Source organism: Quercus lobata, chromosome 4 (assembly GCF_001633185.2).
Source record: "Quercus lobata isolate SW786 chromosome 4, ValleyOak3.0 Primary Assembly, whole genome shotgun sequence".
Lineage (NCBI taxonomy): Eukaryota > Viridiplantae > Streptophyta > Magnoliopsida > Fagales > Fagaceae > Quercus > Quercus lobata.
The window spans coordinates 85,110,479-85,171,426 of NC_044907.1; the positions used below are offsets into that span (position 1 = coordinate 85,110,479).

General features: G+C 33.8%; 1 protein-coding gene across 1 annotated transcript; it reads left to right on the forward strand.

Moving 5' to 3' along the window:
• Window positions 1-31,886: 31,886 nt before the first annotated feature.
• On the forward strand, window positions 31,887-59,763 carry LOC115986017 (protein SUPPRESSOR OF K(+) TRANSPORT GROWTH DEFECT 1-like). The gene is made up of 9 exons (XM_031108888.1): window positions 31,887-32,226; window positions 32,340-32,441; window positions 39,274-39,476; window positions 42,896-42,914; window positions 50,231-50,280; window positions 50,381-50,465; window positions 58,395-58,483; window positions 58,560-58,634; window positions 59,638-59,763. Exons 1-9 carry the CDS (start codon window positions 31,887-31,889, stop codon window positions 59,761-59,763), a joined length of 1,089 nt encoding a protein of 362 aa, XP_030964748.1.
• The last annotated feature ends 1,185 nt before the right edge of the window (window positions 59,764-60,948 follow it).

Below are 60,948 nucleotides of genomic sequence, written 5' to 3' on the forward strand. Positions count from 1 at the left end.
GAAGAAGTCCGTAGATACGGAGCTTGCACGTGGTCGTGTCAGTAAGTTCTACTGGTTGGTAGTAATAAGAAGTTGAGCATGAGGGCTTATAAGTCTTAATGTATGAAGTTCGATTCTTTCAAGATAGTGGATTCAAGTCTACCTTGAGGATAGCTAAGTCAAATCCTCCCCAGGTTTTTACCAGTTTGGTTTCTTGGGTGATCGTATCTGGTGTTATTTATTTTCCACTACTTTGCATGATTTGATCTTTGTTATTGTGATAACCTAGACTTTTTTAATTGGACTAAGTAACAACTTGGCTAATTACCTAGGTTAAATCAATTGTTTAAGGGGTCTAAAAACTATCAAATGAGATTTGGGTTTGCCGTGCTCCAAGTCTGAAGTCTAAACGTGTTGTTGTGTTGTGTTTGAAAGGGGGGCTGATGGGCTTTAATTGGGTTATAGTTTTGTGTTTTGAGTTTATTGGAAATAAGTTGTTTTGCTGACGTGGCAGGTCAGGATTGGCTAGCGTAAAACACACCTTTTATGCCAACTCTTGACCCAACTTATTCTCATTTTAAAAATTATAATCCTCTCTTTAACCTAACATCGATCTCTAGCCATGCGTGTATGGCGAATTATTTATTTATTTAAATTTTTTTTTTTTTTGAGAAACAAGCTTGCTTACTTTGCTCAAGCGTTGTTAATTTTGTTCACGGTGTTACCTTTATTTAGCACGTTTTTTCATTATTAGTTATCCTGCTGTAGTATATTCTTGCAGTGATCTCAGTAATAGTTACTCCTATTGTGACCACACCTTGTGTGCAGCTCACAACACTCACATTAGGACGCATCTACATTGAGTAACCCTGACTTGTGCACAAGTTGGCTCAAAGTGCAATTCTAGCAAAGCCAGTCTCAACTCTCTTACTCCAAATTAACAGGTCACCGTGTGGCAAAAGGGATTAATGCCCAACAATATAAAAAGGTCCTCACAATGGGTGCTTTTAGGACATTTATTAATAGATTATTTTAAGAAATTTTTTATACTACTTTCATAACAAAATTTAAGAAGTTATCAAAAAAATAAGTTGTTTTCTTCTTTTCTTACCATTCCAAAAAACTACTTTATCAATTATACCATACCATTTCACAATACACCCAACATCCCAAAACTCTATTATTTTACCATCTTATTAAAATATTATTTTTTAATCTTTCTTTATTATTACTTTTCCAACCGTCATTTTTTTTTTGTAAATTCAACTATTCCAGCTTTTTCAAATTCAACTATTCTAGCTTTCTCCGTCAACCTCTAGCACAGGCCAACCAACCAAACGTTGGCCACCAAACCCAGAAACCGGCCACAAATAAAAACAAACAATCACCACCACACCACCACTACCCTCGGCCCAACAAAATCCCACCGGAACGAAAAAACCCAAAATAATAAAACAAAATAAAACCCACAAGTACCCACTACAAACCCAGCAAACCCATAGCAACCCAACCAACCAAACGCCGGCCACCAAACCCAAAAACCGGCCACAACTAAAAACAAACAATCACCACCACGCCACCACTACCCTCAGCCCAACAAAATCCCACTGGAACCAGAAAATCCAAAATAATAAAACAAAATAAAACCCACCAAGTACCCACTACAAACCCATAGCAACCCAACCCACCAAACGCTGGCCACCAAACCCAGAAAGCGGCCACCATGACAACACCACCAAACCCACCAAACGCCGATCTTTATGCTGATCTCCACGCCGGCCACTAAACCCACCAAACGCCGGTCTCTATGCTGATCTCCACATCAGTCTCCATGTCGATCTCCACATCGGTCTCCATGTTAATCTCCACCACGCTGACCTCCAGCCACCACGCCCATCTCAGCCGCGCCACCAGCCTCGCCACAACATCGATCTAGAAATCTGATCAGGCGTGAGCTCCGATCTGGCACAAACAACTGAGAGAAGCTTGACAATGGCGAGAGAGAGAAGGGATGAGAAAGAGAGAAGGAAGAGAGAAAAGAAAGAGAAAAAATGAGAGAGGAGAGAGAAATTACCGGGTAAAATTATTTTAATGAGAGGGAAGTATTAAAAAATTATTATTTTTTTATACCATTCAGCTACAGTACCATCTTACATTTAGGATGGTACTGTAGCTAAATCTTAAAAAAAATTGGCATATGCGATATGGCATTCCCATTGTTGAGCAGTTTTAGGGCTTAAATGCCAAATGTTCCTAAAATTTGGCATATACAAGCCCCACTACTGATGCTCTAAACAACTGGAAACGATCTAATACATTCCACCGACTCAAAGTATCATATTTGTAACAATCCCACCCCCATACCCCAATTACAAACAATATCTTTGTCAGAAGACTCAAAACCTTTGATTTTGCTCGGTGTTTTTTATTAATTAATTATTATTATTATAATTAATTTGGACTGACTGTAGAAAAAGCTGGTACTAGGTGCTGCAGGCGTCGGTCAACTTCTTTTTATATATATATATATATATATATATTATATACTATATAATAAATGTTGGGTTTAGACGCTATGGTTGCACCAAGTAGCTTCACCAAATTGCAGAATTTTTTTAGATTTTTAAATTTAAAAAATACATATAATTTTTCTTCTCCTATAATCTCTAAGTTGATAAAAATCTTAATTTGATTATTACAATCCAAATTCTTCATATAATCCATCTCATCATTATTCTTCTTTTTTATCCCCCAATTTTTGATTTCTTTAGTTTGTCAATTTGTTCTTCTTCCTTTTTTGTTTAAATATTTTTTTTTTCAAAATTTTGATTTCTATGGTTTGTCAATTTGTTGTTGTTCTTCTTTTAAATATATATATATATAGATAAACACAATTTTTTATAGATTTTTTTCTTATCTTTTTCTCCTATAATTTCTAAGTTGATAAAAATTTTAATTTGAAATCAGTTCTTTGGATAAAGTTTGATACACACAAAAACTTAATAATTTAATATCAACTTAACTTCTTCTCATCTATTAATATATATATATATATATATATATATGTATGTATATATTCTTCTCCCCCCCCCCCCCCCCTTTTTTGATTTCTACGGTTTGTAAATTTGTTCTTCTTCTTCTTTTTTCCTATTTTTTGATTCCTACAGTTTGTCAATTTGTTCTTCTTCTTTTTATTTTTTATTTTTTATTTAATATTTAAATAAACACAATTAAAAAAGAAAAAATAATTAAATAATTGATACAACTTAATTACCTATAATACATATTTTAAAGTTACATTATCTCTTTCTTCTAATCAAATATCATCTTCTTAATGGGATTTTATATAGTAGAGTTTAACTGGAACTCTACTTCTCTTACAAGTATGTGTGAATATAGCACTATTTAAAGTAGATTAGTTATTGGATTTTGATATCATGATACGTAAATCAATTCCATTGCTATAAGTAGGGGTGTTCGCGGTGTGGTTTTGGGCCATTTTTAGCACCATATTTTGCGATGCGGTTTAGTTAAAACTATAACTGCACCACATCTTATTTTTGCGGTCACATGTGTGGTGCGGTACGGTTTGAAGTTTAGCCAAAACCATAACCGCACCGCATCTTATTTTTGTGGTTACATATGCAATGCGGTGTATAAGATGCGATTTGAATGATTCGAAGTTGGTATATTTTTCAAATTTTGGGCTTTTTCTACCCAGCCCAAAACTAATTTTTCCCTTTGTTTTGGTCCAAGTTTTAAATTATTGAACTAGTTTTTCTTTATTTTGGGTTAGCTTTCCTAATCAACACTTATTAGGATTATCAAACTATTTTTTTTTTTTTTTTGAAAACTAGGGTTATTAAACTATTAATAATATATTTAATGTTAAAAATAATTAAATATATTAATATATAGAGAGGGTGCGATGCGGTGCAATATTACTTACGGTGCGGTACAGTTTTGCGGGCGGTTTTGGTGCGGTTTGGTGAACACCCCTAGCTACAAGGGAATGTAGTCATTTTTTATTTTGGGAGAAGGAAATGTAGCCATTTAGATCTAGCTTATAAATTAAATTGCGAGAAGGAAGTATCAATTTCACACTTTCATTCTATATACAAGGCATGCTGCAGTCCCTCTCTTCAATTTTTTAGTTATTTACAAGGTAAATTTCTATCTTCCTCAATCTAAAAGCTACGATAATGTTTGTTTATAATTTAATAGAATGAAGTTTATTGAAAGTCTAGGCTCTACAAAACTCACAAATTTGGATTGTGGTTTTTTTTTTTTCGAAGGTGTTGAATTCGTTGATTATTGATGTGCTCGAATATGGTTCTTGGGATTTTCTTCAAATTTGTTACGTGTAGTGTATTATAATAAACAAAGTAACAACTTTTTTTAAAAAAAAATTACTACACTACTGGCTTTAATGCATCTTTAATTGCAATTTGTTTTTTAGATTTTTAGATTTTAAAAATATATATATAATTTTTCTTCTCCTATAATTTCTAAATTGATAAAAATTTTAATTTGATTACAATCCAAATTCTTCATCTAATCTTTTTAACAACCAAGTTTAAGTTTAAGTAAGACTCTTATTCTATTTGTTCTTATCGACTTATTTGGATAAATTAACAATAAGTATTGTATTAATTTTTTTATAAAGTAACAATTTTACTTTTAGTCTAATTTAAATGTTAATTGTTGTTGTTGTTGTTTTTTTTTTTTTTTTTTTTTTTGGGGGGGGGGGGTGTGTGTGTGTGGATCAAATGGTGGTGGTGGTGGTACTCCAATGAAAATAATAACACTGAATGATGCCTGGACCTATCTCATGGAAGTGAAGGAAACGTTTCAAGACAAAAGAGAGAAATATGACATGTTCCTTAAGGTCATCATAGATTTTAAGGCTCAAAAGTACACTCATTGCATTTAAGCAGTTTTTTGTCTTGGAATAATGGAACATTGCATCTAAAAACCTAATGGATTGTGCCAGTTGATGGCGGTGGTGCCGGTACTCTAAGGAAAGTAATAACACCGAATGATGCCTGTACCTATCTCATTGGAAGTGAAGGAAACGTTTCAAGACAAAAGAGAGAAATATGACATGTTCCTTAAGGTCATCATAGATTTTAAGGCTCAAAGGTACACTGATTGCATTTATGCAGTTTTTGTCTTGGAATAATGGAACATTGCATCTAAAAACCTAATGGATTGTGCCATTTTTTTTCTACTTGCAGAATTGGCAATGTTGACGTCACGATCAGAGTGAAGGAATTATTTGAAGGGCATAATAACTTGATTTTTGGATTTAATATCTTCTTGCCAAAGAAGTATGAAATAGCCCTTGAGGATGATGAGGCTGGTCCACAAACTAAGAAGGTTTAATTTGAACAAATTGACAAACCGTAGAAATCAAAAATTGGGGGATAAAAAAGAAGAATAATGATGAGATGGATTATATGAAGAATTTGAATTGTAATAATCAAATTAAGATTTTTATCAACTTAGAGATTATAGGAGAAGAAAAATTATATATATATTTTTTAAATCTAAAATTTTTTTTTTTTAATTTTCTAATTTGGTAAAGCCACTTAGCGCAACCACGGCGTCTAAACCTAACTTTTATTATATAGTATATGATATGATATGATATAATATATATATATATATATGCATTTCATAATACCTTAGTTTCACACAATATGAATTTATTATATAACTTAAAATTAAAATATTTAATTATTTTTATTATATATTCTATTATTTAATTTTAAGTAAATTAATAAAAAAAAAACTATTTACATATGAATTTTAATTAAGCCATGCATCGCACGGGCATAATGCTATTATATATATATATATATATATAGATAGATGGGTTCAAGTTACACTTGAGAGTTACACATTTTTTAAACCGTTGGATTTAAGTAGATCCAACGGTTAAAAAAAGACCCACATTATTACAAATAATTCTTATTAGGATTTCATTAATTGCCCTTATTTATTACATTCTAAACCTATCTCTAAACCCAAAAACATTTGACGTTTGACTCTCTCTCTCTCTCCGTTTCTCTCTCTGTCTCCTCCACCATTGCTCCACCTCCACAGGTTGCCGACAGGAAAAAAAAAATGTGGATCAGGCTGGCCTGCTTATCTTTGTCTTTGTTTATTTATTTCTTTATAGGAATTGCAAGGAATCTGCCTGTTTTCCCAAGCTTTGGTTGACTGCACTGAAGGGAGAAGAAAATTGTAGTGAAGTTTCATGGAAGAGACCTTAAAGTGTTTGTGGGCGGCCTATTGTCTTCGTAGACTTATAGTCATGCTCACATGATAAGCATCTGTGATTCATACCCCAAGCTTAGGTTGATTGTACTGAAGGGAGAAGGAAATTGTAGTGAAGTTTCTTGGAAGTGACCTTAAAGTGTTTGTGGGTGGCCTATTGTCTTCATAGACTCATAGTCATGCCCACATGATAAGCATTTGTGATTCATACCCCAAGCTGTGGTTGACTGCACTGAAGGGAGAAGGAAATTGTAGTGAAGTTTCTTGGAAGTAAATAAGGTTTATTAATGAGATCTTAATAAAAATATTTGTAATAATTAGGGTCTTTTTTTAACCGTTGGATCTACTTAAATCTAACGGTTTAAAAAAGGTGTAACTCTTTTGAGTTATATCAGGTGTAACTTGAACCCATCTATATATATATATATATATATATATATATATAAGGGGGAAGGGGACGCACTGCTGAAGAGAAGGAGACGGAAGCACAGTAATATTGTAAATGGAAATAATGTAAAGAACTTGAAAATAAATAGCTTGAAAGTAAATAACTTGAATGTAAGAACAATAATAAGGCGGTAGAACCAGCCAAGCAGTATATATCAAAATAATTCAAAATAAATAAGAACAATAGTTCAAAATAAATGAAAGCAATTTAGAACCATCCGGTATGGCGGTAATCCGTCCAAGGTGGTGGTAGCAACAAGTAAAGTAATGAACATAGAACTGAAAATACTTCTTATTGAAAGTAGGATAAACACTTACAGTAGTAGTAGTGAATACAAGATCTCAACAGTTACAGGTTAACAGTTACAAAGCTTGAACTAGTCCTAGTTACAACGTTTGTAGGATTACAAGGCTTGTAGTGAACAAAGGTGAACAAGGTAGTAAACAAGGTAGTAGTAGTAATAGAAGCAAGTGGGTTCTCTCTCTAAGAAGGCTAGTTCTAAGGGAAGAGAAATCAGAACTAAAACTTTGCTTCTAACTTTGCTTGAGAAGCCCTAAGGGACATCCCCCCTTAAATAGGTAAAGTTTTGAGTAAACAGTACTCGTGAACAGTAAAAGTTAACAGTAAAAGATAAATTGCTGAAAGCAATCTTGGTGTGACTAAAAGTCACGGGAAACACGGAGAATCAACTTTTCAGAACATTATCATCAGGAGTGGAAATTAACAGTGAAAGTCCACTAGTAAACAGTGTAGCATTTGGCCTTTATGCAGGCTAGACAAATAAGCTCAATCTTCACGAAGATCTGGAGTGTTATCTTCATCATGTCCAAACAGCTCCTAGTCATATGGGAAATAGGGGTTGTGAGCAACAGATTCTTCTGATGAGGCTTTGGATTCTTCTTGATTAGCAACAGCTTCTTCTGCCCATTTGAGTAAAGCTAGAAGAGCATCAGGATTCTTTCTTAAATTGTCAATAGAGGAGCTTTTGGTCTGAACATTTTTGCCGGAAGAGGGAGCATCAGCAGGAGCAGGGGTTTGAACAAGGGAATGATCTTTTGCCATGGGCAAAGCAGCAACAGATGAAGATTCTCTGGAAATAAAGGCAACAGCGGTAATGATCTTTTGAGTGTGAGGGAATTTTCCCCACCATTTTACATACCAATGCCTGGAGAGAACATAACCATCTTTCTCATATTGCCATTTCAATATCCAAGGTATTTTATATTTTTTAACAAAATGAAGCAAGGCAGGAAATTTGGCTCCATAAGCATCACACCTATAACATTTCTTGAAACAGTTGAAAGCATCAAGCAATGGTGCAGGAAATAATTCAGTAATAGGACCAAATTGGGCCCACCAACGGTTGAACCAAAGGGGCAAATCACCAGGGAATTCTTTGCCAAAGTTAACAAACCAAGAATGAGACATGTTTTCATTCTGGTGCAGCATGAATCTTGACAAAGCCATGATATAATCATAATAGGAATAGGGAATGGGGGAACTTGGCATTGTTCTGGTAGATGTAAGAGAAGAGCCCTATTGTTCTTCAGAAATAAAATTGACCAAGTAAACACTGTGGTAAATAATTTTGGAAACATCTTTTTGATCAGAAATGGTGTTAATAATAATAGATCTTTCATGGCGCAGAAGATCAGAATAATAATTTAAATTCTTTTCCCTATGCTCCGGAATCCAATGAAACTTTGGAGGGAAATAACTCCTAGCAAGTCTGAGTGGATCAGAAATAGAGGCTCTGCTGGGTTCAATATAAAATAGGTGTTGGAAATATTGTTTTTTGATGTATTGCAGGGAATTTTTTGGAAAAACAGTTTTGATGGGTCGGTTAACAGGGGTTAAGGCATAAGGATCATAAGATGAAGCAAGAACAGTGGAGTAATTAATCCTAGGGATGGTTCCTAGGGTGGTGAAACGGTTGGTTATTTCAAGAGGAGAAGCAGGTTCTTTTTTAACAATTTGTTTAGAAGTTTCAGCAGGAGGATTATCTTTTGGTCTTCTACTTGCCATGGTGACATTGCAGAAATTCACGGGTAAGGAAATCAGGGATGAATTTTGAGATCCTTTAGTATATTCAATATCAAAATCAAAAACGCTTAAAATAGCTTGCCATCTAGCAAAAATATGTTTTGAAGCAATATTTTCAACATCTTTTTCAATAACATATTTAGCACTTTTGCAATCAATACATAACAAAAATTTTTGGTTTAACAAATCACTTTGAAATTTTGAAATACATAGTACTATAGATAAAATTTCCTTTTTAATAGTACTATAATTTAACTATGCATTGTTCCAAATACCAGAATAGAAACGAACAATTTGTTCAGATGACTTAGGAGAAACTCTTTGTTTTAGAATACCATCATAACCAACATCAGAGGCATCGGTTTCAACAATTTTGAAAGCGCCAACAGTAGGAATACCAAGACAAGGCAATGTCTTAACATGAGTTTTGATTTGTTTAACAATAGAAGTATGAACATCAGACCAAGGAGGAGGATTACTTTTTAACCGATCAAACAGAGGTTTGCATTGTTTCCTCATATCTTTGTAAAAATCTGCAACATAGTTTAATGACCCAAGAAATCTTTGGAGCTGTGTTTTGTCAATGATAACATCAGGAAACTTATTGGAAAACTGGATGGCTCTATCTATAGGTCAAATCTGTCATTCAGAGATATCATAGCCAAGAAAACGAACTTTGGTTTGGAATAGTTTAACCTTCTTGGCTGAGACAACAAGACCATTTCTTTTGATAGTATCTAGAAACGAATTCAAATGTTTCCAGTGTTCGTCAATAGAGCTAGAGTAAACAAGAACATCATCAATATAAACAATGGTGAAATGACTGAAGGAGTTAAAAATATCATTCATGATATTTTGAAACTCACTTGGGGCATTTTTAAGGCCAAATGGCATAACATTCCACTCATAATGTCCAAAAGGAGTGGTGAAAGCAGTTTTGTACCTATCATTCTCACTAATCTGAATTTGCCAAAACCCAAATTTCATATCAAACTTGGAGAACACAACAGCTTCATTCAGCCTATGGACAAGGTCATTCTTGTTGGGAATAGGATACTGAATACATTCTAAAACCTTATTCAGGGGTTTGTAGTTAATGACTAATCTTGGGGTTCCTCTTTCAATCTCAGCATTTTTTTAGACATAAAAGGCTGAACAAGACCAGGGAGACTTGCTATTCCTAATCAATTTTTTCTACAACAAATCATGGATTTCTTTTTTGCAAAATTCAACAGTTTCAATATTCATTTGGATAGGATGAGCTTTAGTGGGAATATTTTTCTCATCAAAATCTTTGACATATGGCAAATCAACAATATGTTTCTTCCTATGCCAGAAAGCATTAGGAACATCGGAGCAAACATCATCAATCAACATTTTCTGAAAATTATCAATTTTGGATTGCAACAATTTATCAGAAATTTGTTCAGCAATTTTCTTGTATCTAACTTCTTGTTGAAGAAATTTAAGATGTTTAATTTTAGCATGAATCATGTTTGAAGCAGTATTGGTATCAATATCAAACTTCGAAGCAAATTTGAACTTTACTTTTTGTCCAAAAGGATCAGTAGTAATTCCATCATGTTCAACAAGAAAAGGATATAAAGCATTTATAAAAGGCAAACCAAGAATCACTTTATTAGTCATATTTTTAACAAGAACAGAAGGAATCTTGAAACAGACATTAGCATGGCATACATGAACATTATTCAATTCATACATTATTTGCATCTGAGAACCATTAGCAGAAATTAATCTTTCAGTAGATTTTTCAAAGTATTTTGAAGGAATCAGTCCTTCTTGGATACAGTTCATATCCGCCCCTGAATCTATCATAGCAATAACAGTGAAATGATAATCAGGAGAAACAACAATTTTAACTTTTGTAAACCATTTTGGAGGAATTATTTTATTAACAAGAGCAAGTTGAGAAATAGTGACATCATCAGGAATACCTTTATCAGAAAGAAGAGCTTGTTGACGGGATTCATCTCCATCTTTATGCTCAAATCCTTGTTTAAGATTATCATTTTTAATATCTTTAAAATCATGTTTTAATTCGCTTATCTCTTGTTTAACAATATTAATTTCATGTTGTAAATCATTAACAGTTAGTTCTTTAGATTTCTTTTTATTAAATTTTTCCAAATTTTTATCCTCTTTACTCTTGGTGAGAACATTGGTTTTAATAACATTGCAGCAAGAACCTCTACTACCAATTTTAATATCAGAAGAATTATCAATATTTAGTATGTTGAATTTGTCTTTTAAATTACTAGGTTTTCTTTTACAATTTTTATTAAAGTATCCAAATTTTCCATAGTTAACACGTCTCTTCTTAGCATAGAAATAATTAGGTTTAACAAAGTTATATCTGTACCTTAATTGGTGTTTTAACAATTTTTTATCTTTACACCTATTGGTACTAAGTTTTTTAATAGTTTTGAAAATATCTTCATAAGTTAAATTATTATAATTAATAGAATCATTTTTACCCACTAATTCTTGTTTTACCTTATGAGCAAAGATAGGAGGTAGACCGTCAATAAACTTTTCTTTCCAATAAAACTTTAGACAATCTTTCTGGAGCATCACTCTGGAAATAAAAACATCTTGATACCATCTGTATTTAGACATAGTTGGACAACTCAAATCATTTAAATAATCATGAGATGAAATATTGGATGGAGTACCAACAAAATGTTTGAGAATAGTATAGATCAAGGTATTGACACCATTACAAACAATACTTTCATCAAAAATAGGCAAACATTCATCATTCTTTTTAACAGCATGTTTAATAGACTCTCTGGATTCTTCAGTGATATATGAATACCACCATCCACGAAGAGCACCAAAAAAACCAGTAACAAGTAAGTTAATAATATCAGGTTGATCAAGATTATGGTTATTTTGATAAGCAATACTAACCATAGACATGTGAATCATTTTAGTAACGATTTCCAGTTCAGACAAACCATCAATATTCCATTCATAAAGTTCATCAGTAGGAATAGAAGAAACAGAAGACAGTATCAGATTTTGTATTTTCTTCAGAAACAATTTCTTTTTTGGAAATAGTCCGAGCAGCTGAAGTACTTGTAGAAGTACCCTCAGTTTTAACTTTTAAATCAGAAAGCATTTTTTCAACAATTTCAAGAGTCTTGGACTGAGAAGTTTTAAACATAACTTTTTCTCTTTGACTGGGTAAATCAATCAAAGGTTTCTCAGTCTTAACAGAAACAGATTTTTCAAAAACAGGTTTTTCATAAACAGGTTTTTCAACAATTTTTTCTTCAATACGGTCAAGCTGTTGACCAATAATATGCAAAGATTGATTAGTAAAATTGTTTTGTTCAATAAGGCTAACAATAGGAGTTTGATCATCAGCAATTTTGAAAGGAGAGGCCTTCACTTCCTCTTTTGTCACTTCATCCTTCTTAGTAGTTATCAAAATTGAATCAAGAGGAGGATGACTAGACCTAATAATGGTTTTATCAATCTTAACAAAATTTGATTTCTTTATCACATTTAGATGTTGTTTTGAAACCTCATTATTTGGAACATAATGGTTTTCAAGAAAATCAAAAAAAAAAAATATATGTTTTTTCAATTGATTCATCATTTCCAACCATTTTCTTTTAACACGGTCTTTATCAGACTGAGCAAAATTATTTTGGAAATATTTTCTCTTGGTTTTGTTTGTTGCAAGCATAAACTCATTGTACAAAGAATCCCAATCAATTTCAAAATCATCATTTAAAACAGTCAAAACTCTTAATTGATTTTGGTAAACAGGAGGATTTTCAATAGGAGAATCAAAATCATATGGAGTAACAGAAACAGTGTCTTCCTCATCTTCATTAGCAGTTTTACTAAATGGAGTGGAAGTTTCAGGTTTAGTTGAATAGTAAACAGAGCTAATTTGGGATTTATCACTTGAAATACCTTTTAGCTTTAAATCAGAGGATGTTTCCAAATTCTTTTTCAAAAATTCATTGATCTCGCGATCTCTTTTTGAAATACTTTCAGATCCAGCAAAGGAATGTCTTCCTTCGTTGATCCTCAAAGGTGGATTGTTTTGAAAACTTATTTTAACAGTACCATCAAGATATTGTTGAATATGGGTGAGATCAAGCTCATCAAAAATGGGTTTAGCAGGAGGGGTTTCTTATTCTAACAACCAATCATTAGGAAGTTTAACATCTTGCCATTGAATCATTTTTGGAACTTGGATTTTAGCATCAGGAGTTGAACATTGAATTAACATGGTTTTACCCGAAGGTTCTCTAGGAATCATAGCACAAGGATTCATTTGAGTATCCATTAGTTTATAATAAATGCAGTGGATCAAAGCAAAAGGCTTACTACCCTCTTCCATGTGTAACCAGATGAAGCAATATTCAATGTCAAAGCTTTAACAATATTAGGATCATCCAAAGTAAGAGTAAGATCAGGAAAACAGTTAAAATAAACAGGACCATCATACATAGAAGCAGTGATCATACCAAGAATGCTATCTTTAAAAATCTTAAATCTAGCATCTCTTAAACACATGAGAACAGAAGCATTAATACCCTTTCGGGTGAGTGGTTTAATAGCAACTTGAACCATACCAATATGCAAATAACTGAATTTTTTAGCAGCAAGGAAGTCATTAATATTCTTTTTAGTAAACAAACAGCATTTTTCATGAATTCTCGAAATAGAGAAAATTTGTTCAACAGTTCTAGCTTTGTAAGCAGAATGAAAAGCACTTTCAACAAAACTAGTTTTATAAATAGTTTTAGTATCAACTTTAGGAATAGTCCATTTACGAAAATCAGGGATCACCTCATTATCATCAATAGTGTGATCTTCTTCATTTACAATATCAGGAGGACAACTAGTCCTGGAGCTGATAGAGGAGTTGGATCTCCACAACTTATCCATACTATCCTAGGTTCAACACTCAGTTATCATGTTTTTCTCACAACCGTTGCATTTTGTAACACATACCCTAACCAACCTTATACCTCTCATGCCCTACACGCCTTCTCTTGGCTCAAACGGGCCTTACAGCTAGGTTCTAGGACTTCACTTTACGACTAGGGTAGCGCCAACAACAGTAAGAAGGGAACACAACAACGGAATATCAAGCGTTCGGGTAGACACGGACAAGAGACAAAGAACACAACCACACTACCACCGGCCAGAAAAGAGTGGCTCTGATACCATAAAGGGGGAAGGGGATGCACTGCTAAATAGAAGGAGACGGAAGCACAGTAATATTGTAAATGGAAATAATGTAAAGAACTTGAAAATAAATAGCTTGAAAGTAAATAACTTGAATGTAAGAACAATAATAAGGCGGTAGAACCAGCCAAGCAGTATATATCAAAATAATTCAAAATAAATAAGAACAATAGTTCAAAATAAATGAAAGTAATTTAGAACCATCCGGTATGGCGGTAATCCGTCCAAGGTGGTGGTAGCAACAAGTAAAGTAATGAACATAGAACTGAAAATACTTCTTATTGAAAGTAGGATAAACACTTACAGTAGTAGTAGTGAATACAAGATCTCAACAGTTACAGGTTAACAGTTACAAAGCTTGAACTAGTCCTAGTTACAAGGTTTGTAGGATTACAAGGCTTGTAGTGAACAAAAGTGAACAAGGTAGTAAACAAGGTAGTAGTAGTAATAGAAGCAAAGTTTTAGTTCTGATTTCTCTTCCCTTAGAACTAGCCTTCTTAGAGAGAGAACCCACTTGCTTCTATTACTACTACTACCTTGTTTACTACCTTGTTCACATTTGTTCACTACAAGCCTTGTAATCCTACAAACGTTGTAACTAGGACTAGTTCAAGCTTTGTAACTGTTAACCTGTAACTGTTGAGATCTTGTATTCACTACTACTACTGTAAGTGTTTATCCTACTTTCAATAAGAAGTATTTTCAGTTCTATGTTCATTACTTTACTTGTTGCTACCACCACCTTGGACGGATTACCGCCATACCGGATGGTTCTAAATTGCTTTCATTTATTTTGAACTATTATTTTGATCTATACTGCTTGGCTGGTTCTACCGCCTTATTATTGTTCTTACATTCAAGTTACTTACTTCCAACCTATTTCCATTTACAATATTACTGTGCTTCCACTCACACTCTTCAGCAGCGTGTCCCCTTCCCCCTTTATGGTATCAGAGCCACTCTTTTCTGGCCGGTGGTAGTGTGGTTGTGTTCTTTGTCTTCTTGTCCGTGTCTACCCGAACGCTTGATATTCCGTTGTTGTGTTCCCTTCTTACCGTCGTTGGCGCCACCCTAGTCGTAAAGTGAATTCCTAGGACCTAGCTGTAAGGCTCGTTTGAGCCAAGAGAGGGCGTGTAGGGCATGAGAGGTATGAGGTTGGTTAGGGTATGTGTTACGAAATGCAACGGTTGTGAGAAAAACATGATAACTGAGTGTTGAACCTAGGATAGTATGGATAAGTTGTGGAGATCCAACTCCTCTATCAGCTCCAGGACTAGTTGTCCTCCTGATATTGTAAATGAAGAAGATCACACTATTGATGATAATGAGGTGATCCCTGATTTTCGTAAATGGACTATTCCTAAAGTTGATACTAAAACTATTTATAAAACTAGTTTTGTTGAAAGTGCTTTTCATTCTGCTTACAAAGCTAGAACTGTTGAACAAATTTTCTCTATTTCGAGAATTCATGAAAAATGCTGTTTGTTTACTAAAAAGAATATTAATGACTTCCTTGCTGCTAAAAAATTCAGTTATTTGCATATTGGTATGGTTCAAGTTGCTATTAAACCACTCACCCGAAAGGGTATTAATGCTTCTGTTCTCATGTGTTTAAGAGATGCTAGATTTAAGATTTTTAAAGATAGCATTCTTGGTATGATCACTGCTTCTATGTATGATGGTCCTGTTTATTTTAACTGTTATCCTGATCTTAGTCTTGCTTTGGATGATCCTAATATTGTTAAAGCTTTGACATTGAATATTGCTTCATCTGGTTATCACATGGAAGAGGGTAGTAAGCCTTTTGCTTTGATCTACCGCATTTATTATAAACTAATGGGTGCTCAAATGAATCCTTGTGCTATAATTCCTAGAGAACCTTCAGGTAAAACCATGTTAATTCAATGTTCAACTCCTGATGCTAAAATCCAAGTTCCAAAAATGATTCAATGGCAAGATGTTAAACTTCCTAATGATTGGTTATTAGAACAAGAAAGCCCTCCTGCTAAACCCATTTTTGATGAGCTTGATCTCACCCATATTCAACAATATCTTGATGGTACTGTTAAAATAAGTTTTCAAAACAATCCACCTTTGAGGATCAACGAAGGAAGACATTCCTTTGCTGGATCTAAAAGTATTTCAAAAAGAGATCGCGAGATCAATGAATTTTTGAAAAAGAATTTGGAAACATCCTCTGATTTAAAGCTAAAAGGTATTTCAAGTGATAAATCCCAAATTAGCTCTGTTTACTATTCAACTAAACCTGAAACTTCCACTCCATTTAGTAAAACTACTAATGAAGATGAGGAAGACACTGTTTCTGTTACTCCATCTGGTTTTGATTCTCCTATTGAAAATCCTCCAGTTTACCAAAATCAATTAAGAGTTTTGACTGCTTTAAATGATGATTTTGAAATTGATTGGGATTCTCTATACAATGAGTTTATGCTTGCAACAAACAAAAGATCATCCTAATCTAAACAGTCTTCTTATCCCAGGAAAAACTCCAAAGCTTGAGCCAATTTTATTGCGGATTCTGTAATAAGTATGCTATTTACCATGAGCATGTATGTGATTCTCCACAAGGTCCTTTTGATCCTTTTGATGGTTATCCCTCTGATGCTCCCTCTACTGATTGATGAGGTCACTACTATTTCGAGACTGGTGTTACTTTATTTGTCTGGCTTGCACAACAGCCAAGATAAAATATTGTCCTTCACAAATATGTTGCGGAAAATCCGGTACTGGTTTATAATACTCCTGATTTTGCAGAAGATTTTGATTCTCTTATTTGTCTAGCCTGCACAATGGCCAATGCTCCAATATTTACTACTGCAAGAAGCTGGTTTTCCACTATTATGATGCTTCCAAAGGATCCCAAGGATTAATGTTCACGTGAAGACAACAAAATGCATGCCTATTAGTTCCTTTTGTTGGCTTCTTTCTTATTGGCTTCTTTTGTCTTTAAAGGACACCAATAATGAGGCCTTGTTCCTACACTTGTAGGGCTATTGCTGATCACTACGGAGGATTCTCATAATCCTACAAGATTCCTCACAAGATTGGGTCAAAAAAGAGGAAAAATTCCAATTTTTACTATTCAGCCACTATTCACCTGTCACTATTCATCTGTCACTATTCATTGTTACTGTTCATGACATTATTCACTCCGAATTTTGCCTATTTAAGGGGGGTTGTCCCTTATGTTTGGGGGCTTCTCAAGCAAAGTTAGAAGCAAAGTTTTAGTTCTGATTTCTCTTCCCTTAGAACTAGCCTTCTTAGAGAGAGAACCCACTTGCTTCTATTACTACTACTACCTTGTTTACTAGACTCTTTGGATTCTTCAGTGATGTATGAATCCCACCATCCACGAAGAGTACCAGAAAAACCAGTAAGAAGCAAGTTGACAATTTCAGGTTGATCAAGATCATGGTTGTTTTGATAAGCAATACCAACCATAGACATGTGACTCATTTTATTAATGATTTTCTGTTCAGACAAACCATCAATATTCCATTCATAGAGCTTATCAGCAGAGACAGAAAACTGTGTTTGCAAAGATCTCTCTTCAAACTGCATATCAGGAGGAGTAGGTTTTGTATACCAATTTTTTGTAAAAGACATGGGTTTGGAGTTCCCAACAAATCTTTTAATTTCTGGGAAATCATCATCAAAGATTCTTTTTGTAGGAACAGAAGAAACAGTATCAGAATCTGTATTTTCTTCAGAAACAATTTCTTTTTTGGAAATAGTTTGAGTAGTTGGAGTACTTGTAGAAGTACCAGTACCCTTAGTTTTAATCTTTAGATTAGAAAGCATTTTGTCAACAATTTCAAGAGTCTTGGACTGAGAAGTTTTAAACATAACATTTTCTCTTTGACTGGGGTAAATCAATCAAAGGTTTCTCAGTTTTAATAGGAACAGATTTTTCAGAAACAGAAACAGATTTTTCAACAAATTTTTCTTCAATACGGTCAAGCTGTTGACCAATAATATGCACAGATTGATTAGTAAAATTGTTTTGTTCAATAAGGCTAACAATAGGAGTTTGATCAATAGCAATTTTGAAAGGAGAGGCCTTCACTTCCTCTTTTGTCACTTCATCTTTCTTAGTAGTTATCAAAATTGAATCAAGAGGAGGATGACTAGACCTAACAATGGTTTTATCAATCTTAACAAAATTTGATTTCTTTATCACATATAAATGTTGTTTTGAAACCTCATTATTTGGAACATAATGGTTTTCAAGAAAATCAAAAAACAAAATATGTTTTTTCAATTGATTCATCATTTCCAACCATTTTCTTTTAACACGGTCTTTATCAGACCGAGCAAAATTATTTTGGAAATATTTTCTCTTGGTTTTGTTTGTTGCAAGCATAAACTCATTGTACAAAGAATCCCAATCAATTTCAAAATCATCATTTAAAATAGTCAAAACTCTTAATTGATTTTGGTAAACAGGAGGATTTTCAATAGGAGAATCAAAATCAGATGGAGTAACAGAAACAGTGTCTTCCTCATCTTCATTAGCAGTTTTACTAAATGGAGTGGAAGTTTCAGGTTTAGTTGAATAGTAAACAGAGCTAATTTGGGATATATCACTTGAAATACCTTTTAGCTTTATTTGGAACAATGCACAGTTAAATTATAGTACTATTAAAAAGGAAATTTTATCTATAGTACTATGTATTTCAAAATTTCAAAGTGATTTGTTAAACCAAAAATTTTTGTTACGTATTGATTGCAAAAGTGCTAAATATGTTATTGAAAAAGATGTTGAAAATATTGCTTCAAAACATATTTTTGCTAGATGGCAAGCTATTTTAAGCGTTTTTGATTTTGATAGTGAATATATTAAAGGATTTCAAAATTCTAACCCTGATTTCCTTACCCGTGAATTTCTACAGTGTCACCATGGCAAGTAGAAGACCAAAAGATAATCCTCCTGCTGAAACTTCTAAACAAATTGTTAAAAAAGAACCTGCTTCTCCTCTTGAAATAACCAACCGTTTCACCACCCTAGGAACCATCCCTAGGATTAATTACTCCACTGTTCTTGCTTCATCTTATGATCCTTATGCCTTAACCCCTGTTAACCAGCCCATCAAAACTGTTTTTTCAAAAAATTCCCCGCAATACATCAAAAAACAATATTTCCAACACCTGTTTTATATTGAACCCAACAGAGCCTCTATTTCTAATCCGCTCAGACTTGCTAGGAGTTATTTCCCTCCAAAGTTTCATTGGATTCCAGAGCATAGGGAAAAGAATTTAAATTATTATTCTGATCTTCTGCGCCATGAAAGACAAATTGTAAAGCAATTTGTAAAGAACAGTGATGGAAATATTTTGGAACCTAGCTGATATCAGAGCACAGTAATGAGCACAGTGACTAAGAGGGATCGCTAGACCAGCAGTCAGACCAACAATGAATGTATAACGTGACTCAATAAATAATTGAATGTAGAAAGGGGATCCTAAAATAAAAGGAGTCCATGACCCTTTTTAGAGTGTATAAGGAGAGGTCGAATAGAGAAAAAATGAACCGGAAGTTAGTTAAAAACTACTTTTGAAAAAGTAAGCTAAACAAAATGAAAAGATTACTTTTACTCTAATATATTTATTATATAACATAAAAAGTAAGCTAAACAATGTTACCTACTCCAACTCAAATATAATGATTCCGATAACTTTACCTGCACATTGTATGGGTTTAACTACTAATATATTTATTATCTATTAGCTATATAAAAAGAACCAACGCCCTTACAGTACACTTTTTTTTTTTTTTTTTTTTTTAAATTTTTGAACAATTGCTGTAGTGCCAATTTGATTTGTTTAATTAGCACTGTCACTACAGTGCTTTGGTTTCAACCTCTGCATTGTTGCTGCTTTCTTTTCTTTTCTTTTCTTTTTTTCTTTGCTTTTTCTTTTGGCGTAATATCGTCCTGTTCACTCTTTTTTATTTTATTTATTTTTTTATATATAAAGCTGTTAGTTAACACAATAAATTGTCACAATATTTTTGCAATTGTTGATATGTTAATTCCTTATAGGTTAAAATAAAATATCATACTAGAATCATCCACAACTAAAACTAAGGTATTATGAAAAAAGAAGTGCTACATCCACAACATTTTTCGCAACACTTTCACAACATTGTTCATTAGGCTTTTTCTTTTTTTCCCCCCACAAACCACTCTACACTAGTTTTGGTTGTGTTGTTTTTGTCTTTTCTTTTAAATATATATATGTGTGTGTGTGTGTGTGTGTGTGTGTGTAAAGTTAGGGGTGTCCAGGACCCACTCGACTCGCCAGAACCGCTTGACCCGCCACCACCTAAACCGAAAGTCGACCGACCCGAGCACCATCGTGGTCGGTGACAGTTTTGTCCAACGAAACCTAACCCTTGTCGGTTCAAGTTTCGGTTTCACTTCTCTTAACCCGTTGGAGCCGACCCGAACAAAAAATAGGTAGATTCGTTTGATTTTCCTCATTTTCTCTCTTAGATCAGCCCAATTTTAGTAGAGATCTCCCTTTTTATGCCTAGATCCGGTGGAGATCTCAAGATCTCCATCCAGAATGAGTGGAGATCTTGAGTTCTCCATCCAGATCAGGTAGAGATCTCGAGTTCTTTGTCCAGATTCCGTGGTGATCTCGTGATCTCGGTGATTTTCGGTGCAAATGGAGTGAGTTTTTGCAGATTCCGGCAAATTTTTTGAAGATTCTGCAACGTTTGCAGGATCCAGTGACTCTCTCCACTGATCGAACCAACCCGAGCATCACTAGAACCCAAAACCGACTCGACCAATTGACGCCGGTAGTCGGTTTTGGGTCCCTCTGTCTTCCACCCGACGCCGGCGGGTTAGGTCCGGGTTGGGTCCAAAACCAACCCGACTAAACTCGTAAATAGCCCTATGAACAGTTAGATTGACTTAACAAATTCTTACAATATTTGAACAATTATTGACAATTTGCACTGTTCATTGGCCTTTTTTTTTTTTTTTTTTTTTCACAATACGCTGGTTTTGCTTGTGCTTTTAAATATTATATGTGCATATACAATTACACTGATGCAACAAATTTTTATAATATTTTCATCATTATTGAGGTGTCAATTTTTTAAAGGTCAAAATAAAATAATAAAATAAGAGACTGAAACCAATCATAACTAAAAATAAATGTATTATGAAAATGTTATAACATCTTCTTCTTGTCAAAATATTTTCACAATCGCGATATTTCAATTCCTTATAGATCAAAATAAAAAAAAAAATAAAAAAAAATGCTATGTCCACAACATTTTCACCATAATTTTGTAACAAATTTTATGTGGCAAGGCATTTCTGAAGGGTAAAAAAGTGATATCAGTAGTGGGTGCAATTTAAAACCAATAACAACTTGTCTTTATAATTTGTTTTAAAAATGTTATGGATGTAGCATTTCTCTCAAATAAAATAAAAATATATCTATTCGAATCCTAAAAATAAAAGTATTGTGAAAATGTTTTAATATTTTCTTGTATTCTTAAACTTCTTTTTTAGTATATATAGTCAAATTGGGTGAGCCAAAATTCACTGTACGTTTCATGCACAATTTTCTTGTATTGTCTTTTTGTTTGTTTTTTTTTAATGCATAATTTTAAAACCAGTAATAATTTTTTACTTAAGATCTGTTGTAAAAATTCTGTGGACGTAAAAATTAAATAATAAAATATGAAACTGGGACCTACCACAGCTAGAAATAAAAAATATTATGAAAATGTTGTGACATTTTGTTATATTCCTAAACTTCTTTTTTGTGTGACATTTTGTCATGTTCCTAGGTTTTTTTTTTTTTTAGTCAAATTTAGTAAGCCAAAACTCATTGTTTTAGGCACAATTTTCTTCAGTTGGCTTTTTATTTTATTTTTAAATGCACGGTTAAAAGTGGTTAGCCCAATTTTAAACCAATAGCAATTTACCACCTAAGATTTATTATGAAAATATTGTGAACGTAACATTACTTTCAAATAAAATAATAAAATATCAGACTAGGACCCACCATAGCTAAAAATAAAGGTATTGTAAAAATATCGTGACCTTTTGTTGTGTTTCTAGACTTCTTTTTTGGTTTATTTTATTTGTTGAACTAAAATTCATTGTTTAATGTGTAATTTTTTTAGGTTGATTTTATTTTTTACACATTGTTTCAAGTTTTATTAAAAAAATAAAAATAAACACACGCGCGCGCGCACACACACACACATATTGTTTTACACACGCAAAAATTGACGAAGTAACACTTTCCTCCTTTATGTTCGGGGTAGTTGCATTCCCCCCTTAAACTAAAGTTGAATAATTTCATCATTTATATTTTGTAAATGAGCATATACTCCTATTGTTTCTCTCTTAGTTAAACCCTAACAAAATCTTATAATTCCTAAAATATTCCATTGTGCAATGTCTAATATACTCCTAAATTTTAATGTCCCAAAAAATTTCTTTGTGTATTTTGAATTTTATGTGGTAGACTGGGAGTCATACTTAGAAAGTTAGAATGATGATATATGGTGCTCTATTTGTTACCTAGAGAACACTAATTTATTAGGTTTAAATCTTCTACGCTTATAATTTTATCTAATAAAAAATTTGATGACATATGTCTTTTGTTATTTTGTTATTTTTTTTTAATTTATTTTCCTGCTTAAAAGGGTATTCATTAAAAATAAGTAAGCTAAACATTGCAGTTAGACTCATAAAATAAGATAATAAATAATGAAATATGATTAACAAAATCTTCATTATAGATGATTGCAAATATTTAATTTAATGAAGATCTTCAAAAAAAAAAATGTAGCATAAATTATCATTCATTGTAAAAATTTAAATATTGTAGAAAGATGATGACATTTATTATCATTCTTTGTAGCATTTTTTGGTGAGTAGATATTACATTTAGTAAATAAGCTCTAAGAAATTGTCATAGTACATAGATATTCAAATAACTATTTTAAATTTAAGTACATGACTTCATACTTCTTCAACAAAAAAAATTTATATTAATTTTCTCACGGAAGGGCCAGCACGTGCAACCAACACTAGTATAACATAAAAATGAGTAAGTTCCTTTTGATGTATACATCCAAATGAGTGGGTGAGTGCTTCCCACTCAAATTGAAAAATGAGGTCGGCTACTTAGAGATATGCTAAGTCGGTGTCATTTTACTGTATACTCTTTTTTTTTTTTTTTTGGGGTACGGTACCCACTTAAATCTTAGTCATAGATCTTGCTTATTTAATCTAGTCTATTTATTTAATTTTAATAAAAATGGGTAATTGGCCCATAGTGCTTAAGATAGTGTGTTATATGTAGTACAACTTGTCTCATCCTCTCTTAAAATTTACCATAACTTTTGAGTGGAGTTATGGTGTGTTAGAACCTCTTTCGCTCTCCTTTGTATGTGTGTGTGTGTGTGTGTGTGTGTGTGTGTGTATTTGTTTATCAAAAAAAGAAAAAGAAAAAATAAGAATGGGTAATTGTTCCACATTGATTAAGAGAGTGTGTTGTGTGTAATATAACTTACCCCACCCTCTCTTAAAAGTTACCATGATTTTGAGTGGAGTTGTGGTATGCCTTTGTGTTAGAACCCTTTTCCCTCTCCCTTGTGTGTGTGTGTGTGTTTGTTTCTCAAAAAAGAAAAGAAAAAAAAAAGAATGGGTAATTGCCCCACATTATTTAAGAAAATGTATTGTGTGTAATATAACTTACCCCACCCTACCTTAAAAGTTACCATGGCTTTTGAGTGGAGTTATGGTATGCGTTTGTGTTAGAACCTCTTCCCCAGAAAGTGTGTTGTATATAATATAACTTGCGCCTCCCTACCTTAAAATTTACCATGGCTTTTGAGTAGAGTTATGGTGTACGCTTGTGTTAGAACCCCTTTCCCTCTCCCTTGTGTGTATGTGTGTTTGTTTTTCAAAAAAAAAAAAAAAAGAATGAGTAATTGTCCTACATTACTTAAGAGAGTGTGTTGTGTGTAGTATAACTTTCCCTTTCCTCCCTTAAAAGTTACCGTGGCTTTTTTTTTTTTTTTTTTTTTGAAAAGCAGGTTACCATAACTTTTGAATGGAGTTGTGGTGTGCGTTTGTTTTAGAACCATTTTTCCCTCTCCCTTGAGTGTGCGTGTTTGTTTCTTAAAAAAAAAAAAAAATCTATGAAATATGCTAATTAGATTCTATGTTTGAATAATTCTGACAAAGTTTAGGTGGTACAATAGAATAAGGTTGGCTACTTGCTGCTTGGAAAATAAGTAGGACTCATGGAACACTCAAATTTTTACAAGTATCATCTCATTCATATCAATTCCACTGCAAAATCCTGCAAATCAGTGCTTCCCTTCCAAAGAGAAAACATAAGGGTTAGCCGATCATATAACACCCCATAACTTTGATACCTATTTAATTATTATATGTAAATTATAAAGGGGACCTACAATTAAATGGATTAAATTGATTTGGGCCTAAGATATTAAAAATAAAATAAATACTATGGGATATGAAGCCCAAGTGAGGTGGTATAAGTAAATATATGGGCCTTGAAAACCCTAGTCTTCTTCCTCTTTTGTCACACGTGTATTTTACTGATGGGGGCTTCTTTTTTGCTTCAGTCGACTATTAAACCTTGCCTTTCTTCACTATGGTGTTGAGTTGGAGTCTTCAGTAATGATTTTCTCATGCTCTAGATTTAAGAAGTTTTAATAGTCAATAGCTAGCCATTGTTATGAACTTAGACTATCATTATACTAATAGAAAAGGGCTCCTATAATATAAGGATTGGTCAATATGTTGGGAAGGGCCACAGACTTTGAAATTGAACCAAATAGAGTAATAGGCTTGGACTTTGTCACCATGCTAAAGGGAAAAGGGTGCTTCTGGTTAATATGCATTCACACATAGCCTCAATTGTTGACCAATTTACCATCACACTTTTATTATTGTCTAAATCCTTGTCCAGCGGCATTAAAGGGACAATAGGCAACTAGATTGTTAGTAAGGCTTGTACGTGGCTTCCCATGTTAGATTGAATATATATATATATATATATATATATATATAATATTAAGGTCAATAGATGTCTAGCGGCATCAAGAGAGCATACTAGCACTAGATTGATAGATTAAAGCTATCACGTGGATTTCAATGTTAAGTTGAATATATATATAAAATATTAGAGTCAATGGATATCCAGTGGCATCAAGAGGGAATGCTAAGCAACAAATTAAGGCAATACATGGCTTCCAATACTAAATTGGATAGATGTAATGTTAGAGGGAATGGATATGAATAAATAATATGGCTGTTACATTTAGGTTGGTCAGATATTTATTATTCGGCCCTATTGAATTTTCATGAATACCTATGATTACGTTAATGGAAAAATTTGATTAGGCAGCAATATTTTTTAAGTCCAAATATCTTATCAAAGCTGAAAGTGAATTGGATAGTTAAGTGAATGAATGGAGGATTTTGGATATATCAAAATTGTCTAGGATAAAACCATTTAAGTGTGAAAATAGATTTTTAAGTGGGAAATTGTGTATTGATGAACCTATTTTTGGTGTTGTTAGGTTCTAATTCTACTGAATTGTTGTGATTCAAGGGAGGTTGATTTTCTTTATTTTTGCAACTAAGAGGTAAGTGGTGTTTACTAATTTTGGGGGTTTTCCCAAAATAGTGTTGATTATTAAACTATTTTATATCAAAGAAACATGTTGATATTTTATATACGGATTGATATTTTATAAATGTTTGATGTGCACATTGACTATTCATTTTATGAAAAACTTATGGGACAACTTAAAATTATTTAAACATGTATGTGTGAATATGTTTTTATATTTTTGAGAATTATGTATGGATTATTTGTGAGCATATTGAATATGTTTTGAAAACCTATGGCAAGTCGTGATTAGAAGTTCAGTATGGTATTTAGTTCTTAGAAGGGGACAATCATACTGCAACTAGTCCTTAGTAAGGGACGGTCCTAGAAAAGGGGACGGTGCACATTTGATAGCTCCTTAGCAAGGAAGTATACTATTGAGGATCCAAAAGGGAAGCTTCTTAGCAAGGGAGTGCACCTTTAGGTTCCAAAGGAGCCTTCCTTAAGAAAAAGGGATGGAAAGGAGGTTCTAGTCCTAAAAGGGGACAACACAACCTTGTCAACAGGGTGTAAACGTTGACCACGAGAAAAGCCTAGGAAATTGTTTATATGATGGTATATATATTATAATGGCTCACAATATAAAGATATTATTTTCTTTTACATGAAATATTTGATGACAAAATATTGATGAGTTACAAGTTGTGAATTTATTGAAAGAATTATTTATTTGAAGGGTTTGTTCCCACACCCCAATGTTAGTGAATTCCACTTATTGAGTTATCTCACCTCCCTTTATTTCCTCTTACAGATACATTAGAGGAATTATTGGAGTAGAGACTCGTGGAAGACAATAGTTATGAATTATTTTGTGGAACTGAGGAGTTTATTATGATTTTTTTGGCATTAAAATTTGTACTGGAAAATTATTTTGAGGATGTTTTGTCTTTGGTGGATTAGAGCTCTGGCATTTGTGATGAAATTTTAGATTGCTGGTTTCTTTTATTTAATATTTTTTTTTATGGATTATTCAGATTAAATAAGACTTTTATTGCTTATGATTTTGGGGCATTATAGATCAGGTCTTCTTGCTTGCAAAATAAGTAGGACTTGATTGATTACTTTTTGTTCAACAAGGAAATTGCTCTCCAACACTGCACTGGCAGGGGGTTGACGTAAAGTAAAGTCATAACGTTCGTATGAACACCTTGGCTGACTTGGGGGAAAAAATTATATATATATATATATATATTAAAAATTATTGATATACATAATTATTTTTAAATTAATTTGTTTTCTCTACATTAACAATAAATATAATATGAACACTCTCACTTGAGAATAGCAAAAATTTGAGATCAATAATTAAAAAAAGATTAATGATATGTACACAATAATATAGGAGATTCTGGGCCTTTACCCTTAATTTTTTTAAAAATTGGCAATATGCCCCTATTTACAAACTATATAGGAGCGTGCCCCTGTTTTGATACTCGATTATGCTAAAATCGAGTTCAATTAAATACTCGATTTGTAGAAAATCGAGTTATGCCCGATCAAACTTAAAAAAAAAAAAAAAAAAAAAAAAAAAATTGTATGGAACTCGAGTTTCAAGAAATCGAGTTCCATGCGAAAAAAAATTTTATAAGCGTAATTACCCCATATTCAGGGAGTCCTATAGTCGCGTTTTTAATCCCTATAGTGACGTTTTAAAGACCTATAGCAGCGTTTTCCTGCAAATTTTTTTAAAAGTGTGATTGGCCAATATTCAGAGTGCCCTATAGTGGCGTTTTTAAGCCTGTAGTGACGTTTTAAAGTCCTATAGCGGCGTTTTCCTGCAAAAAAATTTTGTAGTGTAATCGCTCTGTTTCGGGAGCCCTATAGTGGCGTTTTTTATCCCTATAGTGACGTTTTAGGGCCCTATAGCGGTGTTTTCCTGCAAAAAATTTTTATAAGTCCCCATACCCGGTTCAAGGGGCCCTATAGTGGCGTTTTTAAGCCCTATAGTGACGTTTTGGAACTCGACTTCCCTAAAATCGAGTTCCATGTTTTTTTTTTTTTTTTTTTTTTTTTTTTTTTTTTTTTTTTTTTTTTATTTGGCGTAACTCGATTTTCTATGAATCGAGTATTTCTTTGAAACTCGATTTTAAGTTAATCGAGTATCGAAACAGGAGCATATCCCTATATAGTTTCGAAACAGGGGCATATTGCTAGATTTTTTAAAAATTAAGGGCAAAAGGCTAGAATCTCCCAATAATATATCATAACTTTTTAAAATTAACTTGCCAACTCACACATGGATCCACCACAATCTCGAATTTAATTTTTTTGCTATACTAAGTTAGAAATGTTGTTTTCGTAGCATTACTTATAAAAGTAATTTTGGTTCACAAAACATAATCCTCAATCCCTAAAAGAATAAAAAATAACCCAAATAAGAACAAAAAAAACTATCTCAAATATCAGTAAAAATAGCCCAAACAACAACAAATGAACAAAACATTCAACAATAAACTTATTCAAAAATAAAAAATAAAACATAAAACTCCTAATCATTCATAATTGTAACTCGCACTCATTGTAGTTATCATCCGTTGCTCTCTCTCTCATTCATTTCATATCTCCCTTATTTTATTATTCTCATATCAGTAAATTTTTTTTGCTTTTTAATTTTGTTAGTATAAGGAAATTGTAAAATTTTATGTATTTTTGTGTTATTTATTTATTTATTTGTGTTGATATATCAAAGTTCTTTTTTTTATATAAGACAGAAATTCTACACTACAAAAAAACTGGATCTATGGTGGCGTTTTCTATAAACGCTGCTATAGGCATATCTATAGTGGCGTTTGAAGTGTCTTATAGTGGCATTTTAAAAAATGGGTGTATAGTAGCGTTTCCAACGACCTATAGGTCCTGGTCTTATAAGGGCCTAAACGCCACTATAGCCCAACCAAAAAAAAAAAAAAAACAACAACAACAACGACGTTAAGAAAAAGAATCCAGCCAAAAAAAATAAAATAAAAATAGGGGGTCTATAGTGGCGTTTTGTATAGGACCTATAGTGGCGTTTATATAGGTTTAAAAAGTGAATATTCAAAAAAAAAAAAAAAAAACCTGAGCTGAATGAGTTTCAGCGTACGTAATGGAATATGCCATAGAATATTCTATGGCATATTCCAAAATATTTGAATATAATATAAATATATTTATTTATTTATTTAAATGTATATATTATTATATATTTATATTTAAATGAGAGATATTACGTTCATGATAATTTTGCAATATTTTGACAAAAAACTATAAGTGGTTAGTTGTTATTAGTTCAAATTTGAACCTAACACTAAGATTACTTTTTTGTCCCAATAATAACAATCAGTAATAACTTGCTACTTAAAATTTGGTGTAAAAATGTTGTAAATATATCATTTACATATATATATATATATATATAAATTTAAAAAAACATTAAAACCCCCCCACCTACCCCCACTCTCCAATATCTCTTCCTTATCTCCACGCCAAGCCTCAACTTCCTTTCTCTTTTCCTTTTTTTCTTTTTTTTTTTCTTTTTTTCTTTTTCTCCCTTATCTCTCCACACCAAGTCTCAGACTTCCTTTTATTTATTTATTTATTTATTTTTTTTTTTCCACTCCTCCAACTTTCTTCTTTTCTTTTTCTTTCGCTCTTCTTTCACTTCACACCTGAATTGATTCTTTTCTCTTCCTCTCCATTTTGATTTTATTTCTTTTGTTTTATTTGTGGTAGTGTTAATGTTTGTGGGTTTTGGATTTACAGATGGTGTTGCAGCTTACTAATTTTGTTCAAATTTGTAGATAGTGTTTGAAGCCATTGGTTGTATAGTTGTAGGTAAGCATTTTTTATTTTTTTTTAATTTATTATTGTTTCGGTCTATTTATTTTTTGATAATAGTTTTTGTCTATTCCTTGTTTGCTGTTAACTTTGCTTCGTGGGGTGGAGTTGCTATTTTTTTTTTTTTTTTTTTTTAAACTATTGGATGTGAGCATGTTGTGTTTGATTTTGAATTTTTTTAGGTGGGTTTGTGTCTCATTTTGAATTTGCTGGGATAGCTATAGTGTTTGGATTTGGAGTTGCTATTTTTTTTTTTTTTTAATTTTTGGATGTGAGCATATTGTGTTTGATTTTGAATTTTTTTAGGTGGGTTTGTGTCTCATTTTGAATTTGTTGGGATAGCTATAGTGTTTGTATTTGGAGTTGCCATTTTTATTTATTTATTTTTTAAATTTTTGGATGTGAGCATGTTGTGTTTGATTTTGAATTTTTTTAGGTGGGTTTGTGTTTCATTTTGAATTTGCTGGGATAGATAGCTATAGTGTTTGTATTTTGTTTTATTTATGTATTTTGTTTTGTTTTGTATATTTTAATTTAATTAAAATTGTAATATTAATTTAATTACAATCTTAATTCAATTAAAAAAAAACTTTTTCACGTCAAAAAAATAATTCTTTTGATTTTTGGTAATTAAATTTTTTTTTGGTGGTTTTTTGGCTATAGTGGCGTCTGTAGAGTCTATAGTGGCGTTTGTGAAACACCACTATTGTACCGTCACTACAGACCTATAGTGGCGTTTACAAACGCCACTATAGACCAAATTATTTTTTTTAAACTCTTGAAAAAGGAGCCTATAGTGGCATTTGATAAACGCCACTATAGCCTTTTCGAAAAATTAAAAAAATTGGTCTATAGTAGCAGTACAATAGTGGCATTTGTAAACGCCACTATAGCCAAAATGGCCTATAGTGGCGTTTTTAGTACCTATAGTGGCGTTTGTGAAACGGCACTATAGGTTTAGTTTTTTTGTGAGTCCAGTTTTCAATGCTTGCGTTGCGTGCTTTTGTCTATCAGTGGATCCCGTGCATTGTTTATGAGACTTACAAATCTCTTTTTTTAGCAAAATTTTCATTAAAAATGGGTCTCACAGCACTATTCACACATTTAAAAATTATTTTGCTACAATATTTTCAGTTTTCAGCAATAAGCGGTATCCAAACAGATCCATACTCTTGGAAATTGGATGGAAATAAACCTAAACAGCTGGAAATCATCTAATACATTCCACCGACACAAATGACTATAAGTATCATCTTTGTAACAATCCCACCCTCATACCACAATTACAAACAATATCTTTGTCAGAACCTTTGATTTAGCTCTTTGCAATCTTTTGGAAGTAAAAACAAACAGCGTTCTGCAGGTATCATCAGCTTTTTTTTTTTTTTTTTTTTAAATTATTATTATTATAATTAATTTGGACTTTGGAAAAAGCTGTTACTGGGTCTGATTAATATTTTTGAGCCATGTTCATGGTCTTTAGCGGGCTTTGAGTGCTTGATTTAGGCGTGATCCTGATCATAATTTTTTTATTATCTAATTTATCTCCTCCTAGATCATTAGTTCCATATTTTTATTCCAAGATCATAAACAAACCAAACGTGACCATTACCAACGTGACCCTTATTTTCATAATAGACTATATCTTTAAAAATATTATAAAAGATTTTAAAAAAAAAAAAATTAAGTAGAATTTTAAAAAAATTTCTTCCCCAAAAACCTCTTTTTTCCAAAAATAATATTACTTTATTATTTGTTATTAAAAATAGCACTTTGGGAGAATAACTTAGGAGAATAGCTTCATATTAAGAATCGTGGTTGCCTTGAACTCGTGTTTTTAAAGCTCGATTTTAGTATAAACTGAAATTTTAAGATTTAATGATTTAAATGGTATAATTGCACTTAATAATTTACACTTCAACATTTTACATTGAAATTATGTAAGGTGTGATATTGAGAAGAGGTTTATCACTTACTCCGCGACACTAACTGTTGTATGCAGTTTTGGTGTTGGCGTGTGAGTGTATTCCCTTATCTCATCTTCTTTCCCCTGTATATTTGTGTGTTTCTCAAATAAAAAAATAAAAAGAAATTATGTTTGTAAAACATGATTTTAACTAAAATTGTATGTTCAAAATATGATTTTATCATGAGGTTATTCTCCTAAATAATTTACTACCCAAATAAATTGTGATGATTGGCTCGTTAGCCCAGACCTCCGATCCCCTCTCACCCGATAGAGGTAGGTATCAAGAGAGGTCAAGGGAAATCAGACACGCTGATTAGATTTATTGCTCATGCGTATATCTATTGCAGATTCATCGATACGATTAACTGTATGAGTGAATTAATTGACATATATATCTCTCTGTTATAGATGACTACCCCGTCCTTCACGAATGCTGTGAAAATTCTAACTCGGGCAACTGAAGCAGATAAACGAAAAGAATGGAAAAGTGCTTATGATCTTTATATGAAGGCATTTGATGAGTTTAAAAAGCAACTTCAGCCATATTATAATAGTGCAACAGCAATAAATAAAAAACTAAATCTTGAATCCACTACAACTCATACAGCAGAATTCACGCTTGGCCCTACGGACTCGTCCCCGAAATTGAGTCCTGTGAAGTTGAATGAAGTGGGCGGACTTGAGGTTTGCAAAGAGGTATTGAGAGAAGCTACCATATGCCCTAAAAAGTATCCTCAATTTTTTACTGGTAAGTTGCTCCTCCATCATTGTGGGTTTTCTAATCTCTGCTTTTAGTTAGTTTATTTTGATATTCTTAAGTTTCAATGCATTAGAATGGCTGGGTTTTGATCTCCTGTTTAGGGAATCGAAAACCATGGAGGGCTGTATTACTATATGGTCCACCTGGATCAGGGAAGACCCTTCTAGCAAAGGCAATTGCAGGCGAGGCAAAGTTTCCTTTATATAGATAATATTTATATAGAACTTTATATGTTTACATTTTACTTGCAATGTAAACTTACATTATAAATACACAAGTCGAAATTGTTATACATATTTGCAAAAAGTGGTAAATATTATACGCTTTCTGCAAATGTATACAACATTTACCACCTTTTATGCGTCTAAAATGTAAATTTACATTGCAAGTACAAAATAAACATAAAATTTTCCTATTTATATTTTAAAGTGAATTACAATAATGAATGATGAAAGAATTATACATGGCAAGAGATAAAAGAACAAATCTTCATCTTCTAGCAAGTGTTAACACTTCGTTTAGGAATTTATAAAGGAATGAAATGAAATGAGTAAATTATAAAGGTATAGAAAAGAATATAATGGGATATAATGTTTTTAAGTAATGTAAATGAATGGAAAATAATAGAATTAAATGGAATTAAATAATTTTATTTGGATGTTTTAAAACAAATGAATGAGAAGGAATAGAAGGTAAGTAACCTTATTTGTGAATAACATTAAGAGAAATGAATGAAATCATTTTATAACAATATTACTATTAGACCCATAGTTATCAGTATCGTACGATACGTTTCATATAGTGTGTAAAAAGTTTCATATTGTAAGAGTGTATGTAAGTGCCCATGAATTGTACAATATAGTGTATGTATCGTATGAATCATATCATATCGTAACATCATACGTATCGTACGATATATAGATATATGCTTTAAAATGTGTATTTATTTATTTATTGTTAAAATCTGTACTTTTATTTGAATCTAACAAGTTGTTAGACTTGTTTTTAATACACAATTATTAGGTTACTTAATTTAGCCTAATAAAATAGCATGTCCATAATTAATTTTCGATTCTCCTACAAAATTTGGACTACATACTTACACTTCACTTTCATATTTACATTTTTTTCTATACTATAACTAAGGTATTAACTAACAATATAATTATTATTATTATTTTTGTTATTATTGTTATAAGTCCAAGAAACAAGAATGTCAAGAAGAAATTTTTTTTAAAAATTATTTAAAAAAAAGAGAGAGAGTAAATGTTGATGATGATGAAGAAAATTTTGTTGAAGAAATAAGTTTGCAAAATGATGAACATGATAATAACATTAACTTAGATGGAGTTGATTAGACAAAATTTATTAAATATATTAAAATTTATAATTAATATACCATTCATATATGTATATCTATAATTTTTTTATAAATTTTATTAAATGTTTGTGTAATTTACGATACACTACACAGAAAAATAAAAAATCAATTCACGATATGATTCACATTTTGAAAACTATGATTAGATCTCCATTTTAAAATAAATGATTGATTATATAGGGATATTTTTATTCTCTTCAATTCCTTCAAATTTTGGAGGGAGTGAAAAATTGAGCTTTTGAGAAAATAGAGAGGAATGAGTGTTCCCTCCTTCCCATTTCATTCCCTTCCACTTAAACTTTCAAAAAAAGAAATTGACTTTCTATTTCATCTATTAAAACTCCCAAACAAGGGAATGGAAGGAATATTCTGAAAATATTCTTTTCATTCCATTTCCACCTCCCAAATGACGTGAAAAGGCAATACATGTTGTTAATTACACTTACTGGGTTATTACTCGCTCTCCTTTGAATGTAACCAAACCATCTTAAGGGACTCTCCGTCATCTTTTCATCAATAGGAGCTACCCCTATTTTTAAACATATTTGTAAAGTTGTGATTTACAAATATGTATTTTGTTGGCTTTTATTCCATGCCAAATTTGATTGTAATTATTTTCAATCTTGTGTACCCTGTATTTGTTGTGAGATTTGATTGTAAGGGTTGTGTGTGTTAGAAAGAGAGTGTGAAGACTCAAGCAAGTGAAGCTAGAAGACTTCTCGTGGGTGTCTCGCAACTAAGCTTCCCGCGAAGTGAAGCATGTGCCTTGCACATGATTGGAATGCAAAGAGTCTGTATAGATGGAGACAGCTGTGTCTCGCGAGTATCTCGTGGGTAAGGCCTTCCCATGAGACACCCACGAGACATTTTGTTCTGCCAGTCTATACTGCCTGATACACATTTTCTGTACCCTCACTATATATACCCATATTACCCACAAATGTGAAGGAGAGCTTCAGAGATAAAACCCTAGCTAAAACACTTGAGAGTTAGAAATTGTTATACCAACAATTCTCTACAATTTGTTTGTGGAATTTCCTCATCTCCTACCTCTTAATTTCCATACCATTGAGATGTCAATAGCCCAAAGACTTACCACACCTTTTGAGAGTGTCTAGTGAGGTTTTGGTGTTGCTGGGAAACATTGGAAGAAGCCAAGGATGGCAGATGCAACATGTAGCTTATTACGGGATCCGAAGAGCTAGACAAAACATGGTTCCGAGAAGCCTTGTTGGAATAGGAGCTTGGAGGGCTTAGGTACAGAGGGTAGATTAGGCTTGGAGGGTCTCTTGCTTACCCATGTATCCCAACTGATTGTCTAGTGGATTGATTACCGCTTGGAGGACGGCGGAGAGGTTTTTCACCTAGGTCTTTGGTTTCCTCTTTGATAACACATCTTGGTGTTATTTGTGTTTGCATCTCTTTTCCCTACTCTTGTTTATTTCATTTTACTGCTGTGTTGCTTTAAATATGGATTAGAGTAGCTCTCGTGTTTACTTGCTTGTGTTTACACTATTCCACACTTAGTATTAAGTTAGTGTAAAATCAACCAAGCCGTAATTTGAATTGGGGGTCTAAACAAGCTCTTGTGTTTTCACACATTTTGAGCTTTCAATATTTCCTTATTTCAAATCCTATATTTCCTTGTATTCCTACTGATCCATCTTAACATTCTCATTTCTGCTACATTCATTTTATGGAGACGTTACTTCTTAATTGCCCAACATTCAGTACCACAAAAGATAGTTGGTTGTATAATAGTCTCATAAAATTTTCTCTTTACCCAATAGGTATTCTCCGATCATATAATAATCTTGATGCACCTCTCCACTTCATCCATCCTACTCCTATACTATGATTGACATCCTCTTTAATCTCTCTATCTTTATGAATTATTAATCCAAGGTATTGAAAGTTCTCTCTCTTTAGTATCCGTTGACCATCAAGTCTTACCAAGCCTTTGTTTTCATTTCTACTTTTACTAAAATTATATTTCATTTATTCCGTTTTAGTCCTATTTAAACGAAAGCCTTTAGATTCTAGATCATCTCACCAAATTTCTAACTTGGCATTAACTCCACTTCTAGATTCATCCACTATGCCTATATCATCTGCATAATCCCTACACCAAGGATCTTCCTCTTGAATTGATTTAGTGAGCTCATTCCTCACTAGTGCAAAGAGATATGGGCTTAATGTTGATCCTTAATGCAAGCCTATAGCGATAGGAAACTTACTTGTGATTCCTCAACTTGTTTTAACACTAATTACAGCTTTGTCATACATATCCTTAATCGAATTAATATACTTTAGAGAAACTCTTTTCTTCTCCAAACCCACATCATAACATCTCTAGGAACCCTATTATATGTTTTCTCAAGATCAATGAAAACTAGATGAAGATCTTTATAGGTCTCTCCATATTTTTCCATTAGACATCTAAGTAAGTGAATAGCTTCTATGTTAGATTAACCTAGCATAAAACCAAATTGATTCTCTAATACAGCTGTTTCGTTCTTAACCTATGTGCAATCATTCTTTCCCAAAGTTTCATAATGTGACTTAAGTTTAATTTCATGGTTGTTTGTTTATTTAGACCCCTGTAAACTAATAAAACTAGTAAAACTACCTAATCAAGAGCTAACTGGCTCTGATACCAATTGTTTGTTTATTTAGACCCTTGTAAACTAAGATTGTTTAACCTAATTAATTAACCAAGTTGTTACTTAAATTTATTATTTAGTTCTAGGTTAAACACAAATAATCATATCACTAAGTGCAGAAAAGTAAAGAAGAAAAACGATATGGTGACCTAAGAAAACCAATGAAACCATTCAATTTTCAATTTAATTGAACTCAAAGGAAAGATATGAGAACCCATGATAGCAGGGGTCAAGGATCAACTCTAGTAAAACTACCTAATCAAGAGCTAATCGGCTCTGATACCAATTGTTTGTTTATTTAGACATCTATAAATTAAGATTGTTTAACCTAATTAATTAACCAAGTTGTTACTTAGGTTTACTATTCAGTTCTAGGTTAAACACAAATAATCATATCACTGAGTGCAGAAAAGTAAAGAAAACAAACGATATGATGACCTAAGAAAACCAATGAAATTGCCCAGTTTTGAGGTAAAAAATTTGGAGAGGATTTAACTTAAAAATTCCTCAAGGCAACAAATTCACTATATAGAATGGAAGTTTTACAATAGATTTTTCCCTAAATCTAATGCTACCTTTTGTAGTACTTATTTATGTGACCACACATAACTTTGATTTCACGAACTCTTCTATCTGAATTTGTTGCACACAAACATCCCTGTTTGTGACTTTGTGACTTTGAGTTATAAGGTCACAGAAACTCTCAAATCTCACAGAAGTAACTCACAAGACTTCTGAAATGTGAATTAGGGTTTTCCTTTTATACCTAACAGTGTTGGATTCAAATCCTAAACGTTTCGCTAGCTTTCGGGTTTGATTTAAAATTTGCAGAAAACACAGTTCAATCGGTCTAACCTTTCTCTCGATCAGTTGAGCCTTACAATTTCTAAATTCTTCTTTCTGTAACTTGACTGGTCTTGAATCTTGACTTGAATCAACTTAAGCAATGTCTAACATTGTTCTAAGACATAAATATCTTAAACTAGACATGTATTTGTACTCGGTTTGCCAACTTACATAAAATTAAAACCTAAACATTTATTTCTAAATATTTAGAACCTAACCATGGTAGTTTGTATAGTTTTGGGTATCCACCCTTATTCCAATAAATAGGTATTACAGTATTTCTCCTCCATTCATAGGCATTTTATTAACACTTAAGATCTTATTGAAAAATTTTGTCAACTAGTATACACCCACATCACCCAAGTAGTTCCAAACCTTAATGGGGATTCCATCCAATCCCATAGCTTTTTCCCTTTTCATCATCTTTAATACAGTTTTTTACCTCAGTGTTGGATATACACAAGTAAGTGAAATCCCATATTGAATATAAATGAAAAGAGGGAGTGGTTAATATAACATAATTGAATTAAAACTCATAGACATAATTCTTTTGGGTTAAGTAGTGTCCCTATTGTTATAGTAACTACTCAATCGGAGGTTCCCTTAACTCTTTGAACAAACCTATGATTTTTATCCTCCGTTGGTTTATCAAAATAACTTTTTAGTTTTTAGACCCCTTACAAACACAATTGGATTAATCTAGGTAATTAGCCAAGTTGTTACTTAGTCCAAATTCCAAATCTAGGTTATCACAATCAAACAATCATATCATGCAAAGCAGCGGAAAAATAAATAACACAACGATATGATAACCCAGGAAAACCAAACCGGTAAAAAACCTGGGGAGGATTTAACCTAGCTATCCTCAAGGTAAAAAACAAATCCACTAGAAAGAATCGAAATTCATACAATAAGACTTACAAGACCCCACGCTTGACTTCTTATTGCTACCCACCAGTAGAACTTACTGACACAACCACGTGCAAGTTCCGAATCCATGGACTCCTTCTTTCTTTGGCCTTTGCAAAACACAAACACCCCCGTTTGTGACTTTGAGATCCCACTCAAAGGCTTAGCAACACAAACTCTCCTGTTTTTGACTCCAAGACCACCCTTGAAGGTTTAGATCATCAGCACCTTTGATGACTAGAGAAGGCAGCAACTTCTACAATACCGGATGTTGAGATTCTTCAAGAAATAGCACCGGTAGAAGACATAAGAGAGTTTTTTAGGAACAAAACCCTAAATACAAAAGAGGCACACTCTTTTCTCTCTGAAAAGCCTTATAAAAACGTGCTTAGGGTTTCTTTTATATACTGGGAGAAGTAGATTAGAAACCCTAATCCTAAATGGGCTTGAACTGCTGTTTGGGCTTAATTAAAATTCTGCAGATACGACTTTCGATCGATCGAGCCTGTCTTTCGATTGATTGAACCAGACAGATTATGAAATCTTCTTCCTGCAACTTGTATGTTCTTGAATCTTGACTTGAATCACCTTGAGCATTGTCTAATAAAACCTATAAACTCTAAGATCTACATCTAGACAAGTTTGTGTTCACGATTTGTCAATTGTTCTAAACATTTAGAACCTAACAAACTTTTCCTTCTCTCTTTATTTTTCTCTTATTTTACTAACACTCTTTGATTTTTATCTTTGATGCATCCAACACCATTCAAATTTCTTGTTTTCAATGTCCAATAATTGAGTAGAAATACAATGTCAAATAATTGAGATGACGGACAAAAATTCGTTAAATTTGGGTTTGATAGATTAAATATTCTTGTTGAAATCTAAGATATTTGAGTTTCAGCAAATATGGACTCGAGTTCTTAATATTTTATATTGTTGATGTAGTTTCCTTACTTCACATGGTTGGGTGTTTGGCTCCTTTCATAAGCTTTTTCATTGCAATTATCACATTATTGGAATGTGTTGGATTTGTGAATTCATTATTTACGTCATTATGCTTCAATTGATTCCCATCTCCGATTGTTTTAGTCTCTACTTTTTTCAACCAGTTTTATTCAGCTGCATTTATTACGGTTCATGCACATATTTCCCATAGATGTAGATGTATTTGCTTCCCAATCATTTTATATAGATGGAATGTTACCAACACATTTACAAGTGTACTGTCTGTACACAGTATTTCTCCATCGGACATTGTGTCTAAATGGATGGGAGATGGTGAAACGCAAGTCAAAAATATTTTCCAAGTGGCTCGTGAAAAGGCTCCCTCCATTGTTTTTATTGACGAAATTGACTCCTTATGTGGCAAACGAGGTGAAAACAATGAGAATGGAGCAGCTCGACGAATCAAATCAGAACTTCTTGTACATATGCAGGTATTTTGTTTTCCCTGGAAATAGATTTAGAGTGATTTGCTCCAAGCTTCATTTTTATATATTATAATTCACATGCCTAGATTAAGATTGGGGGCAAGTAGTTTGTCAATAACTTATCTTAGTTTATTACTATTCTGTTCGTTATGAATTTTTTACATTTCATGATGTGAGTTGAAAGGCATCTTATTGAACATTTTCATCCTTATAAAATGGAATTGAGGGATTTGATAGAAAATTTGAACTGATATGTTTAGTATGGGTGACCTAAGTTAAGGTATTTAAGCTTAGGTAACTTGAAATCATGTGTGTGGTCCAAAGATGGCTATGTTTTCTTTTGAATTTTAGGTTTTAATTTTTCCTTTTAGTTTAAACTCTTGTATATGCCTAATGAGTGGAGGATAAGTACTTTAATACCTATCTAAAAGAACAAGGAAGATATTAAAATTTTACAAATTACCATGAAATTAAATTTATGAGTTACGCTTTGAAGCTTTGGAAAAGAGTGATTGAACATATGTTAAGATATAAAACAACAATATTAGAAAATCAATTTGGTTTTATGGCAAGACAATCAGCCATAGAAGTTATTTTCATACCTAGACATCTAATGGAAAAATATAGAGGCTTGTAAAGATCTTCATGGGTCTCTATTGACCTAGAGAAAACATATGATATGGTTCTAGAGAGTTTATGCAATGAGTTTTGGAAAAAAAAGGCTTTCCTCTAAGTATAGTAAGTTTTAAGTGTTTGATAGAGCTATAACTAGTGTGAGAACAAGTAGAGGCATCAGAAGTGAGATCTTATCACTATATATTTGGAGAGATGCTCCAAAATCTAAAGGCTTTCAATTAAATAGAACTAAAACATAATACATGGAATACAAATTTAGTAAAAGTATAAATAAATGAAAGGAATATAAAATTCAATGGTCAAGAAATACTATAGAATAAGAGCTTGAGATATCTTGGATAAAAATTCACAAGGATTGAGAGATTGGAAATGATGTGAATAATAAAATAAGAGCAATGTGGATGAAGGGGAGAAACATAAAAGGATTATTTTGTGATAGTACAATGCTTATAAAGTTAAAGAAAAAGTTTTATAAGATTGTTATAAGACTAAATATGCTCTATGGTGCTAAATGTTGGGTTTTTAAGAAGTAACATATTCATAAAATAAGTTAACTGAAATGAGATAGTTAAGACAGATAATAGGAAATAGATGGAAATATAAGATTCAAAATGAAGAAATCCACAAAAAGATAAGGAAGACCTCTATTGTTGAAAAGATGAGGAAGAGTCATTTAAAATGATTTGGTCATCCTCAGAGAAGAGCAACTATTGCACTAGTAAGAGAGAGTGAGATGAATTCAGGTTGAAGGAAAGAAAAATAATAGAGAAAGACCAAAAATAACGTTACCATTAGTAAAAAATGTCATAAATTAAGGAAGTGACAAATCGAGAGAGTATGAGTTTGAATAGTTTCTAACATTTTAATATTCTGTAATTAAAATAATGATTAAAATGTAAAGATATAAGAATTATTATGGAAGATAAATAGTTTCTCAAATGTGGAATTCCACATTGATAAGGAGAAAGACTCCTTAATTATTTATATGTGTGGAACTATAAATAAAATAAAATGGAGAAAAATAATACATATAATGGACACAAATTAATCTATTGAAGATCCTTAGTTAACCCAAAAAAATTGGGACTAAGGCCTTTTTATTGTTGTTGTTTTTATTCTTGTATACCTCAAATGTACTAGGGTTATGCATTATTTGTGATTAAGTTTATTAATTGAATTTTATTTTTTGAAAATGAATCATTAACATACAATAGATGTGAAAGTTCAAATTTGTGTGAAAACACAAGAGCTGTTTAGACCCCCAAATTAAAATTACGGCTCAATTGGTTTTACTCTATCTTAAACTACATGCGGAATAGAGTAAATGAGAGTGGATAAACAATATAACTGCTTTAAGCTATATTCATCAAATTGCAGTAAAATGAAAGCTAAGAGAGTAGGGAAGAAGAATGCAAACACAAGATAACACGCCGATGTGTTATCGAAGAGGAAACCTAAGAACTCGGCGAAAAACCTCTCCACCGCCCTCTAAGCGGTAAATCAATTCACTAGAGAATAAAGTTGGAGTACACAAATAACAAAAGACCCTCCAAGCCTAGTCTACCCAATGTACTTGAGCCCTCCAAGCTCCTGTTACCAACTGACTTCGCTAAACCTTGTCTTCTCTAGCTCTCCGGATCCCGCAATACGCCCGATTGCATTCGTCAAGCCTCATCAGCTTCTTTTGGCAAATTCCCAAAACTTCCTAAGCTCTAAAACACTCTCTACACTCTGAAAAGGTGTGAGTTGTGTTTGGATATAAATATCCTCTCAAGGTGTGACAATGGGAGAGGGAAAGAGAAGAGGCTAGAATGATTTCTCTCTAAGGATGAGTAGCTCTCTCTTTAAAAGATGGGTGTGTGTGTTGTAAAAAACCTATCTAGGGTTTTTCTCTCTGAATGACCTCCTTACAATTTCTGTGGGTAATGAGGGTATATATAGTAAGGGTGAAGGGTAAGAAAGTCATACTTAAAAATCCTTTAGGCAGAATATTTCACGAGTACTTCGCGGGAAGGCCTTACCCGCGAGATACTCATGAAACTGACAACCTGGCATGACTTTTCAGGTTCTAGTCATATGCTTCTCATGTGGCTACTTCGTGGGTTAGCTTCTCACTAGCTTTTCGTGAAATCCACTTGATCTTCAATTAAGCTTGAGTCTTCACCAACTTAATACTAAACCCAATACAATAAAATCCCACAAAAATACAAGGAAACAAATTTATGCAATTACAACACTTTTTGTCATGGAATAAGCCTTTTAGGACATATGTGATTCAATGCTAGGAACATATGTCAACATTTTATGTAATTGGCTAATCCTTTGACAAAACGTACTTTACTTGTAATTGGGTAGATCTAGGATGTGTTAAATGCATCAAGAAACAAGGTTTCAAGTTCAAGTGTTAAAACCATACAAGTCTGTTCAATAATCAAGTAATGAAGTGCTAGATTTTAAAGATTAATAGCTAGCTTGACAACTAGCATCTATCGAGGTTTAAAAGCTGTTGAAGCCCGTGGCTCGACAACTAGCTTGATAGATGGCTATCTATCGAGGTTTATGAAATTCAGTTTTTTAGAGCTGTTTTTCATCCAATCCGTGGGTATCTGTTTGGGCTTTCTTTTCTCACAATCCTAGACATATATAAGAATCATTTTAAGGGTCGTAAAATGTTATGCACAGCTGCACAAGTGTGAAGAAAAGTCTTGTTCACACAAATTGTGACCGGAGATAGAATTTTACCTGGTTCATCTTTTTCTTGAAGAACCTACTGTGTTTGTACACCTTAGGGTTTTGTGACCAACGAGCTTCTTGATTTTCATCGTGTGATAAACTAAAGAACTTTTTAGCCACCATTCTTCTCAAGTTGATGATTAAGTCACGTATTGGGATCTGCGCAATTGGTTAGTCACGTACTAGGTGTCGTGCATTGAAAGGAGAGATTGTTACTACAAAACAAGTCCAATTGGGTATTGGGGTAAGGGTTCAACTGTAGGTTAGTATAAAGTACTGGGATTCCTTTACTTGTAAATGCTTGTTTTGATAATAGTGGATTCTTAGGAGTGATGACCTTAAAATCACCTGATAGGGTTTTTGCTGTGTAGGTTTTCCCCATTCGTAAACAAATCACCGTGTCAATTTAATTTCCACTGCATACTTAGTTTAATTGGTGATTTGTTTGTGCTACCACACAACTTGCATATTAATTTGATTAATTAATAAACTTGGCTAATTAATCAATTAAGTCATCACAAGGGGTCAATACATTCTTGGCCTATCAAGTGGTATCAAAGCAGACACACTCTGATTAGGGTTAATCTTTGCTGTATGATCCATTGACCCAAGTTTGTCATGGATAGAGGATAGTCTCTTATAATACCTCATTTATTTGATGGCACTAACTATGCATATTGAAAAGTATGCATGAGAGCTTTCTTGTAGTCTTGAGATGAGAAAGTGTGGCAAGCTGTGGAGATAGGCTGGAGTAAGCCTACAGAAGCGTCGGTCGACTAGGATGATGCTAAGATCAATGCGGCAAACTTCAACAGCAGAGCATTGAATGCTCTATTTAGGGCAGTCAAAAATGAGGAATTCAAGAAAATATCCTCTACTAAACCTGTTAAGGAAGTATAGACCATTCTCTAGACAACCTATGAAGGAACCAACGCCTTCAAGGATTCAAAGCTTTAGAGGCTCACTACAAGCTTTGAGGAGATCAAGATGGAGGAGGATGAGTCGTTTGATGAGTTCTATGCCAAGTTTGAGGACATAGTAAACTTAGCCTTTAATCTTGGGGAAACCATTCCTGAATCCAAGATTGTGAGAAAAGTGCTCAGCTCTCCACCCGAGAGATTCCATGCCAAGATAACTGCCATTGAGGAATCAAAGGACATCGACAAAATTCCTTTGACTGAACTGGTTGGAAATCTACAGACCTATGAGTTGGGTTTGACGAGGATAGAGAAATCAAGCAAGAGCAAGAGCATGGCTTTGAAAGCTAAAAGCAGTGACACTAATGAGTCTTCAAACGACGAAGATTCTAAAATGAAGTCCTACATTACAAGACAATTCAAGAAGTTCATGAAGAATGCCAATGGGAAGGGCTTCAACAAGGGCTGTAGGCAATCCAGTTCCTTACAGTTCAAGAACCAAGATAAAGGGAAATAGGATGCTAGGGATGGTGGTTAGTACACTATTGCCTCAGGACCAAAGTGCTTTGGGTGTCAAGATTTCAGACATATGAAACAAAAGTGCCCTACTTATCTCAAGACCATCGTAAAAAGCAAGGCACTTGCTGCTACCTTGAGTGACACTGAGCCTGAAGATGACTCCAATAATAAGGATGATGGAATCCTAAATGCCTTCGCTGCCACTATAAATCCTACTGAGGGGATTGTTGAAGAAATGGATAAAGAAGAGGAATTGGTGGAGTCTAAGTTTGAGAAGATGGATGAACAAGATGACATCCAAATAGCCAATGCAAAGTTATACGAGGTCTCAAAAAAGCATGAGAAGTTGTATAGGTTGGCCACCAAAAAGCTTAGTGATGTGAAACTTGAGCGAGAAGAAATCTTTACAAAGTTTGATGAAGCCAATCAGATTATTGGGGCATTGAGATTTGAGAATGATTTCTTGGTTGAGAGGACCAAGAAGCTTGAGGTAGAATTGTTCCAAATCAGAGCTCAGTTGGAAAGGACTTCAAATGCTAAGCTTGATGAGATGCTCAGTCTTCAGAAATCTGCTTCCGATCGAATCGGTTTAGGGTATGATTTCTCTTCTCTTAGTATTGCTTCTATTAGTACTACTATTTTTGTTCCTCCTACTAATAATGTTGAAACTGAGAACAATGATATTAAGAATGAATTAGCTAGTGAGAACATAGACAAGGGTAAATCTATCTTAGAAGCACCCCTTAAGCTTGATAAGAAAGAGATTAAGAACCCTAGGGCTAAGAAGGGAAACTCTCAAAAGCCTAAGCATAAAAAGTAGCATTTCTGTCATCACTGTGGCACAGTTGGACATACTTGACCTAATTACTACAAGTAGTTAGCCACTCAAAAGAGCAATAACATGATCGCGTCGGGAGACTAGAATCAGTTTCCATCCTCTTTTGCTCCTCTTAGAAACTTCTCAAAACTCTCATGTTCCTTTCGAACTTGAACAGTTTTAATTCTTCCCCCTTATCGTAGGATCAAGGGTTTGCTAAACGGAAAGGTTCTTCCAAGGTGTGGAAGGAAAAGGGTTTCAAGTGATTCTGTCACTTTTTCTCTCTCTCTCTCTCCTCTTTGTGTTTTTGTTTTACATTACTTGTGTGTTTTGCTTTACTCTTTTGAGTCAGTCTAGTTATGCATTGCTTTGTTTAACATGTTTTTGGTTGGTTATTTTTCAGTTTTGTTTTACTTTGTTTTTCATATAAAAAAAATTAAAAAATCAGAAAAATTCAAAAACAGTGTATGTTTGTGTACATTGGTACTTGTATACCTTGGTTTTTCTAAAATTTGTATCTTTTGTAACTTAGATGAGCATTTTTATGCACAACTAAGCAAGTGAGATTTGTGGTTCATATTTGTGATAAGTAAGATTAAGTGATCTCTTGTACTTAACACTCGTATCACTCTTTTTGACAGGAAGTACAAGAAAATCCTGAGAGAAAGGCATAAATAACCATCTCACCACTGTTGCCCGCCAATCATGAAATGACATTTGCATGCTTAGGCATAGCAAAAGTGGAATGTCAAATGCTTAACATAATTGGGTATTTCTTTTCTCTCTCATATATGTTTATGCATGGTTTGCTTAAAAGAAAAATATGAAAAGAAAAATAAAAGCAAAAAGATCAAAATGCTTTATATATGATTGCAAGCGTGTATTCTAGGAGACGTGAGAGTTATAGGATGTACCTCAAAGGTGATAATCTCCATCAAACAGTTATGATTATGTGTAAGTTAAAGTGATTTTCTCATCTCTCAAATCGTCATAACATGTAGACACTCATGCAATCTTGCGATATTTTTCATACACAACACGCAATATTCTTTGCTACCTTTGATACATGTGCAGGTACAATATGATTTGGCCATCACAAGGAATACTTGTGTTAATGTATGCTCACTAAACTGTCTTAACTTGTTTTTTAAATATAAAATTGGTTAGACTTGTTTAGTGTGTGTTTGTGTTTTGGGATCTATGTGCTTAACATTTTTCGTGTTGAGAGATGTTTTTGAGAGCTTAAAATGTTGTTTGGATTTTTGGTTGAGTAGCATGCTTGATTGCATTCATATCTGGTTTTTCTCTTCTTTGAAAAACTATTTTTAAGCAATCTCGATAGCTTCTCGATAGATAAGCTATCTATCGAAACCCTTCAGTTTTTTCTTATCGCATTCCCAATTGCTCTCGATAGCTAGTTCAATCCATCGAGAAACTTTCTGTTTCCTCAATGGCTACCTCAATCCATTGAGCTTCATTGTTGAGGAAACCTCTCATTAGATCCTCGATAGCTGGTTCGATAGCTAAAACAAGCCTTTTTAAAGCTTGATAGCTCTCAATTAATCGAGCTTTATGAGATTCCTATATAAGGCTTCTACGCGATTTTTCCTCACTTCTCCTTGATCTCTCTCGATTGCTTTCAGCCTTTTCATCTCCCAAACACACTCTTCTCTCTCAAAACCTTCACTCCACGTGATTTTCAGCCCATTCTTGTCTCTATTCACTTGGTATGATCTCTTTATCTCTCATTCTTCATGCATTTAGATCTAGGTTTTGGGTTTTTTTTTTAAATTTTGGGGTTTTTCAAAATTGATGAAGGTTTTTTGCAATTTTTGGGATGGGTGTTTCATAAATAAGCTTAAAACCTCATGCATTGCATCACACTTGCATTATAACAATGTTTCATGCATTTAGATGTGTGTTTACTTTGTTGCTATGTTGTGTGCTGGTAGGTTTGGATTGGGTTGAGCTTATGATGCATTTAAATTTGCATGTCACATGTTCATGCATTTTCATGCATACGTACCTTCCTGTTTTTATCATTTGATATTAAAACTGCTTGGTACTTTTTTGATTGTCTCTCTCTCTCTCTGTTTCTTACATTAGTTGCATCATGACACCTAAACGTAAGTCTACTCTATCCCGGAACCCTCTTCTTTCCGAGGCATCTTCTTTTTCTTCTCCATTTGACCCCACTCCCTCTCATGTCTGGTTTTGTGATAAGAAGGCCAAATCAGACTTCTTGTAAAACTTTTCACAATGCAGCATTCATTTGGAACGCCAAGTCGTTCTGTCAGAATTTTCTAACACTGACCTACCCACTGTCATCCATAGTAGGGATTGGGAGTCACTTTGTGGCGTCGCAGTCGCGTGCCCTTCCGTGATCATATAGGAATTCTACTCCAATATGCACGGATTTGATTACTCTATACCTCAGTTTTCTACTCACGTTCGGGGTATACGCATGGTAGTTACTCTAGATATTGTATCCGAGGAACTACACATCCCTAAGGTAACGCATCTTGACTACCCTGGTTTTGAGTGTTTGAGGATAGTTTCCAAAGATGAGCTCGCGTCTTTATTTTGTGAGACACCTTCTTCTTAGGGTGATTGTCAAAACACCTCATGCTCGGCATTTGCTAAAGGTCCGAGAATCCTAAACATGGTGATGACATTCATTCTTCATCCATTGTCTCACTATAACACTATCACAGAACCTCGTGCTCGCTTTTTGTTATCCATCATTGAGGATCTCTCTATTGACTTCCCTTCACACTTTATACTCTCTCTTATAGATGTCTATAAGGATATGGTGACTTGTGATAAGCTCATTTTTCCTTTTGCTATCACGAGGCTCCTTCGCCATTTTTTCGTCTTTTATCCTGAGTCTCCCCACTTCTCATATATGTGTGCCATAGATGTAGCTACCATTCGATAGAGCACAACACAGTTGAGACCAAGGCAGCCCCAGACACAGATGGCAGCTCCTTCGGAGTCTACCGCTCCATCCACCTTCGCTCCTTTGTCTTCAGCGGGTGGAGTGACACTTGAGGCCATCATGGCATAACTTGTGTGCATGGATGCTCGCCTTGACACTCTCAGTGATAAGTTGTGTCAGGTGAACACTCGAGTCGGTTGTATCACACGACGACAGGCTGTGATGGGTGGTTTCACAGTGGCTTCCTCTTATTCTCCTGAGGCATCTAAGGATGAGAGTGACGATGGCTTTGATAGTGCTGATGATGCTGAGGATGATGATGATGGCTCACCTAGTGATGATGAGATGTCTACTTGATTTACTTGTCCTTTGTCACTAGTGAAAAAAAGGGGGAGTAGTTTTAAGATGAGAGTAGTCATACTCATAAGGGGAGGGTTAGTATAGAAGATTGGGGGAGTGTTTATATGAGGGATGTAGTACGGATTCTTGGATCTTTTCATTCTTTCTATTTTAGATACATTATCTCCTGTACATTGGTCTTGTGATAATTTGACATACATTGTACTTATATTTGATTTTTATATATATTGATGTATGTTATTCACCTATCTCTCCATGTGTTGTTTCTTTTCTCTCTTTATACACATGTTTCCTATCTAATGTATGCAATCTTATATTTTTGTTTCACACTAAGATGCCCTGATGAGTTTTGTTTAAAGTGTTTCAAAAATACAAGTTGTCAAAGTTTTTCTTATCATGAACTCTCTTATTGCAAAGTTTTTCAAGAGTTTGTGTTAGGATAGATTTTATTGTATTCAATAAGTGAGTATGAGTTGAGTGATTTATGACTTCTTTCATATGTTCATTTGTTTTTTATGGTTTTGTCCCGAATTGCCAAAGAGGGAGATTGTTAGGACATATGTGATTCAATGTTAGGAACATATGTCAATATTTTATATAATTGGCTAATCGTTTGACAGAACGCACTTTACTTGTAATTGGGTAGATCTAAGATGTGTTTAATGCTTCAAGAAACAAGGTTTCAAGTTCAAGTACTAAAGTCATGCAAGACTGTTCAAAAATCAAGTAATGAAGTGCTAGATTTTAAAGCTCGACAGCTAGCATCTATCAAGGTTTAAAAGCTGCTGAAGCCTGTGGCTCGACAACTAGGTCAATAGATGACTATCTATCGAGGTTTATGAAACTCAATTTTTCAGTGCTGTTTTTCATCCAATCTGTGGGTATATGTTTGGGTTTTCTTTTCTCACAACCCTAAATATATATATAAGGATTATTTTAAGGGCCGTCAAATGTTACGCACAGTTGCGCAAGTGTGAAGAAATGTCTTGTTCATGCAAATTATGACCGAAGACAGAATTTTCCCTAGTTCATCTTTCTCTTGAAGAAGCTGCTGTGTTTGTACACCTTAGGGTTTTGTGACCAAGAAGCTTCTTAATCTTCATCGTGTGATGAACTGAAGAACTTTGCAGCTAACATTCTTCTCAAGTTGGTGATTAAGTCACGTACTGAGATCCACACAATTGGTTAGTCATGTACTGGGAGCCTGCGTTAAAAAGAGGGATTTTCACTACAAAACAAGTTCAATTTGGTATTGGGATAAGGGTTCAACTGTAGGTTGGTATAAGGTACTAGGATTCCTTTACTTGTAACCGCTTGTTTTGATAATAGTGGATTCTCAGGAGTGTTGACCTTAAAATCATCCGGTGGGGTTTTTGCCGTGTAGGTTTTCTCCATTTGTAAACAAATTACTGTGTTAATTTAATTTCCGTTGTATACTTAGTTTAATTGTTGATTTGTTTGTGCTACCACACAACTTGCATGTTAATTTGATTGATTAATAAGTTTGGCTAATTAATCAATTAAGTCATCACAATGGGTCAATACATTCTTGGTCTATCAAAGCCAATACTAATGTTATGATAAAAATCATAACTTAACAAGATGAGAAGATGACCAACCATTTATTTGTAGGCCTTAAAATGGTAGTATAGTTTGCAATGCAGTTCATAATAACTCTATGTTTTATTAAATACTTAATACATGGAATTGTCATACATTGTTCTTTTATTAAATAGTTAATACATGGCATTGTCATAGATTGTTTCCTTGCACTTATATACATGTAATCCTGAAATGGAAATTTTCTTCAATACATTTCCGGGTGTATGTGACTGTGTGAAAAATGTTTTGATACTAGCAGCCACAAATACTCCTTTTTATTTGGATAAGGTGAGAATAAAATACCATTCTTCTAACCTACGGCCATGGATATAAGATATTTTATGATCTATATTGCTTTAGGGTTGAGGCTAATGCAAAGTTAACGTAGGCCAAAATGAGGCGTTTTGATAAGCGAATCTATGTCCCTCTCCCAGACACGGAGGCAAGGAAACACATATTTAAGGTACTTCATGTTAGGACATATGTGTTTCACATGTTAAGAACATATGTCATTATTTTATGTAATTGGCTTATCCTTTGACAAAACACACTTTACTTGTATTTGGGTAGATTTAGGATGTGTTTAAATACTTCAAGAAACCATGTTTCAAGATCAAGTGTTGAAGCCTTCAAGTCTGTCCAAGAAAACAAGTTGATAGTGCAAATTCATTAAATCTCAACAGCTGGCTCGACAGTTGCATCTATCGAGCTTAAGAGAGCTAGTCAAAGCTTGGTGTGCTTGACACCTTCTATTTGTCAAGGTTTAAGAATTTTAGAATTCAAATCTAATTTTCTTGAGATCCGTGAATATGTCTTTGGGCTTTCTTTTCTCCTAACCCTAGACATATAAAAGGATTGTTTTAAAGGCCTTCAAACAGTTCACAAGTTGCACAAGCTTTGAGCAAATTCTGTTCAAGCAAATTGTGACCAGAGACAAAGTTCTTGCCCTAGTTCATCTCTTTCTCTTGAAGAAGTTGCTGTGTATGTGCACCGTACGATTTTGTGACCAAGCATCTTCTTGATCTTCATCATGTGGATGAACTGAAGAACTTTACAACCAACAACCTTATTAGTTGATGATTGAAGTCGCTTACTGGGATTCGCGCAATTGGTTAGTCACGTACTTTGGAGTCGTGCATCAGAAAGGGGAACTGTCACTACAGAGCAAGTCCAATTGGGTATTGGGGTAAGAGTTCAACTGTAGGTTGGTAAGATACTTGGGATTCCTTTACTTGTAACCGTTTGTTGTGATAATAGTGGAGTTTCAGGAGTGGTGACCTAAAAATCACCCTGTGGGGTTTTTGCTGTTAGGTTTTCCCCATTCATAAACAAATCACCATGTTATTTATTTTCCATTGCATTATTAGTTTATTGGTGATTTGTTTGTACTACCACGCGTTTGCATGATAAATTGATTAATTAATAACTTGGCTAATTAATTAATTAATTTCTATTACAAGGGGTCATTCAGTTTGTGGCCTATCAAGTGGTATCAGAGTAGGCACACTCTGATTAGGGTTTAATATTTGTTGTGTTGATCCATTGACCCTTGTTTGTCATGGATAGAGGACAATCATTAATCATACCTTCTTTATTTGATGACACTAACTATGCATACTGGAAAGTTTGCATGAGAGCTTTCTTGTAGTCTTTAGATGAAAAGGTGTGGCAAGCTATCGAGATTGGCTGGACTAAGCCAAAGGAAGTGCCGGCCGATTGGGATGAAGCCAAGATTAAGGTGGCAAACTTCAACAGCAAAGCATTGAGTGCCTTATTCAGTGCAGTCACCAATGAGGAGTTCAAAAAGATATCCTCTACTGAAACTGGTAAGGAAGCATAGACCATTCTCTAGACAACCTATGAGGGTACTAAGGCTGTCAAGGACTCAAAGTTTCAAAGGGTCACTAGAAGTTTTGAAGAAATAAAGATGGAGGAGGATGAGTCATTCGATGAGTTTTATGCCAAGCTAAAAGACATAGTGAACTCAGCCTTCAATCTTGGGGAAACCATTCCTGAACCCAAGATTGTGAGGAAAGTGCTCTGATCTCTATTAGAGAGATTCCATGCCAAGATTACGGTAATAGAGGAATCAAAGGATATTGACAAGATTTCTCTGACTGAGCTGGTTGGAAACTTGCAGACCTACGAGCTAGGGTTAACAAGAATAGGCAAGTCGGGTAAAAGCAAAAGCATGGCTTTGAAGGCTAAGAGCAGTAAGATGGATGAGTCTTCAGACGATGAAGATTCCAAGATGAAGTCCTACATTACCAGGCAGTTCAAGAAGTTTATGAAAAACACAAATGGAAAGGTCTTCGACAAGGACCGCAGGCAATCCATTTCTTCTCAGTTTAAAGGCCAAGACAAAGGGAAGAAGCATGCTAAGGAAGGTGGTTAGTATACTATTCCTGCAGGACCTAAGTGCTTTGGGTGTCAAGGTTTTGGTCACATGAAACATAAGTGTCCTACATATCTCAAGAGCATTGGGAAGAGCAAGGCACTTGCTGCTACCTTGAGTGACACCGAGCCTGAGGACGATTCTGACAATGAGGATGATGGAATCTTGAATGCCTTCACTACCACTATTGATCCTATTGATGGGATTGTTGAAGATGTTGTTGAAGAGGAGGAATTGGTGGAATCCAAATTTTAGAAAATGGATGATCAAGATGACATCCATAGAACCTATGAGAAACTGTATAAGCTTTCTTAGAAGCATGAGAAGCTGTATAGGCTAACCACGGAGAAGCTTAGTGATGTGGAACTTGATCGTGAGGAGCTTTCCACAAAGTTTGATAAGGCTAATCAGACTATTGGAGCACTGAGGTTCGAGAACAATTTCTTGGTTGAGAAGACCAAGAAGCTTGAGATGGAGCTGTGTCAAGTCAGAGCTCAACTGGAAAGGACTTCAAGTGCAAAGCTAGATGAGATGCTAAGCATTCAGAAATCTGCTTTAGATCGAACATACTTAGGGTATGGTCTCTCTTCCTCTAATATTGCTTCTTCTAGTACTACTATTTTTGTTCCTCTTGCTAATAATGTTAAAAACAATAAGATTAAAACTGAATTAGCTAGTGAGAACATAGACAAGGGTAAATCTATCGTAGGAGCACCCCCTAAACTTGAGAAGAAAGATGTCAAAAATCCTAGGGTTAAGAAGGTTAACTCTCAAAAGCCTAAACAAAAGAAGCAACATCTCTGTCATTATTGTGGAGCTGCCCGTCATACTCGACCAAATTGCTACAAGTGGTGGCTTGCCACTCAATAGAGCAACGACACGATAGCATCTGGGAACCAGAATTAGCTTCAATCCTCTTTTGCTCCCCCTGGTGATCTTCTCAAAGCTCTCATGTTTCTTTCGAACTTGAATGGTTTTTCCCCCTTACCTCCGGTTCAAGGGTTTAATCAAAGGAAAGGTTCTTCCAGGGTGTGGAAGGAAAAAGGTTCCAAGTGATCCTGTCACTTTTCTATCTCTCTTCTTGTTTTTTTTTTATTGTGCATTTCTTATGTGTTTTTCTTTCAAGTTTTGAGTTAGTTAAGTTTTTATGCTTTGGTTGTTTAACATTTTTTTGTTGTTTTTTGTTGTTGTTGTTGTTGTTTTTTTTTTTTTTTTTTTTTTTTTTTTTTTTTTTTTTTTTTTTTCTTCAGTTTTGCTTTGTTTTGTTTTTCATATAAAAATAAAAAAATTTGAAAAATCAGAAAAATACAAAAACAGTGTGTGTTTTGTGTACATTGGTACTTGTGTACCTTAGATGGCTATTGAAACAAAATCTTCTAAACTTTGTATCTTTTGTAGCTTAAATGAGCATCTCTATGCACAACTAAGCAAGTGAGATTTGTGGCTCTTGTTAGTGATGAGTAATATTAAGTTAGCTCTTGTACTTAACACTTGTATCACTCTTTTTGACGAGAAGGACTAAAAAATCCTGAGAGAAAGGCATTAATAACCATCTCACCACTATTACCCACCAATCATAATATGACACATGTATGCTTTAGCATAGCAAAAGTGCAGTGTCAATGACATTTGTATGCTTAGGCATAGCAAAATTGGAATATCAAATATCATTGGCTATTTCTTTTCTCTCTTTAATATGCCCAAGCATGATATGCTTAAAAGAAAAAAATGCAAAGAAAAATCAAAAGCAAAAAGATCAAAAATGCTTTAAAAATGATTGCAAGCGTGTATTCTAGGAGATGTGAGAGTTTTAGGATGTACCTTGAAGGTGATAGTCCCCATCAAGCAGTTATGATTGTGTATAAGTTAAAGTGATTTTCTCATATCTCAAATCGTCATAACATGTATGCACATATGCAATCTTGCAATGTTTTTTACACACAACACGCAATATTCTTTGCTATTCTTAATACATGTGTAGGTACAATGTGATTTGGCCATCACAAGGTTTTACATGTGTTAATGTATGCTCACTAAACTGTCTTGACTTGTTTTTGAAATATAAAATTGTTTAGACTTGTTTAGTGTGTATGTGTTTGTGTTTTTGAAGATCCATGTGCTTAAAATTTTTATTGAGAGATGATTTTGAGAGCTTAATATGTTGATTGGATCATTGGTTGAGTTGCATGTAGGATTGAATTTATGTCTGTGTTTTTCTCATCTCGAAAAACTGTTTTTAAAAGCTGGCTCGACACCTCCTCGATACCTTGCTATCTGTCGAGCTTCTTCAGCTTTTTCTTATCGTAATCCCGACAGCTTCTCAATACCTAGTGGATCGATCGAGAATGGGTCTGCATCCTCGATAGCTTCTTGACACTTGGTGGATCGATCGAGCTTCTGTTTTTGGTTCTGTTGGGTTGTTCCTCGACACCTTCTCGATACCTCAGTTGTCGACGACCATTTTCTCGACACCTTCCTCGACAGATGTCTCGATACCTCTCGACACCTGCTTCTATCGAGATTTACTGCCAGCACTATTTAAGCTCCCTGTGTGATCCGGAACTCATTTCACTCGATCTCTCTCTCGATACTTCTCTGATTTCTCTCCCAAACTCTCTCATCTCACTCCCTTAACTGTTCCTCAAGGTTTCTTCAAGCTTTTTTAAGTATTTCTTCACTTGATAAGCTTCTAATCCTTTCACATTCATGCATTTCATGTTTTGAAACCTAGGATTTGGGGTTTTTGAAAATTTTTGGGGTTTTTCAAAATTGATGAGTTTTTATTGAAATTTTGGGATGCGTTTTCACTTAAATGAGTTTAAAACCTCATACATTGCATCACATTTGCATTATAATAGTATTGTCATGCATTTAGATGTGTGCTATCTGTTTGTGTGCTGATAGGTTTGGATTGGGCTAAGCCCATGATGCAATTTCTTTTGCATGTCACATGTTCATGCATTTTCCATGCATACGTACTCTCCTTTCAATATACTTGATATATTTGTCATTGCTTGGGACTTTTCTGATTGTCTTTTTTTGTTTCTCCCTCTATTTCTGTTTACGTTAGTCGTGTCTATGGCACCTAAGCATAAATCCACTCCTGCCCGGAACCCTCTTCATTCCGGAGCTTCTTCATCCTCTGATCCTACACTATCTCATATCTGGTTCCGTGATGATGATGTCTTTAAGGCATTCTCAGAGAACTTTTCTAGACAAGGCATTCATTCGGAACGTCGAGTCATTCTGTCAGACTTTGCCGACACCAACCTTCCCTCTGTCATTCATAGTAGGGGATGGGAGTCACTGTGTGATGCCTCGGTCACTTGTCCTCTCGTGGTTATCTAGGAGTTTTACTTCAACATGCACGGGATTGATCGTTTAGTACCTCTTTTCTTCACTCTCGTTCGAGGTACGTGCATTCCTATCACACCGCAACTTGTTGCGGATGTGCTTCAGGTCCCTAGGATAGAGTTTCCTGACTATCCTAGTTATGAGCATCTGAGGACTGTGTCCAGGGATGAGCTTATGTCTGCTTTTTGTGAGCGCCCTTCTGTTTGGGGTGAGCGTCTATTTACACCATGTTGACCTTTTGCTAAAGGTCCTAGATTCATGAACATGGTGATGACCTTTGTTTTGCATCCACTCTCTCACTATAACTCCATTACAGAGCCTCATTCTCGATTTTTTCTAACTCTTCTTGAGTATCTTACTATAGATTTCCTTTCTCATTTCATTATTTCTATTATATATGTTCATCTAGATTCAGCATCCCGTGATAAGCTCATCTTTCCTTCGGCTATCACGAGGATCTTACGCCATTTTTCCGTTCCTTTTCCCTCTTCCAACCATTTCACTGTCATGTGTGCTATAGATTATGCTACCGTTAAACGTAGCGAGGCCCAGTTTCGATCGCGGCAATCGGATTCAATAGCTCATCCTTCCCATTCAGCTTCATCCCTCTCTGCTCCATCCACATTCACTCCTCCCTCTTCTTCGGGCGATGTGACTTTAGGAGACATCATGACGCAGCTACAGCGCATGGATGCTTGCCTAGATACACTCTCTACGGAGTTGTATCAGGTGAACGTTCGTGTCGGTCGTATTGCATGGCGACAGGCATCCATGGGTGGTTTTGCTCCTTGAGGCTACTCCTTCACCACCTTCTCCCATGGCTTCTGAATCTAAGGATGAGGATGATGATGATGGTGATGACGATGATGCTGATGGAGATGCTAGCTCTATCGATGAGATGTCTGCTTGACACTTTTGCCCTTTGTCACTCGTGATAAAAAGGGAGAGTAGTTTTGGATTTGAGAGTAGTCATTCTTAGGGGGAGAGTTAGTATAGGACCATTTTGTTAGGGGGAGTGTTGATATGCTTTGAGGGATGTAGTGAGGATATTATGTATTTTTTTTTTTCTTTTCTTTCTTTTTAGATACATTATTCTTATACATAAGGTCTTGTGACCATTTATTGACATACATTGTACTTATCTCCTTACTTATATTGATGTATGTTGTCTTTCACCTACACCTTCATGTGTTGCTTCTTTTCTCCCTTAATACACATGCTTCTTATTACTTGTATGCAATCTATTATTTCTGTTTCACATAAAGATGCCTTGATTTTGTTTAAAGTGTTTCAAAAATACAGGTTGTCAAAGTCTACTTGCCATAAACTCTCTTCTTGCAAAGTTTTTCAAGAGTTTGTGTTAGGATAGATTTTATTGTATTCAACAAGTGAATATGAGTTGAGTGATTTATGACTTCTCTCATATGTTCATTTGTTTGTTGTGGTTTTGTCACGGATTGCCAAAGAGGGAGATTAATTGTTAGGACATATGTGTTTCACATGTTAAGAACATATGTCATGATTTTATGTAATTGGCTTATCCTTTGAAAAAAAGTACTTTACTTGTATTTGGGTAGATTTAGGATTTGTTTAAATACTTCAAGAAACCATGTATCAAGACCAAGTGTTGAAGCCTTCAAGTCTGTCCAAGAAAACAAGCTGATAGTGCAAATTCATTAAATCTCGATAACTGGCTCGACAGCTGCATCTATCGAGCTTAAGAGAGCTGTTCAAAGCTCGGTGTGCTCGACACCTTTCGACAGTTGCTCGACACCTTCTATCTGTCGAGGTTTAAGAATTTTAGAATTTAAATTTGATTTTCTTGGGATCCGTGAATATGTCTTTGGGCTTTCTTTTCTCCTAACCCTAGACATATAAAATGATTGTTTTAAGGGCCGTCAAACAGTTCACAAGTTGCACAAGTTTTGAGCAAACTCTGTTCAAGCAAATTGTGATCGGAGACGAAGTTCTTACCCTAGTTCATCTCTTTCTCTTGAAGAAGTTGCTATGCATGTGCACCGTAGGGTTTTGTGACCAAGCATCTTCTTGATATTTATCGTGTGGATGAACTGAAGAACTTTACAACCAACAACCTTCTCAGTTGGTGATTGAAGTCGTGTACTGGGATCTGCGCAATTGGTTAGTCACGTACTTTGGAGTTGTGTATTAGAAATGGGAACTGTCACTACAGAACAAGTCCAATTGGGTATTAGGGTAAGGGTTCAACTGTAGGTTGGTAAGGTACTTGGGATTCCTTTACTTGTAACCGCTTGTTGTAATAATAGTGGAGTTTCGGGAGTGGTGACCTAAAAAACACCCGGTGGGGTTTTTGCCGTTAGGTTTTCCCCATTCGTAAACAAATCACCGTATTATTTATTTTCCGCTGCATTATTAGTTTATTGGTGATTTATTTGTGCTACCACGCATTTGCATGATAAATTGATTAATTAATAACTTGGCTAATTAATTAATTAATTTCTATCACAAATGGTCATTCAGTTTGTGGCCTATCACTTCAGTTTCTGTAAAGCAATGCATTTGCAGAATCAAAGCAATGTAGTTATAAACCCATTGTGATTAATGCTTTCGTAGTTTATGTCTTGTTTAATATCCTCCATTTTTTTTTTTTTTTTCTTTTGAGCAGGTCCGGATTGGAAAACTCTTAACACAATAAGTGAAAAGGAGTTTGAATATTTAGCTAATGATACAGAAGGTTTCTCTGGTTCAGATATATCCTATTTCGTAAGTGTCAGTTTTACATTAGATATCAGTATGTCTCCAAAGTGATTATATGGCTAAAACTGGTAGTTTCTTTTAGGTTAAAGATGCACTATATGAGGTTGTTCGTGCAACTCTTACAAATAAATTCTTCAAAAGAAGCAATGAAAACTGGGTCCCTTGCCAAGGTCATGAAAAAGAAAGAGTTTCCTTGCGGGGAATTGATGAAAAAGGCGAAAATTGGAAGCTATGGACTAGCTAGGAAACTGATGTTCAACACAAGAAATCATTCCAAAAATCATATTTGCGGCTGAATATTAGTAACTTCTGGGTAGAATTCTTGAATATAGGTAGACTTCCTTTACTTTAGTAATTAGTTAATTTATATGAAAAAGAAATCTCTTATGGTGTGTTTGGATGACATGATTTTGGCATTTGGATTTGGATTTAGGTAATTAATATTCAAATAACTTGTTTATGAAGTTTAAAAAATATGATATGGATTTGACAAATCCACTAAAGATTTCAGACCTTTAAAATGCTTGGATTTGAAATAGCTCCTAAAATCAAAGGATTTGAAATAATCAAAGCATTTCAAATGTATTAATTTAAAATCCAAATCCAAATTGAAGTTCCTAAATACAACCTTAGTTTACGAGTAATGCTACATATACAAACTATTTTACAACATTTTTACAAACTATTAATATACCAAATTCTTACTAGTTTTAATATAAGTTCACCATTAACATCACATTTTTGCTTACCAATAATTATTTAAAAAATGCTAAAGCTACATCAACAATTTATAAAAATATTGTACAATAGTTTGTATCTGTAACATTATTTTTAAGTGTTTACAATGTAGATGCTTAAAATGTGTACATGCAGTAAGTACAATGTAATTAAGTCTATAAAAGTCCATAGAAGAAAATTCTTAAACCTATAAAAGTCCTAATGTAAAATAGGATTGAAGAAAAACGGAAAAAGAGGGGAGGGGGTTAGTATACTGGGAAGAAAAAGAAAAAAGAGCGAGTCATTCAATTGCATTGATTCATGTTTGGTGTTGATTTTCTTTTTCTCTCAAGTTTGTTTTTAGTACTAGTATTTTTGTAGACCCCTACGTCCACTTTGAATTTTGATATTCATTCGTGTCTCTGGGAATTGATGACTTGCAGATCAAGGTACCACCCTGCACAGCTGCACACTTTAAGAATGTGCGTAAAAATCAGAAAGCAACTGTAACTAAAGATGACCTTAAAGTGTTTCAAGATTTCACCGAGAAGTATGGGATTAACGGTTAAGGATGAAAAATGTAGTGGCACATATCATTATGTTTGTTTGTTTGTTTTTTTTTTTTTTTTTCCCTAGGTAAATGAATTTGTCATCCATATTCTAATGTTATCTGAATGTATCTTAATAGAGATGGCCAAAACCATTGGGTAATGAGTATTCAACGTGGAAACCGAAAATAATTTATGAGAAATGATATGTTTATAATATTTTCACAATATTTTTATAACAAATCCTAAGTGGCAGACTGTTATTGTTGGGGTAAAAAAGTAATCTTAGTGTTAGGTTCAAATTTGAACCAATAACAACTAACCATCTATGATTAGTAGTGAAAATATTGCAAAAAGTTATGGAGAGTTTGGTTAGATGTTTTCCAGTCTGTTTGCTTGTTGTCTTATTTTTTATATCTTTAGCAAGTTCTTGGTGTATATGGGTTGTTGGCTGGCGTACTTATCAAAGAGGAACAAATTCTATATTAGTTAAGAATCTTGAGACCATATTAAGTAAAATATGTTACGCATATAACATGATAAGCATATAATATAATAAGTATACGGAGAGATATAAATATAATTTGGCATTTTTCAAGAAAAATATGTTAAAAAAATTTGGCATAAAATTATTGATATACTTTTTTAAATATAAATACATTAATCTCTATATTATAATTATTTAGAAATTTCTCAACAATTTAATTTGAAATAATCTACTCAATAAATAAAATTATTTTAACTATCTTGACTATATCAACAATATCACCAACAACGTATCAACCAAATTAAATATAAAATAAAATAATAAACTTACTTGCTATTTGTCTATTTTAGTCTAACGTTTTTTCTTGAGGAAGTTAGAATATTTTAGTCAAACTTACTTTTAGATTTTTTTTTCTTTGAAAAATTACATTTTACCACCCTAAAGTATACCTTTGATTACACTTTGCACCCTAAAATTTTCGAATGCATGTGAAAAACTTGATGTCGAGGTGTAAAGTTTAAAAAGAGTCATAATTTTAGAATAAAAAACGTGTATTAGAGAAGTTAGGGTGCAAAGTATAATTTAGGGTATATGCAGTTTAAGTTGGTAAAATGTAATTTCCTTTTTTTACAAAAGAAGGTGGAATATTTTAGTCGAACTTACTTACTATTTGCCTGTTTAATATATTAGTTATGATTTTTAAAAGGCTTTAACTATTC

What these genes read in the sequence shown, in the direction of transcription:
- LOC115986017 (XM_031108888.1), top strand. Translation starts at nt 31,887, where the DNA reads ATGACTACCCCGTCCTTCACGAATGCTGTGAAAATTCTAACTCGGGCA. An exon ending in CATATTTAAGGTACTTCATG is followed by an intron (nt 50,466 to 58,394) that starts TTAGGACATATG and finishes CAGGTCCGGATT; the next exon opens with GGAAAACTCTTAACACAATA. An exon ending in AAAGAAGCAATGAAAACTGG is followed by an intron (nt 58,635 to 59,637) that starts GTCCCTTGCCAA and finishes GATGACTTGCAG; the next exon opens with ATCAAGGTACCACCCTGCAC.